This window comes from Schistocerca gregaria, chromosome 9 (genome assembly GCF_023897955.1).
Source record: "Schistocerca gregaria isolate iqSchGreg1 chromosome 9, iqSchGreg1.2, whole genome shotgun sequence".
Taxonomy (NCBI): Eukaryota; Metazoa; Arthropoda; class Insecta; order Orthoptera; family Acrididae; genus Schistocerca; species Schistocerca gregaria.
The window spans coordinates 221,877,854-221,949,942 of NC_064928.1; the positions used below are offsets into that span (position 1 = coordinate 221,877,854).

Consider the following 72,089-nt stretch of genomic DNA (forward strand, 5'->3'; position numbering starts at 1 on the left):
CTCATTCGATTGACAACATTATGAAATGGATATATTGCAATTCACCGTATAAAGGTGTTGAATTGCACGCAGGCTCAATAAAAAGACTGCTATAAAATTGAGATGGCTTCAGGGCTACACACACTGGTCATGTGTGTGTGAGATTTATGCTTGATTAGATTAGATTAGATTAATACTTGTTCCATAGATCATGAATACGACACTTCGTAATGATGTGGAACGTGTCAGGTTAATAAAAGATGTCTGTACAAGAAATTACATTACACAAAATAAAGCATGACACTAATGATTAAGTTTTTTTTTTTTTTTTTTTTTTTTTTTTTATACTTACTTTATATCTAAAAATTCAGCCAATGAGTAGAAGGAGTTGTCATCTAGAAATTCTTTTAATTTATTTTTAAATGTTAGTTGGCTATCTGTCAGGCTTTTGATGCTGTTTGGTAGGTGCCCAAAGACTTTTGTGGCAGCATAATTTACCCCTTTCTGTGCCAAAGTCAGATTTAACCCTGCATAGTGAAGATCATCCTTTCTCCTGGTGTTATAGGTATGCACACTGCTATTACTTTTGAATTGGGTTGGATTATTATCAACAAATTTCATAAGGGAATATATATACTGTGAGGTTACTGTGAGGATCCCTAGATCCTTAAATAGATGTCTGCAGGATGACCGTGGGTGGGCTCCAGCAATTATTCTGATTACACGTTTTTGTGCAATGAATACTTTTCTACTCAACGATGAATTACCCCAGAATATGATGCCATACGAAAGCAGTGAATGAAAGTAGGCATAGTAAGCTAATTTACTGAGATTCTTATCACCAAAATTTGCAATAACCCTAATAGCATATGTAGCTGAACTCAGACGTTTCAGCAGACCATCAATGTGTTGCTTCCAGTTTAACCTCTCATCAATGGACACACCTAAAAATTTTGAAAATTCTACCTTAGCTACAGACTTCTGTTCAAATTCTATATTTATTACTGGAGTTGTGCCATTTACTGTACGGAACTGTATATACTGTGTTTTATCAAAATTTAAAGAGAGTCCGTTTGCTGAGAACCACTTAATAATTTTGTGAAAAACATCATTTACAATTACATCACTTAGTTCTTGGTTTTTGGATGTTATTACTATACTTGTATCATCAGCAAAAAGAACTTTGCATCTTCATCAATGTGGAATGGTAAGTCATTAATGTATATCAAGAACAGTAAAGGACCTAAGACCGAACCCTGTGGGACCCCGTGCTTGATAGCACCCCAGTTTGAGGAATCAGCTGTTTTAACATTACACGAACCACTTATTTCAACTTTCTGCATTCTTCCAGTTAAGTATGAATTAAACCATTTGTGCACTGCCCCACTCAAACCATAATGATTTAGCTTATCTAAAAGAATTCCATGATTTACACAATCAAAGGCCTTTGAGAGATCACAAAAAATACCAATGGGTGATGTCCGGTTATTCAGAGCATTTAATATTTGATCAGTGAAAGCATATATAGCATTTTCTGTTGAAAAGCCTTTCTGAAAACCAAACTGACATTTTGTTAGTACTTTATTTTTACAAATATGGGAGGCTACTCTTGAATACATTACTTTCTCAAAAATTTTTGATAGAGCTGTCAGAAGAGAGAACGTGCATCTTTTCCATGTTAGGAGAAGGCCTTTTGGCTGAAAGCTCACTTTCATAGCAGTCTGCTTCTTGTGCCTGTCTGAGACTCAACATCTCTGTATGGTGAGTAGCAATCTATACTTCTTTTAATACAGTTGTTATTCCATTCTGGAGTTTCCACTGTTTGATTTCATATCTTTTGATTGCATTGACACAGAATTTTTACACCACTAAGGGACCATAGGATGTGACAAATTTCAGCTTTGTACGTCTACCCGTTCGTGAGAAAAGGGTTCTTAAAATACTGCCATGCACAGATACAAGGACATGCAACAATGTGATCCCATATGGGTTCCATTTTCACAAATTGTGGTATGGAGCCCTATAAATTGATGCAGTAAACATATATCTTGCAAAAAAACAGTTCACTCTGTTCAGCTATAGAATTTAGTGCCATAGGTACAGGATTCAAAGCTGATGCCATGTTCTGGACTTCCAGAAGGAGTTCAGTACAGTTCTGCACTGTTTAGTAAACAAACCGTGAGCTTCCTGAACACTGGACCATATTTTTTATTGGATTCAGGATTTTTTAAGAGATGGAATTCAATAAGTTATTTTCTTAATGTGATGAAACAAAAGAAGTAAATATAATTTCTGGAGTAACCCAACAAAGTGTGAAGGGACTGTAATTGTTTACAATACATATAAATGATCTAGTGGATGTCAGAACCTCTGAGGCTTTTTACAGAAGATGCTGCTGCCTATAAGGAGGTTTCTATGCCAGAAGAACTAGCGAAATGTAAAAAGACCTGCAGAGGATAGATGGTTGGTGTAGGCACTGATAATTGAAACTGAATTTAAACAAATGTAGAGCACAAAGAGATTCATTACTGTTAGATTGCGCTACTGGTGAAAAATTACTGAAAACCATAACAACTGTAAATTACTTTTTTTATTCCATGTGATCTGATGGTACACAGTGTGTTGCAGATGTCAGAAAATATCATTTTACATTGTTAACATATATTAACATAGGCCTATGGTATCCTAATGTATTATATTGCTCAATGTTTTCAATTTAACACGAACAGCAAGATCACTGTTCTAAGTATTCATTTACCGAGTAAAAACTGTGACAACAAATATGACTTTGCGGCTTTGCTAAATTTTATGTTGTCTTCGATGGACTTAATACTAGTGGGAAGATTGTTGAACAGTTGGAGGCCCATGTGGAAAGCTCACTTTTAAACAGTTGAGCGTTTGTACGTATAACATGCAGGTTTGCATTTTTCCTGGTGTTGTGTTCATGTATTTCATTATTTTTGACAACTCTGGGGTCAGTTCGCTCTATGTGGTTTCTGAATAATTTTAGTCTCAAGAATGTAGAGGCAAGGCAGTGTAAGGATTTCCAACTTTCTGAAGATGGGTTTGCAGGAGTATCTGGGTTTGTTCCCAGTAAAAATCCTCACTCTGCTCTCTTCTGGATTCTGAATGTGCTCAGAGCAGTTGGAGAATTTGCCCAGAATATTACACCATATTTTAGGTGGGCTTGTATGTAAGCGTAGTAAACACCGGTTAATGTTTTCAGTACACTCGATGCATAACAGACAGTACAAATCCTGCCATTTACCTTTCCTGTATGTGTATTCCCTTTCAGGTTATCTTGAACCCACAGACCCAGGAATTTGAAAACAGTGTCGGTATCTATTGGCTGGTTATTTACAGTGACAAATGGCTGAGAGGAATTTGCATTTTGTGTTGTGTGAAAGTTCATGGAAGCTGTCTTTTTGGTGTTAATAGTTAATCTGTTGACTTTAGCCCAGTTGCCAAGTTCACAGCTTTTTGCACACCCTCTGTATTCTCCCCTTTGAGGAGTACAGTTGTGTCATCAGCAAATATTATTGTTTTGTGTGCATCAACATTCAGGCTCAAGTCATTAATATACAGGAGGAAAAGTAGCCCTGTGGAACACCTTGCTTTACAGTTTTATTACTTGATAGTATTTCGGTTATTGAGTTGCTTTGTCTATTAGTATATTTCATGCTGACACTCTGCATCTGATTGGTTAGGAATGTAGCAACCCAGTTGTTTGCAATTCCTCTGATTCGATAGTTCTAATTTTTCCAGTAATATTTTATGGTCAACAGTGTCCAAAGCCTTTGACATATCGAGAAATATGCCTGTTATGGGTTGTTTTTTTTATCTAACAGTTCTAATAGCGTATTTATGCAATCATATACTGAAGTTTCAGTAGATTTGTTGCTTCTGAACCCATGTTCAGCTAAATGTAATTTTTTTTCAATGAAGTCCATTTTTTTGTACATAATTTTTTCAAAAACTTTAGAAAAGCAGGATGAGATTGAGATAGGCCTGTAGTTATTCATATCTTTATCATCACTTTTTTTGGAGACAGGAATTACTTTAGAAAGTTTCAGTGCTTCAGGGAAGATACCTGCCTGGAAAGAACAGTCACAGAGGTAAGTTAACGGTTCAGCAATTGTGTGTTCACAATTTTTGATTACAGCTGCTGGGATACCATCAAATCCAGCTGAATATGAATTTTTTAACTCTCTGAGGGATTTTGCAAACATCATTTTCAGTGACTTTGGTAATGAAAATTGACTCTGCACATGTGTGATATTTCTGGTTTGCTGGTTGGTAATTTGTGTTAGGATTATTTTGGACCAATTTTTCAGCTATGCTCTTACAGAAATTGTTGAAAGAGTTCGCCACAACTTCGGAATTAAATAAAGATTCATTGTTGAGTTTGATTTCCATGCTAGTGTGTGAAGCTTTCATTTCCCCTCTTTCCCTTTTTATGATATTCCACATTGCTTTTAATTTATTGCTGGATTTGTCAATGTACTCATCATTCTGCATCCTTTTTACTTGTCTTATCACTCTTAGGATACATGTTTGGTTTTTATAGTATTCTGTCAGTTGGGGGGTGGGGGAGAGTCACTACTTTGTTTACATAACATGTGGAGTATTCTTTTATGTTTGCAAGAGATTTTTATAGCTGGTGTAATCCAACTATTGTTTATATTATTATTATTATTATTATTATTATTATTATTATTACTGGTTTTTGTGGAAAGGCCTCTTCAAAGTGGTGGATCATTGTGTCAAGAAATGTGTTAAATTTCATGTTGACATCATAGGCTGTGTACATCTCTGTCCACTTTTCTTTACTAAGGAGGGTATTTAGCTTGTTCAAGTTCTTTTGGGTGAAAAACCTTTGTAAAGTTTTAGGTGGGACTAGGTTTGAGGTATCTTTGCTAACATCAACATTTGGAATGACAGCTTGGTGGTCGCTGAATCCTGCATTGTATACTTCTAGAGTTGGGTTAAGTTTATTTCTATTTACAAAAATTTGATCTAGAGCTGTCTTGGATGTGGGTGTTAATCTAGTGGGCTCGTTTACAAGGCCATGCAGATAAGTTTTTTGCCCTGTTTCTGTTGTGGGTGAGAAAGTCTATATTAAAGTCACCACATATAATCACATCCTGTTTCCACTGACTAATTTTGGATAGAAACAAGTCCATTTGTAACAGAAAATCATTAATGCTACTGGAGGGGGGACAGTAAATTTGTAGCTACAATTAGATTTAGATCTGTAAGCTTTATGGCTCCACATTCAAAGATCTTGTCTGTTCGTATTTCCTTTAGGGTAGGAAGTGTGCTATATTCAATGTGTTGTTTGATGAAGATGGGAAGCCCACTATGTCCATCATTTGATCTGGAGTAGTGTTTGCACAATTTGAAGTTGGGTAGTGAGATTAACTTAACCACATCAGTGCAGAGCCACTGCTCTGCTAGGCATACTACTAAGATATCACTGAGTTCACTGGACAGCAAAATGCTTAAGTCATCAGTTTTGTTGCTCAAGGATTGAACATTGTGATAATAGATTTTCAGGTCTGAGTGGGGTTAACTCAGGGGGCTCGGAGTCATATTTACTGTGTCACTGACCTTTAGTTCAAATTGTGCTGTATTCCATGTATGTTGACTTCTGAGCAGTTGTGCTGGTTCTGTTGGTCGTCCTTGGCAGCCGACTCATCTTCCAGGTGGGCGTGAAAAGTATCCACATGCACTTCACACTGCTGAGGCATCACATTGACGTTTTGGAGGGATGTCTCGATAATGTTCACCATCACATTATTGATCCTTTCAGGTTCCTGACTTTATGTAGGGGTAACTGTCTGGAGCAACTTAAAAGTGGAATGACTACATAAAATTAATTGTAGGATAAGCAGATGCCAGGCGGGATGAGATTTATTGCAAGAATCTTAAGAGAAGTGGCTTACATTTTAGTATTAGACCAATACCAAGCAGAATCAACAGAAAAGATAGCAAGCAAGCACATATCTGCATGGTGGTCATGTGTGCATGAGGTGTGCTTGCTTGAGTGTGTGAATGGTGTGAGCTTCTCTTTTTCTGATGAAGGCTGAGGCCGAAAGCTTTGTGTAAGTGTCTTAATTCTGCCTGTCTGTAACTTAATGTGTCTATGATAAGTGGAAATCTATCTTCTCCTAAATTGTTGATGTTCTTACCTGAGACTTCCATTGTTTAACTCAACAACATATTACTTCTTCCTACATTTGTTTCACGAGATTCAGTCATTCTACCCAAATGGCATTTGTAAATAGAACAGGAAAAAGTGGAAAAGATAGTGGTAACCCCAAGTGCCCGCTGCCACAGACTGTAAGGTGACTTGCAGAGTATGATGTAGAGTAAGAACAATAGACCGCAAGTTTAGGTGTGCATATTATTGTCTCCCATAACCAAAAACACTTATGAGGAGCATAAGAAATAGAACATAACTGAAAATTGTATAATCTATTTCTCTATTCGTCCATCACCACACATCTGTGGAACCTTCTGAACATGGGGTCCTAGTGAAATCTTTCTGTGCCTTCCTCGACCAAGCCCCTCTTATTTGACTGAGTATTGGAATGTACAAGTTCCAAAAATTAGGATTAGGATTAATATTTTCTACTCTCAAGTGTTTCTATCAGCAGTACAGAGATTGTGGCTTGGTGGTACAATGGTAAAGTGCCTGACTGAATCTTGTAATGCCACAAGTATATGTCACACAGTGTATGAATTGTTCCATTCCATTTCATTTCGTAGAATTATTTCATTATTCTCTGACATAACTAAATTAAAAATAAATAAATAAATAAATAAAAAGAAAGATCAGTAGCAGGGCTGTTGTAAAAACCTGTATAAAGCAAGCAGTGATATGACAGAGGTGCCATCTAATGGCAGCAGGGTAAAGTAAGGTGCTGCCCCGAGCCTGTGATGCTGTTGTAACAGGCGGAGAGGTGGTGCTCCGACCCGTGTCCCCATGTGGCAGATAGGGCGGGTCAGTTTGCCAGCAGACTTAACCGAAATAAAATAACTCTTGTGGACCAAATAGAAACCCTCTGGATTAACAGTCCAGATGTATCGCAAGCAATCTTCGGAAAGCTCCACCATGCCAATCTTACAAATTTTATGGATTATGAGTGGAAAAGAAAACAAATTACCCCAGGGAGTAAAATCTCTCAGCCTCAGGTCACAAGTAGGCATTTCAGATTCTAAGGAGCCTGCACTTTCTGCTCCTGTTTTATTGAAAGACCCTGAAAAACTCAAATTCAAGAACAAATACAATATAGGAACACTGAACTTTAACTCACTGATCAAAATGGGAAAACATCAAGAACTGACTTAAGCACTTGAACACCATAATATCCAAATTCTGACAATTCAAGAAACTCGCTATACCAATGAAAATGCTTTTGAAAAGGACAACTACAGAATTTATAAAGGAAAACCAGCAGAGTATATCTTTAGAAAATGCCCTCTATTGGGTACAACCTTTATTGTTAGAGGAAATATAATGGAGTCCGTAACAAACTTCAGCTCTATGCCCAACAGGCTTTCACCATTGACGATCAAATGTAAAAACAAAATGTATACACTAGTTAATGCTCATGCTCCAGAACAATGCTCATGACAACAACAAAATCCGAACAAAGTACAGACTTTCTGGGAAGAACTAGAAGACACGACTCATAAGATTCCAAAGGAAAATGTCATCATTCTTCTCAGGGATTTTAATGCACAGCTCAGCAACGAGAAGAAATACAAAATCATCACCGGCAAATACCCAGTGTATAAGAGGACAGACAACAATGGAATAAGACTTGTGGAACTCTGCCAAATCTTCAACCTCAAAATTATGACTACACTGCAGTAGCCACCAGAAAGATCGTGGGAGGCACACATCGGCACATCCCGTCCACAAGAGGGCACGCGAGAATTTGGCCGCGACCTCTGCCAACGGAACAACAACTCAGGCAGCACGGGCCGTGCCCAGAGTTCACATCGGGTATGCCTATGAGACAGTTACCGGTCTACTCTGAAATGCGACGTAAAACGTGAATCATGTTACTACACGATTGGCGACGAATAGGGTAATTCTTTCGCGTGTTGCATAGGTGTTCCGGTTTCGCAGCTCATCCGCAATATGGAGGATTTAGTGCGGGTTTTGGTTGAGCAGCAGACAGAGCTCATGGCCACCATGAAACAAGTGCTTCCGGCGTTGCTCTCCACGCCGTCTGCTCCAGCACCGTTCCCTCCTCCCTATACCCCGTATGACGAGACAGCGGACGATTGGGACGCATATGAACATCGCCTTCAGCAGCATTTCCAGGTGTTTCATGTTGCCGATGCGGAGGTATGTCGTGCTCTTTTCTTGTCTCGGATATCTCCCTCGCTGTATCAAGTTTTGCGGCAGCTAGCGCCGTTGCAGGAACCCCCGTCCTTGTATTTTGACGCATAGTGTTCATTACTTTCTTCATATTATCGCCGCCACACGCATGTTGTAGCGGCTAGGGTGGAGCTCTATCAATGCAAGAAGCAGCCCCATCAGTCTTTGCGGGCGTGGGCCGCTACCCTGCACGGTCTTAGTCGCAAGTCTCATTTCGTCATGGAGCAGTCACGAGAGTCGTATGCCCACGTTGTGGTGCGCGACGTCATTGTGCGTTCGGCCCCTGATAGGGAGGTCCGGCAATGGGCCCTGCAGTTAGAAGACCCTTCCCTCGAGGAAGTCCTGTCCATTGCTCAATCGTATGAAGTCTCTCACACCGCAGGTCAACAGTTGGAAGCATAGTGCAACATCGCGGCAGTTCAGGGCGGAGCGGCTGAGTCCACTGCGTCCGCGGTGGACAACGTGCGAGCGGTACAATCCGGCCGTTACGGCCGCTCCCGCATGGCGCGTAAACAGAGTTCCGGCCGCCGGCACCTGTTACCGTCCTGTGCGTCGTGCTATATACCTCACGATCCATTGGAGTGCCTCCGGCGTTGGGCCGTTTATCGCAAATGTAATAAAAAAGGACACATTGCTAAAGTTTGGCGCTCAGCCTCTAAAGAATCGAAGGAAGCAGTTACAGAGGACACGGACATTGACATTCAGGAAGTTTCAGAGAGCCGGGCTCTCAACACATCGGCCCACAAACTCTTTATCGAGGTGTCGGTTCGATCACGCCGATTACAACTGCAAGTAGATACGGGTGTTGAATGCACAAACTTACTCCGAACTTGGGTCGCCCCCGTTGGCGCCAGTTTACCGGCATCTACGTGATTATGGTAAACAGTTCATTCTCCTACTGGATCAATTCACTACCGACGTGACTTACAAATCAGTCACTCGGCCTATTACTTTTATTGTTGTCAGTGATGCGAGCTCCGCTAACCTTTTTGGCTTGGATGCCTTTCAAGCTTTCGGGTTTTCTATCACTGACACCATACAGTTGGTCTCCGAAGACGTTCCCTATCAATCGTTAGCATCTTTGATCTCTGACTTTCCCGATATCTTTGATGAGGGCCTGGGGTGTGTTTCAGGCTTCAAACCTCACTTCACATTGAAGGCGTCGGCTCGCCCGCGTTTTCTACGCGTGAGGCAGATCCCCTTGGCTCTCTGCCCTCAAGTAAAAGAAGAGCTAGACTGGCTGACAGCCCTAGGGGGTCATTCTTCCCATTTCTTCTAGTGAGTGGGCTTCGCCCCTCGTTGTTGTCAGGAAACCCTCGGGAAAATTACATCTTTGTGGCGATTTCAAGGCCACCATTAATTCCCAGTTGGTGGTGGACACCTATCCTTTGCCTCGTGCTGACGAATTGTTCTCCGCAGTAGGAGGCCAATATTTTTTGAAAATCGATCTTTCGGAGGCTTATCATCAGATACCACTTGATGAAGACTCCAAACGGCTGGCGGTTGTCAACACCCCGTTTGGCCTTCACTAACACCAGCGGTTGGCCTTCGGAATATCCAGTTCCCCAGTGATATTCCAGCGTTATCTTGAGCACGTCACGTCGACAATCCCTCATTGTATTAATTACCTGGACGACATAATTGTCACGGGCCGCAGCACGAAGGAACACTTGCACAACCTTCGCACCCACTTTCTCAAATTCAGGTCTGTGGGCTTGCGTTGCAACCTGCGTAAGTCAAACTTCTTCCAACCGTCCATTGAGTATGTGGGCTACACAATCTCTCGGCATGGAGTCCAGCCGCTAGGAAGTTTGGTCCAAGGTATCATCGACCTTCCGCGGCCTGCTTCGCTGAAGGCGTTACAAGCTTTTTTAGGCAAGATTGCCTATTACCACCGGTTCACTCCCAGGGCTTCCACCATCGCCCGCCCCCTGTACTGCCTTCTTCGCAAGGGTGTTCCTTTTGATTGGTCGTCTGCATGCGAGGGAGTGTTCACCTCGCTGAAAGGCCTCCTCACGTCAGTGCCGTGTTTGGTTACTTTTTACCCCCATAAGCCGTTGGTCCTGGCTATAGATGCTTCGCTGTATGGGGTGGGGGCCGTCCTGGCCCATCGCAACACAGATGGTTCCGAGCAGCCACTGGCATTTGCGCCTAAAACTCTTAGTCCCACATAGGTGCTTTACTCCCAGGTGGAAAAAGAGGCTTTGCCCATTGTCTAAGCTGTTTCCAAGTTTCACCCTTCTTGTATGGCACGAAGTTTCAGTTAATCACTGACCATAAGCCGTTAATATCGTTATTTGGCCCCGCCTCTCAGATTCCAGATAGGGCGGCCCACATACTACAGCGCTGGGCCTTGTTCCTCTCTAACTACCATTATGACATTCATTTTCGCCCTACGGGACAGCATGCCAACACAGATGCTCTTTCCCGTCTTCCGGTGGGCCCAGGTCCTAAGTTCGATCGAAAGGAGATTATGTGTTTTCATTTGGATGTGGCGTCCTGCTGAGCGGTTGATGGCTTCCCAATCACTAGTTCTAGAGTCGCCAGAGAAACAGCAGCTGACCCGGTTCTCCGGCAACAAGTAGTTCCCCTCATTCAGCAGGGGTGGTCATCCCGACCTCCAGGCCGGGCCTCGGACCCTCTTCGTAATTATTTTGTTCTACGACACCGCCTCGCCATCTTGGAAGGAGTTCTCCTTCTTGCTACTAATGATACAGCTCTCGCGTGGTTGTTCCTGCAAGTTTGCGACGGGAAGTCCTCAAGTTATTACATGAGGGGCACTGGGGTGTTACCTGTACTACAACCTTGGCTCGCAGACATGTGTACTGGCCTGGTATTGACACAGAAATTGAGCACTTGGTGGCCGCCTGTTCCCAGTGTGCAAGCCAACCGGCATCTCTCAGGCATGGGAATGTGTTCATATTGATTTTGCGGGCCCATTTCTCAATGGCTTTTGTCTCATTGCCATTGATGCTTATTCCCAATTTCCATATGTGGTTCGCTGCTCCTCAACCACTTCAGTGGTTGTAATCCAGGCACTAGCAAAAATCTTTCCTGTGGAAGGTCTGCCAGTCACCCTGGTCTCTGACAATGGACTTCAGTTTATGTCGCAGACCTTCCAGGATTTTTGTAGGCACTTCGGTATTCGGCACGTTTGCTCTCCCCCCCTTTCATCCACAATCGAATGGGGAAGCAGAGCACATGGTGCGCACATTTAAGACACAGATGAAAAAGTATGTGCACGAATTTCCTGCAGAGGAGGCGTTGACTTTTTTCCTGACGGCATACCGGACCACACCTATGGGAGAACGCAGCCCCGCAGAGCTCCTCCACGGGCGCCAACCTAGGATTCTGCTGCACCTCCTTCTACCCGGTCCTCGCCAATCTTCGCAAAACGGAGTACCCGGCTTTCCATCGGGTATGTTGGTATCGGCACGTGGGATTGGTCGCAATCCACACTGGATACCGGCGGCGGTCCTGCGCCGAAATGGTCGTTGGCTCTATACCTTGGAGACGGGGGACCGGGAGGTACATCGTCACCAAAATCAGCTACGTCCACGTTTGGGCATCCACCCTCCAACCCCTCGAGCACCGGCTTCCCCATTGCCGACACCTGTGTTGGTTTCTCATGGGACGCTACCACCACTCCCCCCTGTGATTCGGCTGCACTGCTATGGCTCTCAGCCTTGGCAGCCTCCAGTAGCTCCAGCACCGGCACGCCATCGTTAGCGATGCCCCAGCGAGAGCCGGCCCCCCTCGCAGGCCCGGTTTCTCAGCAGGCTGGTTCACTTGTGGTCGTCCCTTCCCCATCGTCCCCGCCACTGGGTCTTGCCCCTCCCGGGGTGGACCAGAATCCAGAGTTCGACGGCCTGTCTCCTGTTCTGTCCCGGGTTCCGGTAGTGGGATGACGGGGGCCTCTTTGTGTGGGTCACTTTCAGCCATATTCGAAGGTTCCGGCTCGAGGGTTGGCAGATCCCCTCGACTCCAGCCTTCCGCTGGACTTGGAGGTCATCACTCCTGCAAGATGCTCAACCTTCCGATGCAGTGGATCACAGTGGCTTCACCCCCCGAAGGAGGAGGAGTGCAGTAGCCACCAGAAAGCTCGTGGGAGGCGCACATCGGCACGGCGCGTCACGGACGGTAGTTGCCGCAAATAGAGTCCCGTCCACCAGAGGACACGTGAGAATTTGGCCACAACCTCTGCCAGCGGAACAACAACAACTCAGGCAGCACGGGCCGTGCCCAGAGTTCAAATCGGGCATGCCTATGAGACAGTTCCCGGTCTACTCTGAAGTGCGATGTAAAACGTGAACCATGATACTACATACACACTTCAAGAAACATCTGAAGAAGAAGACTTGGAAAGGACCCAATTCAACTCCTTGGAGAGTTTCAAATTGACCATATAGCCATTTGAAGAAGAGAATTTAAGACAATTCAAAATATTAAGGTACAGAATGGAACCAAAATAGATAAGGACCATTATCTTGTTTAGTCTGAAATTAAATTCATCCAAAATTCAGGAAGAAATAATAAAAAGCCGTGAATATTGAGGCAGATACTCTAAATTATTTCAAATCAGAATTGCAAGGTGAGACATGAGACAAAATGAAATCTCAAATAATGAAAGCTGCAGAAGAATCTCTTTAACCTAAAACTAAACAGAATATCTGGTGGAATGAAAAATGCAATGAAGCTTTGGAAAACAGACAAAAGCTTTGGCAAAAATTTAAATCAAATCTGACACAAAACAACATGGAAAGGTTAAGAGAAAGTAGAAAAATAGCCTCCTAAACAATCAGAAATGGAAAGAGACTGTATGAAAAACTATCCCTTCAACAAATACATGTCTACTTAACTCAAAACAAATCCAGAGACATTTTACCAATCTTTCAAAAGACACCTGAAAGGTTACGAACCACCCTGTTTAAATTTTCATTACAAATCAGGGATATTAGGTACAAATGACCAAGAAAACTGCAACATTTTAGGATAATATTTCGAAGACCTTCTCAACTGTAAAGTACCTCCAGAGAAACTGGAATTCAAAACTCCAAAAGATATCCCTACAGAGTTACATCCACCAACTGCAAACTAAGTCTGGCAAGCTATAAAATCCCCCAAGAACAACAAATCTTCTGGTGAAGATGGAGTCACAGCTGAACTTTTGAAACTGGGTGACGGAAAAGCAGCACTACACCTCAGTACAAATATTAAGGAAATTTGGAGAACCGAAAAGATCCCAGAAGATTGGAGGACGGCATTTATACATCCACTTCACAAAAAGGGTGACAGATGTGAACCATTACAGGGGGATTTCCCTTGTATCCGTTCCATACGAGGTCCTTTCCCAAATATTACTGAATAGTATTTAACACGTTCTCGATGCACAGACAGGAGAATACCAAGGTGGATTTAAAAAAGAGAAGAGCTGTTCAGAGCAAATTATTATCCTTAAAAACATAATTAGAACACGTGCTGGTCAACCTTATGTCACGACGTTTATTGATTTTTAAAAAAGTGTATGACTTCATAGACAGAGAAAACCTCATTAGAACTCTGGAGGAATATGGAATTGACAGAAAAACAAGAGAGATAGTAAAGCAAACACTGACAGATACCAAGTCCAAAGTCAAATTTCAAGGCAAGATTTCTAAACCTTTTAAAATCCAAACTGGTTTGAGACAAGAAGATGGACTCTCCCCAATTCTGTTCAACGTCACATTGGAAAAGATTATGAGGGAGACACTGGAGGAATACACACAACAAAAAGTAAAGGGAATTTCTTTTGGAGGATCTGTTAAAGGCCTCAAGACACATGCACTAGCTCATGCAGATGATATTGCTCTCCTATCCACAAATATAGCAAATGCAATTAAATGAATAGAAATCTTAGCAAATGACGTAGCTAAATTTGGTTTACAGGTATCACAAGAAAAAACTAAATTCATGTCTACCAAATATGAGGAAATCAAAGAATTGCACACAAGTGTTGGATGTATTGAAAGGGTGAAACACTTCAAATATTTGGGAGAAACAATAACTGATACTGGCATAGAAAAAGCTGTCAAACTTCGAGTAGCTAAACTTAGGAGGGCACACATCTTAACACAGAAACTGTACAATAAAAATGCAAAGTTATTACACTACAATACAGTGACAAGAACAGAAGTTTAATATGCAGCAGAAACTCACTCTCAAGAACAGAGAGCTCGAGAAAGAAAGAGTAATTCTGAGGAAGATTCCTTGGGGACTGAACATATCGCAGAAATGGCAGCTCGAGAGAAGAGACAGAAAAAAGTGAACATGAAATAGAATTTGTAACACAGTCCTTAGTTGGCCAATTCATGTAAATAAATAAAGATATCTATATATTGTTAAGTAGATCTTAGCTTTTAAAGTATTATGAACCTTTGTTAGTTAAAGCTGTAATGAGTCATGGCTGTAGGTTTAAGTTAAAATCTAAAGTGACTTCCCTGCAGAAGGATAAGGTGGGGCAAACATTGCGACAAAGTTCCAGAACAGTGCTCTTTGTGAGTTGGAAGGGTTGTGAAGTAGCATGTGGTGCTCCTTGGAAGCCACTGTACTGTATTATGTGGTGATTAAAATGAGCATAATCATTGTTGAACTGCCTCAGATGGATGGGGAATTATTGTTACATTTAATTATACAGTATTCAGCAGCTACTTGTCAACAAAGCAGAATTGGCAATTTTGTTACGAGGACCAGTGGGAAGTCGTCATTTGCTGCGGAGGCGGCAGGCATGTTGCAGCATTACCCACTGTACCAGCCAAATATTATGATGAGAATTGAGACTTGGGAGGCACTATGTAAAAGCTGCTAAACCATTCATCGGTAGCAAAATCTGGTCAGAGGTTGCAATACATTGCTCATCGTCACAAAAGGACTGAAGTATTTATTTCTGTGAAGTTCACTATATTCTATTTTTCATAGTGATGGACCTATTGTAAAAGTCATGATTTGTTGCCCTCTTGTACAACTTCAGCATTTAAAAGCAACGAGCTTTATCACAGTTTTACTATTTCAGTAGATGTTTGGTGAGTCCTTTTCACATACTGCGATATTTAATCAGCAACATTTTCAGATCATAAGCAGGTTACACGTAGCTATGTATACAGTGCTTAATATTCTTGTTGCCATATTAAACAAAGCATCACTGTGTAAAAAATACCAGCTACTTTATTAAAATGAAAAGCATAATAAAAGCAGATGTAGAAGACAACAAAAGGTATTGTGCACATTTTCATTACTAAAAGAAAGATTATTACTGTGGTGTTCAGAACATATGATTTTACTGATTGATGATGTGTGACAAAGTAAATTTATGTTTCAACAAAAGTGCAGTAAATTATTGTTACATTGCACTGAAGTACTATCAGTTTAAGAAGTTCTTCACATTAAAAATTACATGGTAACCTCAGTGTAAAAACTCATTTTCAGTCAGTGGTCAATCCTGTGTAAAGATGTTTCTTACAAAAATTACAAACAACACCATCACAGTAGCTATTCAAAATTAATGCTTAGAGCATTTAGTGAAATAAATACTGAGGTCTTACTGCATTTGAGTGTCTGCCCACTATAATTACAAGTCCAATTGCCACCCCCAGTCATTTATAGACAAAAAATGATCCGTATAAGGAGAGAACTGGGTCGGGCATCGCAATCTGAAGGCGTCAGGTCCATGGTCAGTCCTACAAAACTTATCATTCCTTTCACTCCTGGTGTAAAAAATGCTGAGTGCCATTACAGGTCAGAGTCCACTTTAAATAGTAAGCATCGTTTAGCCAATGGCTGGGTGCTCGCACAAACCAGGCAACAGCTTCTCCTCAATCTCCAGTAGGATCACACCTACTAAAGCTTCATGATGCTCAAACCAACCTTTGGGTTGGTGAATCTTTTAATTTTACCTCATGGAGGTAAGTACTCCTTGTAGTGTAATAGCTTTCTCAAACAAAACTTGGAATCGATCTAAGTAAGAACTACTTATGTACCGACAATAAGTGTACAATTTTGAAGACTAATATTCCATGGATATTCCTTCCTTCTTTTCACCTAAAAATTATGTAGTACTGATATTTAAACATGATCATAGATAGTCTTCTGCATTTATGACATCAAACCAACAAGATGGCTTACAAATATCTGCAACAGTGTTAAACATCATGCTTTACAACAAAAAATGCTTTCGTAGGAATCATAAAAGGGAAGTGAGATTAGATCTTAATTTCCCATTAACAACAGGATTATTAATAGACAGAGCAGAAGATTGGATTAGAAAGGAATAACATTTGCAATGTCTTTTCGGAAGGTACCAGTCTGGCATTTACCTAACACAATTTAGGGAATGTAAATCTGGATAGCTCAACAATGTTCCATGGGCAAAAAGGTCAAGAGCAAGATTTGTTACCAGTAGGTTCGAACAACATGCAAGTATTTTGGAGATGATTTGGGAACTCAGATGGGAATCACTGGAGGAAAGACAAATTTAGAGAACTGCTTTTTGAGGCCGAGAATGATGGGAGACTTACAGAGGGTTTCGCCCTCACTATATTTGCAAGTGAAACAGGAAAGGAAATGACTAGTGGTCATACAGGATACCTCCACCATACACACCATATGGTGGCTTACGGAGTGTGTATGTTGATATAACACAAGTTTGGATTGAGGAAGGGCACTAGCCGGTACTTTCCAAAGACACCATCCTGGTGATTGTCATGCTGTTTACGGAAACTATGGAAATCTTAAAACCTAGACAGCCATACAAAGATCAAAGAGAGGGAAAATGGGATGAGTATATATGGTATCACAGCCATCTTCACTACTTAGCAGTAGTAAAGAGACAAGATGTCTGAGCATTACTAATAGAGAGAGTACCACTGTACAACTGTAATAATCTTTTGTGTTTAAGTATCCTTATTGTTAGATGTAGCTGCACTAAGTAATTTCTTGTTTACATCAGAGTAAGATATCAATATTTTGAGCAAACTCAAAATTTTACCTACTTTTCACTTACAAAATTATCACAGTTCATTGTACTAGGTTTCAGTTTCACGTATCTTGCAGTGACACATAACAGCAAAAGAATTAACAACTAATATTTCAACATCTTTATATAAAGGACTTAGAAAAATAAATCTTCATTTAAAATTTCTGTGCTTCAAGCATAAATAAAAGGAATCAGCAGGGCACTGTGAATGTCAGGCATTAGACCACATCCGGATCTGAAAAATAATACGGAACTATCAGTAGAAAAAAAAGGCAGATTCAGTAACTGCAATTTAATCAGCCAACCCAACAGGCATGCATGAACATCAAATGATAAAAAGTACATCTTTTGTATTGTTTCTCACTTCTAGCTTTGAATATAAATTAAATTAATTTGTTCTAAGTTATTAATAAGTTGTAATAATTATCACATACACATGTACATTTTGCGATATTTCATATTGTTACATCAACTGTCGCACACCAGATAATTTTCAAAAAAAGAAAGGAAAAATATTTTTTAACTTAATCTTTTTAGGAGTTCTTTATAGTCTGATCCTAAATTGACAATAGATTATCCATGTTAGCCAATATTAAGTAAGTTTTTGTAACAGGCTTTTTGTACCTTACTTATATGTATGCTCATGTTTTAATGATTTGTATTTTCCAAACTTGACAGACTAATCTCTGTTGAACCTTAGTTTAGTGCAACAAAATATTCCAGTTGTGCAGCTGAATACTGATTTCATACTGGGAGGGAGGGGGGGGGGGGGGGACTAAATTTCAAATCAATCATTCCAGGGCTGTGACTGTTTCATTAAAAAGGCGTTCCTGAGATTTTCAGGTGTTCCTGGCTGAAATTCTAACTTTCTCTGAACCATCTCTTGTTGTAGAGTTCTGTGAGAGCAAGTTTTACTAATTTTCATGGGCACACACAAAATTTGAGATGTCAATCCATTTACTCATTATTTATTCCAAGTTCAGCTAAGATTTACAGTTTCGTTGGGAACTGTATTCTATAGTTCCCAATGGTACTTATTTTTAATTTGACACATGATTTTGGTGAAATTCAAACCATTTTTTGACGGTGGTGTGTATCACCATTGCAGTGATTAAACATTCTGAAAGGTTGTATTTCAAACAGCCACAGAACAGTGTTAAGATGGAAAAAAAATACTCAAGTTGAGCTGAAGCTAGCCCAGGCCCTAATCTAAAGAATCAATCTGCTGTTCCTACTACCAAATTAAAAGAATAACTTGAGAGGTATTCAATTGTATTCTCTAAGTTGGTTCTTTACCTTCATGGAAAATGCTCTGTAATTATTTCAACCTCATAGAGTTAGGCAAGTCTCAAGCAATCCAAAATAAAAAATGCTTTGTATATGTTAAAATGAATTAAAATGTAAACATTGTTGAACATAACATTTTGTAAATTGTAAAGTGACCTATTCAGAACAATAAGAAATATGATGTCTTCAAACTAGATTGTTATAGAGATTGTGTTTTATTGTTGTTGTTGTGTGTTACAACAAACTTGGCCTCTGCCTTGCGATGTAAACATTAATGTGCATGTTGCAAGACAGATAACATGATGTTTGCGTTGCACAGCAAAGGGTACTTTTCAATAACATACTTAAATAGAACATTTCAGAATAATTAGCCATTGCAGTTGGGGAATACAAAATAAGCTGAAATCAACAGTCTAATTATCGATAGTAAATATAGCTGCAGTTCCTGAATCCATGACAGATGACCAACAATGTCAACATAAAATATTTACAGTTTTATCACCATTTCAGTAAGTTATAAGCTCTTGTCACCCGCTGGAAACACCTATATTACCAATGTCCATCACCAGTCCATGTCATGCCGTGTTACATCTACACTGCGTGATAACATTGAACATATGAGAACTCTTTACAAGAATAGCTTCAAGACATTGTCATTGGGATGTAACATCAGTAGCCCTTGACAGAAATTTGAACTGAACACTAATCACGCTATGCTTATTGTCGACTTTTAAGCACAACACTGCAATAAAGTCAGCAAAATTAGAAAAAAAGAAAAATGAAGACCAGATATTCAGTGCTGATCTACAAAACATTAATACTCGTGCACAGTTTCTCTACTTTTTAAAATTGGAAACCCACCTTTGCTTTTATGTTAATGACAAATTCTCACATGCATGTTACAATCTGTAACACTCACAATGAGACAATGGAAAATGGGTCTGGACCTCGACAATCCACCAACAGTAATGGGGATTCCACAGGCTGGGCAGTGCCAGTGGTAACCATGGAAGATTGACAAAGAGATAACAATTCAAAGCACCTCTTTACCTGTCCTTATGTGGCTCCAGAAGTGATTGTTTCTGAAGGAGACACTCAGATTTGTAACAAAATGACCCTGAACATATTCTAATGTCAACATGTAGTCCAACATGTCCTATAGTATGTCAGAACACCAACCAAGTCTTTCCCCTGATTTTTCCAGTTATCTCACTCATTTTCAGCACTTTAGTGGTATCTAGTGCTACATTCTCACGTGGATAGATCAACCAGGGCAATGGAAAATGGTTCTGGACCTCGAAAATCCACCAACAGACTACTTACTGTCAGGAACTGTTTGTGCACTTACCTTTACACCGTGATGAGTGGGAGTGTCTTGGACAGGCAAACTGCTAAATGAAATGCATTGTGTACCTTGCAGTTTGTTACAATACATATTTTTTGTGTCAACTATCATGTTTTCTGCTTCACCACTGGAGTGGAAATGGGGGGAGGGGAGGGGGAAGCAGGCAGCGAAATCACTCACACCACACATTCATCACTTATGTAGATGGACATGTGGAGTAACATTGAGGAGTTAGCTACATACACAATATACGGTCCACAACATTATTTAATTAATGACTAATAATAGTATAATGAAAAAAATCATGAAATGTCTTAAGTTTCAAAACAGTTCACGAAGATGCATTAGTGAAGCAGCCTTCTGACATTTTGAAAAACAGAATGATCTACTAAATGAAAGTAGATTAGACATTTATTGCAATTACCTGAAAGCAATCTGTAAGTATATTTGTGTAGACTACATTTAATTTTAAATTTAAATGATAGTGTATAAACCTGTACATTGAGAAGGCAGATCATGGTATAAAAAAGCAATATATGGAAAATCGGATGGCTGACTATTAGAAGAATATAGGAAATGTAACATGGGAGTGAGAGTGGCATAAAAATAGGAGGGGAGAAAAATGGGCTGAAACAAGGGATTGCACTACCCCTTCTACTTTTCATAATCATCATGGATGAGATAATGAAAGGAGTGTTAGTGTGTATAAGAGATGAAAATATGAAAGCAAAGGTGTACACAGATTCTTTAATGGTGCGGGGAAATGGGAAGTGCTGGGACAGTATGGATTGAAATTTAAAGCCAAGAAGTGTGTAGTGATGGTGAAATGGGAGTAATAACAGATGTAAGTATCAGGCGACAAGTACTGAAAAAAGTGGAAATTTTCAAGTACCAACAGAGGACAGTAGGAGGAATGACAAGGAGATCAGTTAAAGAGGAAGACAAGCCCATGGTTTCCTCCAGAGTATAAGAAGCCTCTTCTGGAACAAGCATGTACCACCAAAAAGCAAACAAGTGTTGTACCAAGCATATTAGGCTCCAATACATATGCATCAGAAACATGGGTAACGAAGAGAAGGCAGGTAACCAAGGTACAGGCTTTTGAGATGAAATGTCAAAGAAGCAGAATAGGACTTACTGGAACAGATAAAGTAAGGAGGAGGCAGTGAGAGAAAGTGTGAAATAAAAGCCTGTGCTAGCAACAACAAATTCTGTGGGGATGTTAAAAGAATGGAAGTTGGCAGGATACAGAGCGGCCCATGAAGTGACAATAGGAGGCAAGAGATTGACAGATTGATCCGGTGGAGTGAAGGAAAGTGAGAATAAGAGAGGAGATGACTAATACAGAGTGGAGAGGGGATGCCTACCTTTCCAAACAGGCCCAGCCAGGGTCTGTAAACTGCACAAAGTGGAGGAGGACAGGAAAGAGAAGATGAAGGTGAAGGTGAAGGAGGTGGTGGTGGTGGTGGTGGTGGTGGTGGTGGTGGCAAAAATCAGCAGTTCACAGAATTTATCTGAGCACCAGATTAAATTTTGTCAGTGGTTGTCTGAGCAAGAAACAGAAATTATATCCAGATAGCTACTAATGAAAGGCTGTTGAAAAGAATTTTTCCCTTCTCACCTTATTCTTCCCCAATGACGTGAACCTACAAACCTTCACAAAATTAATGATATACAATCAGAAACAATTAAATATTGGAAGTAGTTGTGATGGAGGTCGAGAACACTAAAAAAATATTAATATTTTGAGGTTTTCCAGACTAGCTGCTAGCCTGCACGTAACAAATAGCTTGATGGAGGACAATAAAAAATATTTTACCTTCAGCCGATTGAAGCTGCTTTCACATCCACTGCTGGAAGATCATCCACAACTTTGATGGGTGATGGCGGCTTTTCCACCGGTTGCTTTTCTGCCGGCTCCCGATTGCCATCTTTCATGAGGAGTGCAAAACCCGCACTGGTGCCACCGAGACGCGAGTGCATCATGCGCAGGTTATTGTGGTTGCCGGCGTCGTGCGCCTGCTCCTGCATCTTTGTGTGAAGCACGCTGTGGCGTGCGCTCGCCTCATCTAGAGCGCTTCGGCGCAGTGTCATCGAGTGCCTGCACGCATAAAACCACAAAGAGTCGAGTGTAAGCAAACACTACCATAAGGATCGATGTTAAGTAGAATACCATTTAAAGCTGATGAAATAAGTAACAACATATATTTATATAATTGGCCATCACTATGAAATTAAATATACTTATGTTTAGTATTGCCACTGTTTTTCATTTACAGTGAGAATCCAGAATCCAATCATTTAAAAGTAAGGTGTTTACAAGAAAGTAAATTTTTATGTATGGGGTGTTGCTGGTATCATGTATTATAGAGCTACAATAATTGTAGATTCTAACTCTTTAAGGGAATTAATTAGAAAGTGAATCTGTAATATTTGGGCATATAATTAAATTCACCGAATGTTGTTAGTAATAGAAGGCACAACTAGTGAAAATTGTTATACTTAGCAATAGCACTAAGTCATCATACACTCTCTGATTACAATAACTGCTGCATCATAACATTTTTCACATATTCACAGGTTCTGGGACACCATCTACTTTATGGTGACATATGTGTAAGGTTGTTCTGGACACATCAATGGATAGAGCAGTGAACTGCTGGTAGAGGACACCTGCTTATGTTACAAATACTGGTCCCCTTCCGCGGGGTCTATTAAAATTCACATTTGCTCCTGTGTCCACATACTAGCCACGTTTTCTGTTAGCAGTATATATTGTACCAAACTGCAGATGAATCATATAAAGAGGTGGAGAGCAGTCTTGCAATTCACAGGTCCATTTTTTCCTCTTAGTTCTGCATTATATCAATGCCGCAGCATCTTGCAGAAAACATGAGGGCGAATTAAAAAAATATTTGCGCAGAATAGAACATGAACAGTGACTCTTCAGTTAAGAGACAGTGTGTGTAACCACTTTACTGCCTTTGACAGATGTTATTCAAGTCTATTTTTTAAATCTTACAATGTCCTAAAGGCTTCAACTACCAATATGCCGTTATCTGTAATTTAACAGTAACAGATCATACCAAAGTTGATGCACTTTTGATAAGTCTTCAATGAAATGGTGTTCTGAAGCGGCTTACTCCCATAGTACAAAAGTTGTAATTCAAACAGCTATTAACCATCGATAGGTTCTCTGCACAAATGGTACTAAAAATAACACTTTCGAGACATCTAAAGTTTGCCAATGACTTGAAACAGCACATGTTCACAGCACACCTGTTCAAATATAAAAACAAACAGATATTGGTTTCAACTAGAAATAATTAATTCAAAATGACATCTCCCAAGTCCCACTTGTGATGTAATAAGAAACACTGCAGCTCACTGGCGACGCACTCAATGCAGCAAAAATCTGATCTACCTTATTCTGCCAATTACATTTACAATTGCTCCACAATGTGAACTGTGATGTTGGAAAACTAATCCAGATGCATGCCCACATTTGCTTTCACATCCCGTGTGAGGTTGGCTTTATGTTCAGGTGACAGTGTACTTACTATCTGATGGTATTCACAGTTACAATACGAGAGAAGGAAAGTTGCTACTCACCGTATAGTGGAGATGCTGAGCCACAATAGGCACAATACAAAGATTCACATAATCATAGCTTTCGGCCATTAAGGCCTTTGTCAGCAGTAGAGGTGTGGGAGATAACACGCAAAAATACAGGAACTGACACAGGGAGCGTGATCAGTTTGAAGGTATGGGCTTAATTATATCGGCGGGAGTAATCTGGGACATAAGATGCTGCACCAACAATCAGCATGTTCTTAACATCGTCTGTTGCGCACGGCCGAGTCCATTGATACAATGTGGCTCATAAGTAGTGCATGCAGTGCGGTTCGTAAGGAAACAGGAAAGAAAAGAAAGAAGGATGGACATTGAATATAGCGATGCAAAAGAAAGTAGTTACAAAGGTAAACAGCACAGGGTTAGGATTGAAGAAAAGCCGTCAGGCAAAAATCAAACAATGGAAAATCCAGGATGCAATGTAACAATACGACAGAAGGAAAGTTGCTACTCACCACTCACCATATAGTGGAGATGCTGAGCCGCAACAGGCACAATAAAAAGATTCGCACAATCATAGCTTTCAGCCATTAAGGCCTTCGTCAGCAGTAGACAAAAGACTACTTACTGGCCGAAAGCTATGATTGTGTGAATCTTTTTATTGTGCCCATCGCAGCTCAGCATATCTGCTATATGGTGAGTAGCAACATTCCTTCTCTTGTATTGTTACATTCCATCCTGGTATTCACAGTTAATAATATGAGTGAATTGTGAAATTCACAGTCCAAATGATTTCCATATAAACTGTGGATCTCTGGCTAGGGTTCAGGAACGAATTTTATATTCTGGTGAAAAAGCCTATAAAAGGATGCCACCAATGATCATAAGACATGAAATTCGAAATCCCGAAGTATTCTGCCTGATGGCAGCCAGCAGCCGCAAAATTGTATTTCAGTGATCGTTTTATTTCGGTAAATATACAAGGTAACTAGATACAAGGTAGCCTTTAAGGTAAAGCAATCCTCAATCAGAAAATCATTTTAAAAAAAATAATGCTTTTCTACATGTGGTCCTGTTGTACACAGTATGCCGTTGCCTTCCTCCGACTTTTGAACTGACTTACCAAAGTAGCTATAGGAGAACATACAGTTTAACACCGATTCTAAACTATGCCACTCTTCCTGGATCACACGGTAAACTATACATTATGCTGTAAATTAAGAAACTTGTGAGGATCACAAATAAGGAATGACTTCTAGAATTACATAACCATCTACAAATGATGGCACTTTAAGTGTATGACTATTTTTTGAGCTTTAACTGTATTCTTAAGTAATGATAAGTTTCATGAAAACTGATTAACCATTGAGCAGTTTGCTACTTGCATTACTTTGGGAAATGCCAAGTGACACACACACACACACACACACACACACACACACACACACACACACCTTCACTTTGTTTTCCAGGGGGATATGAAGGAGTTTCACAGTTTCTGCACCCCAGCTGAGTGCAACATTACACATACGGTAAAGACTAAATTGCCCATGCATGTTGAAACTTGTCACAATGTACAGTCACAGCTCCAATTTGGGGGTTGTTAGGGGGGAGGGGGTAGCACCCACTCAAACGAACACACAAATACATTAAAAAATACACACAGTTACTTAGGTACAGGAGCACTAGTGTCTCTTCCTCTCTCTCCTCCCCTCCCCTCCCTCCCTGTCGACAGTGTAAATATCAGTGATCAGTGTTAGGAAATGCTTATTTCAGGAGCAAGGAACTGGCTCAATAACCTGATAGCTACAGCTTGCAGAGCAACACCGACAGCAGTTACAGCAAACAGGAAGGCAACCAGCCACGAGTTGGGCAGCCGGCCCAGCTTGCCGATGCCGTAGTATGGCTTGCTGCGGTTCTCATCGTCCCGGCTGCGATCACGGTTCCTGAAGAATGATGGGTCCTTCCATGGGCTGAAACACAAAATAAAGAATGTAAAGCCCAGTTACACAGAGGCATTAGTTTTAACATACCCAAACTTTTACAAGACAGAACTATGTTGCACTTACACTATGCAAGTTGCTTATTAGATGTTAATGATAATCTTTATAAGAATGATGTGCCCTGCAGAGCGGCACTCGAAGATGAGTCATCACAATAAAAGAATTGAAGGGTTGACAATGTCAGAGTTACTTCTGAAGACAATTCCGTAAGAAATAACACATCTAAAATTAATGACAATCCATATCTGCATTTGGAAACTTCTGCTGATGCTCTCAGGATAATATGAAGCCATCCTAAGGAGATCAACTTTACTAAATACAGAGATCTGTAAATACAGAAGCCATCCAAAAAACATAATTTGAAGCTAACAGTGGAAACAGAAAATTTAATATGTGCGATTAGAAAAGTGTATCAAAGTAACTTATAATTTACCTTATAAGTGGTATGACAAACATCTCTAACAACCACAGCAATTGAGGAATTTGGAACACAGCACGGATACTGCAGGGACACGGAACAAAAGTCTCTGTTTTCAAAAAATGCAGACAAGCCTCACCTCCACCACTACAAATATAACTGTCAAAATTTTCATCTCAAGGATGAAAACGGTGCCTCAGTCATCATAAAATGTCAAAACTGAAGTGTACACTGGGGCCACAATATAGGCAGTCATCTACAGAAATAGTTTCGCAGTAATGGTTTTGAGACAGAAGTAAACTAGGCTTATGCCTCTACACTCTGACCACGAGAATTATGTAATACAGAACAATAAAACTCTGAGGGGCAGCTCGTATGCCATAAGCTGACCCAACTACCCTTCCACTAAGAGATATTTCAATAAATGAAACAATGTAGTTAAAAATATCTTCTTGTCTTTTATTTTCTGATATTAGACAGCATTACATCACGAAGATTTGGCAAAAAGAAACCATACCTAAAATCAAAATTGGAGGGAAACATTCAATAATAACAAACTGATTGTGGGGTTTCCAAATGATTTAGCTTTTGACATGGAAGAAGTTTGTGTGCAGATCACCAGTCTCCAAAAAATTGCCTTAAAATAAGATTACAAATATTATCTGAGAAAATTGTGTATAATTAACTCCTCAGAAACATAAAAAATTAACATAGTTCTACAATTTACGAGGAGTGTTCAGTAAGCAATGCAACAAATTTTTTTTCTCGGCCAATTTAAGTTGAAAAAATGCGGAATTTGTTGTGGGACATAATAGAATATGCCAACTTCAGCCCAAGTTACAAGAAATTCTGATAGGTGACAGCGTATACATAGCTTTAAAAAAGGCATCTGTAATGCAGGTGAGTCCCTAGCAGAGAGCTTTCACTCGATTTCTTTTGGCGGATAACCGCAGCATTGCAGACATTCATAGGAGCTCGCAGAAGGTCTGTGGAGACCTGGCACTGAACAAACACACAGTGACTCGGGTGGGGCGTCATTCATCATCACAACAACGTCAGGCAAACCTGTGCAGCCTCCCACGGAGTGGTGTCACACCACCTCTCCTCCGAAGAAAGAGTTCAAAGCTGCACCCTCAGGTGTAAAGTCACAGCTACAGTCTTCTGGGACTCTGAAGGGATTATTCAGTTTGACGTCCTCCCTCATGATAATACAATCGACTTGGAACTGTACTGGTTTACCCTCAGGAAACTGAAACAAACACTTCAGCGTATTCATCTGCCACAAAAATGCTAACGAACTTCTCCTTCCCCATGCTAACACAAGTCTGTGCAGCTGAGAGGAACCCACGAAACTTCACTGGACTGATCTTCCTCATCCACACTATGGCCTGGATCTTGCACCTACTGACTTCCGTCTGTTTGGCCTAACGTGGGAAGAAGCACATGGATAATGGGGAGGTTATTGATGCAGTGAGACATTGGCTTAGATGTCACCTATACAGTGGTACCGTGCGGGCATAGGAGCCCTCCCAGTTAGGTAGCAGAAAGCTGTCGCAGTGAAAGGAGATTATGTTGAAAAATAGTTTTATAGCCAAAAGAGGGGGCATAATATGGCATACTGAAATCCTGAATAAAACCAACCTGCTTTCTGAAAACAAATGTGTTGCATTACTTATTGAATGCCCTTTGTATATCTTGGAAAAGTCGTCAAGCATAGTTTAAGTGAGAAAGAAATGTGGAAAAAGAGAACCAATATAATGAATATAGCTCAATTTCTGTCCTAGTCAACAACAAGGAATGCTTGTCAACGGACAGTATAACCCTACCAAACTGTAACTCTCCTGGAAGCCATTTGTGCTAGCGAAACCCTGATCCAAACAAAATTTGAAAGAACAGGTCATCCTCAAAACTAAAACAATAAGCATCACAATTTGCATACATAAAAAACACCAGGTCAAAGGAGTCTGGAGAATCCTCCACAACTGACCAATGACACAATCACCAGCTCCAAGAAGAAGAAGAAGAAGAAGAAGAGAATCTCCCACTTCTTTCCATTGTTGTGACTGTTAGGAAACAGGATTTTACAATAACTCGTGATGAGAAATCTTAGGACAGTGGATCCAAGAAATTCAGATAGCAGTTGGACATCAAATACCACATGCAGAGAACATAGAGAAATTATTATTCTTTTTCTTAATAACCACAAATTTTCAACAGAAATGATAAATAGAAGGGGTTAAGAGATTTCAGGTGAACTGACAAAATTACAATTGGAAAGAACAAAATGGTGTTGGGCAGATCGCAAGAACCAAAGAGTACAACCTTCAGAGAATAACTGAAAGCGGAATGACACGAGTGGTCTAGTGTGGCCAATAAAGTTAACAAACCCATCATTTATTGCATTAATGGCTCTTTAGAGCCTACAGCAGAAAAACAAAAGAAGTAACTACACTACAAAAGGAGAAACACCACTCTAAAAAATTATAACAAAACACATCACAAAAAGCATGATAAAAAAGGAGATCAATCTGTCACAGCAGAAGAGGGATCTGCTGTAGATGATGTTCCATCATTGCCAGTCTCAAGCTTCGTCTTCCAATGCTGTTGAGTCCATTTCTTTAAGGATTGTTACTACTCCATCTTTCCATAACATTCTTGGATGAACCCTTGGACATTTTCTACCAAGTTGAGAATGGAAGATTTGGTTCAGGAGAGGTCTACCAGCCCTTAGAATGTGGCCAAACCAGTGTAGCCTCTTGTGCCCTAACATTCAGCTAATGTGTGGCTCTCCAAAGCACTGCTACAGGTCTTCTTTCATACTTCATTCTCGTCTATCTTCCACGCTATTGTAGACAGGTCCACAGACCTTTCAGAATACCTTTTTCGCAACAGCAGAATATGCTTCTTCGGTGTTGCTGATGTTGTCCACAGTTCACAACCACATAAACATATCGGTTGTACATGCACAGCTGATTCTTATTCTTCGATGATATCAATTGTGACTTGAATAAATTGTTCAGGCTAAAGAACATGCGATTAGCATTTACAATTTGTTGACACACTTCTTTTGTCACTTCACTTATATTGGTCATTATGAAAGTAAGGTACTTGAATTCTTGAACTCATTCAAAGTTATGCCCACCAACAATGAAAGGAGGGAGAGCCTGACGGTGCAATATGAGATATTTGGTTTTATCGTAATTCACCACTCTCTGCCACTGTGGGGAAACTGGGATGTAATCAGCACATACTTAATAAAGTGGATAGTAAATTAAAGTCAAACAAAACATGAAAACTGCAATTTTGGGGTGTATGCATAATGTGGAACCCAGGGCCAGCATTCAACCAAATAAATGTAGGAAAGCTCCCAAAACAGTACTTGAATTGGCTGATACAACTGGCCTGACACCTGAGGACGAAGCAAGATGTTCCTTGTCCTCCACAACTTGACACTTTGTCAATTTCTTTTGTAACACACTTTGTGTTACAGTCATGTTTATGTTGCATAAACATGCTTACATTAGATTGGTGAGATAGAATAAAAGTCTCCTGGGAATTTGCGACACACACTGCACCCCATGGAGTTGAATCAAGTTCTTTCTGCAACTTGATAAGGGCTGTGTGAGGAAGTGCCGGAGAAAAGATGGAAAGCATTTTTTCGGCAGTGCTCTGGGTGGTTCTTGTAAGCCTTGACAGCAATATAGATTTGAAAGTGGCAGCTTGCCAAAGAAACGGCACAATTTCTTGTGATCAGGCTAACAGACAAACAAACCTAAAGTTAGATAAAAGTGAAACTGTGTCAACATGAGGATTAGTTTGAACACTACAGTGCTCATTCAGGCACAGTTGTACTGAGTAATATGTCATTGTCATCCTCTGACCTTTGAAATGACCTACTGAACCAGTTACAGGGAAACCAACAGCTTAACGTGGACTACAAACTGTGGGGTAACTCCACATTTTTGCATTAACCCTTTGACTAATGTGACGAGTTAACTCGTTATGCCTTACTGTTCCCAAAGGTGCTGCTGACAAGTTTTAAGTGTAGCGCCTCTGTTTGCCTTCAGCACTACTGACAGGTTAACTCAGGTATTCTTGCCAACCTCTGAACACTAATGATCTCAGGTACATGAGTGCTGTTTACAAGTTCAGGTGTACAGTAGAATGTCCACCCCCATGTATCACAAACTACTCATTGTTCTGGAATCTAAGTGGCGTACGGATAATTTATCTGTTGTGAACTCGTTTTCCCGGATGCCACTGCACTTTATCTCTTACAGTTCATCAGAATTGGGATCACAGAGTTTTTACCATCATCTGTTCTACAACAAAAATGACACGTTGTTGTGGCTGCACTGAGGGAGAGTTGGCAGAGATACTCACAGACAGTGCCAGTGAGGGCGAATTATTTGACATTGACAAAGTGACACAATGTATTGACAAGAGTGCCCACACGAAGTACGGCACGACTTTTCTTGTTCTCTACACACTTAAATCATCTGATGGATAGGGCGATTAGCAATCTGCAACTGTTTGCTGATGACACTGTTGTGAACGGGAGAGTGTCAAGTGACTGTATGAGGATACGGGAAGACGTGCGCAGAATTTTTATTTGGTGTGATTAACAGCAGCTTACTGTATATGGAAGGGGAAAACTTAGGTTAATGCAGATGAGTAGGATAAACAATCCTGTAATATTCATATACATTATCAGTGAGATGCTGCTTGACAAAATAGACATAACACTGGAATGCGTAAGTAATGAAGAAGTAGTCAAAAGAATTTGGGAGAAAAATTTGTGGCAATACCTGCCTAGAAGACAGGATCAGTTGATAGGACACATCACCAATTTAGTATTGGAGATAAGTGTGGGAGGTAAAAATTGTTGAGGGACACGGGGGATGAACACAGTATGCAGAGTCAGAAGATGTAATTTGCAGCAGTTATTTGGAGATGATTAGGCTTGAACAGGATAAAGTAGCATGGAAAGCTGCACCAAACCAGTGTTCGGAGTGAAGATAACAACACTGCTGGAAAGCAACATAAAATGGAACGAGCATCTAAGGCCAGTCGTAAAGAAGGCAAGTGGTAGACTTTGGACTTGTGTAATTCTAAGAAGGCGTCGTTTAGGCTGCTTGGAGATGTGCTGTTAGACTTGTTAATGGTGGGCTCAATCAATGTGCAAGTATTACAGAGATACTCTGTGAATGGAAATGGGAATTCCTGGAGAGAAGAGGACATTCATTTGTAAAACACTAATGAGAAAGTTTTGAGAGTCATAATTTGTGACACACTGCAGAACAATCCTATAGCCACCAACATACAACTCACAACAGGCTGTGAAGACAAGTTGCGAGAAATCAGGGCTTGTATGGAAGCACAAATATAGTCATTTTTCCTTTGTTCCATTTGCTAGTGGAACAGGAAAGGGAGTCACTAGCACTAGCATGCGCCATATGTTGACCCTAGTAGTCTATATGTAGAAGCGATAACTTCTCCATATATTCTGAAAACTACTTTCCTAAGCCCTCTATGTTGGCAGGTGCAACACTTCACTACTAAGTTTCAACAAGAGATGTAATTGATAGTTCTTCTGAATCTGAAACTAAGAGCAACTTCTAGAAAGGATTACCAAAATCAGATTAGAGACTACTTAAGAAATATCTATATTTACATCTCTGTAGAATTTGTGACAATGTTCAATACACATAGAAGCTTCAAAGTCAAAAATTAATTTTTACAGCTAAAATAATGTTCATCTCCATCATAACAAATTTTAACAGTGACAAAAGAAAACGTCACAGAAAGTGCTCGAAAAATATTCAGCACAGGGCAAGGAAGGACACGGAGGTAGCCCTGCTCCAGCTCCAAGCAGAAGATCAAACGCTGGCTACTTACTGCAGGTAGGTGCATTAGACAATAACATCATGTCCTCAGCTCGGTATGTTGCAAGCACGTTTACAGCAGCCAAAGGATCACCAAACACTGCCAGAAATGAAAGAAGTGAGAAGTGACTGACAACAATCCTAGGACTAATGTACAAAATCAAACAATGGAAAATCTGGGTCCAGATAACAGCACAAAAAGGTCAGAGGGCATGGGTGTTGCTTGAACGAAGGACACATTGAGGCAGAGTTCTCACCTGTGCAGTTCAAAAGGATTTCAGTGCAAAGGATCGAGATGGCACAAGTTGTGAATCTGTCATTCACATCAAGCACATTGTGTCGGGTGGAATACTCAGCATCTAGCCGGCCCAAATATTTCTCGGCCACAGACTGGCAAATGTGATTGAATTGCTGCAGTCTTAGTTGGCACTAAGTCACAAGAGGGGTTTGCTTTGGCATCCGGATTTGGTACAGCGGTGAGCGAGTGGAGAGACAAGCCGCAACAGTTCTTTTTCTGGACTAGGTGGGAAGAGTAATTTCACTCATGAAGGTCTCAGTGAGACTATTGGTGAGCTGTGCACGGCTCGCTTTTATCCCATTTATTGTTTGTCATCTTCTACTACAGAACAGCCACCTCGTTTTCTTATTCCATTCACTGGCTTCACTAACTTCCTGCAATACTTGCCCCTGAGCGGCAGCAGCAGTGTGTATCGATAAGTGCAATGTTGTACCATCTCTGGAGTGCCCAATAGTATTTCTGGGTCGTCGTGTGTCCGGCAGTCAGTTCGGGAAGGACCAGCAGTGCACTCGGGACACAGCAGCAGTGAAGTCAAGGCCTGAGCGTCGGTGAAGCTCCGACAGCCAGTGCTCACCAACCACTGATGACACATATGAACTGTCTGACTGAGGGATATTGGAGCGGGACGACTGTTGGTCGGTTGTCTCATCGGCCGACGTATATTCGGTCCTTTCACCATTTCCGGGCCTGGAAAGTTTGTCGGTTGGCGTGGAGAAGCGAGGAAGTCTCCGTGGCGGGCGTCTAGTCATCCCCATTGGCATCATCCACGCGCAGTTGGAGTGTGAGGGACTGTTCCCATTTCTATTAGGTTTGTGGCTCACTGATCCCGGACACGAAAGTTGAGTCTTTATTTAATCTACCCCAACTGTTCACACTGTGTCATTTGAATTTTGCTGTGGGCTGTTGGGACATTCCCACGAGCAACAACGATTCTAGCCGCCCTCCTGTGGAGCTAAACTTAGCTTGTTTATTTCTGAATTGAAGTGCACCAACGGGATCTTCTGCCTTGTGTCTGTTAACATTCCAGTTACTTGCCCTGGCCATTGACGATAATTCAGGCAGTATATTGTCCTTGTTGTGTTGCGGCTGTCTAGCACAGCATGTAGTTTGGCAGCTGGATGTGTAATTCCTTGTGGGCGCCAATACCTTCTGCACTGTTCCACTGAACTCCCTGTTGTGTGCTAGTAGATCGGAGCAGAAGTTATCCTGTTGCCTGGTACGTTGACTGTCTCTTGGTTGGGTTGCCATTGGATTGAGAATTGTTGGACCGACTGCCTGTCTCACCTAAGTAAGTGTCAGTGTTTGAATTCTAGGCCGACCCTTGGAAACTTCTGAGCTCCATTTGGTGCACTGCCTGTCTTATTCATCCTTGTTGTTTGTTTATGTATGGCTTCTAGCTGATTTTAAATTAAAAGTTGTTTTGTCCTTAAGGCACGAGATTGAATGGGTAATGTTTGTCAAATGAATAAATTAGTATGTTCAAGTGCAGCTGACAGCCACTCATTTTGGCCCTTTTCCACAAATTAAAGTATCTCTCTTGTCCTGAGGGTATAGCAGGGGATCTCAATTGGCATATTTGGAGAGGGTCTGCTCATGACTATAGGTGCGACAGCCAAAGGTGGCTAGGCTTAAAGGGAGGGAATTCCTGGAGTCGATGGGAGGGCAGCTTTTGAAATGGATGTTTTGTCAGAGGTTGGTAGGTCTCATTTGGAAGGATGTATTGATGTAGCCATCCTATATGCAGAGGATGGCATTGAGGAAGGTGGCTCGTCAGACTGATTAGGACCAGGGCGAGCGAATGAGGGAGAATTTGTGGAGGCTCTGGAGGAACACGTATGGGGTGTCCTCACACTCAGTCCAGGTCGTGAAGATGTCATCAACAAATCTGAATCAGTTGGGAGGGTTTGCGGTTCAGAGTAGTTGGGAAGGATTCCACTAAGTGGTCCACAAATATATTAGCACAGGACTATGTGACCACTGCTGTACCACGGATTTCTCTGTAGATCCTGCTTTCAAAGGAGAAGTCATTGTGGATGAGGATATAGTTGGCCATGGTAGCCAGGATGGAGTCAGTCAGGCACTGACAAAGGCAATGTGGAAAGGCCACAGGTACTGGAGATGTTAGAGTAGAAGGTGATTGCAATAACAGTGACAAGCAAGAAGCTGGACAGTAAAGGAACAGGAACTGCAGTGGGTCGGTACAGAAAATAGTTGGTGTTTTTACACAGTATATATGCTGAAGGTGCTGGTTCACAAGGGCAGATATTATCTACATCTACATGACTACTCTGCAATTCACATTTAAGTGCTTGGCAGAGGGTTCATCGAACCACAATCATACTATCTCTCTACCATTCCCGAACAGCGCGCGGGAAAACAAACACCTAAACCTTTCTGTTCGAGCTCTGATTTCTCTTATTTTATTTTGATGATCATTCCTACCTATGCAGGTTGGGCCCAACAAAATATTTTCACATTCGGAAGAGAAAGTTGGTGACTGAAATTTCGTAAATAGATCTCGCCGCGACAAAAAACGTCTTTGCTGTAATGACTTCCATCCCAACTCCCATATAATATCTGACACACTCTCTCAAAATGAGCTGCCCTTTTTTGCACCCTTTCGATGTCCTCCGTCAGTCCCACCTGGTAAGGATCCCACACCGCGCAGCAAAATTATAACAGAGGACAAACGAGTGTAGTGTAAGCTGTCTCTTTAGTGGACTTGTTGCATCTTCTAAGTGTCGTGCCAATGAAACGCAACTTTTGGCTCGCCTTCCCCACAATATTATCTATGCGGTCTTTCCAACTGAAACTGTTCGTAATTTTAACACCAAGGTACTTAGTTGAATTGACAGCCTTGAGAATTGTACTATTTATCGAGTAATCGAATTCCAACGGATTTCTTTTGGAACTCATGTGGATCACCTCACACTTTTCGTTATTTAGCATCAACTGCCACCTGACACACCATACAGCAATCTTTTCTAAATCGCTTTGCAACTGATACTGGTCTTTGGATGACCTTACTAGACGGTAAATTACAGCAGCATCTGCGAACAACCTAAGAGAACTGCTCAGATTGTCACCCATGTCATTTATATAGATCAGGAACAGCAGAGGTCCCAGGACACTTCCCTGGGGAACACCTGATATCACTTCAGTTTTACCCGGTGATTTGCCGTCTATTACTACGAACTGCGACCTTCCTGACAGGAAATCACGAATCCAGTTGCACAACTGAGACGACACCCCATAGGCCCGCAGCTTGATTAGAAGTTGCTTGTGAGGAATGGTGTCTAAAGCTTTCCGGAAATCTAGAAAGGCGGAATCAACTTGAGATCCCCTGTCGATAGCAGCCATTACTTCATGCGAATAAAGAGCTAGTTGCGTTGCACAAGAATGATGTTTTCTGAAACCATGCTGATTACGTATCAATAGATCGTTCCCATCAAGATGATTCATAATGTTTGAATACAGTCTGTAGTTCGATGGATTACTCCTACTGCCCTTCTTGTACACTGGTGCGACCTGCGCAATTTTCCAATCTGCAGGTATAGATCTATCGGTAAGCGAGCGGTTGTATATGATTGCTAAGTAGGGAGCTATTGTATCAGCGTAATCTGAAAGGAACCTAATTGGTATACAATCTGGACCTGAAGGCTTGCCCGTATCAAGCGATTTGAGTTGTTTCGCAACCACTGAGGTATCTACTTCTAAGAAACTCATGCTAGCAGCTTTTCGTGTTTCAAATTCTGGAATATTCCATTCGTCTTCCCTGGTGAAGGAATTTCGGAAAACTGTGTTCAATAACTCCGCTTTAGCAGCACAGTCGTTGGTAACAGTACCATCAGCACTGCGCAGCGAAGGTATTGACTGCATCTTGCCGCTTGTGTACTTTACATACGACCAGAATTTCTTCGGATTTTCTACCAAATTTCGAGACAATGTTTCGTTGTGGAACCTATTAAAGGCATCTCGCATTGAAGTCTGTGCCAAATTTCACGCGTCAGTAAATTTTAGCCAATCTTCAGGATTTCGAGTTCTTCTGAACTTCGCATGTTTTTTCCGTTGCCTCAGCAACAGCATTCGAACCTGTTTTGTGTACCACGGGGGATCCGTTCCATCTCTTACCAATTTATGAGGTATGAATATCTCCATTGCTGTTGCTACTATATCTTTGAATTTGAGCCACATCTCGTCTACATTTGCATAGTCAGTTCGGAAGGAATGGAGATTGTCTCTTAGGAAGGCTTCTAATGACACTTTATCCACTTTTTTAAATAAAATTATTTTGCGTTTGTTTCTGGTGGATTTGGAAGAAACGGTATTGAGCCTAGCTACAACGACCTTGTGATCACTAATCCCTGTATCAGTCATGATGTTCTCTATCGGCTCTGGATTGTTTGTGGCTAAGAGGTCAAGTGTGTTTCCACAACCATTTACAATTCGCATGGGTTTATGGACTAACCGCTCGAAATAATTTTCGGAGAAAGCAATTAGGACAAACTCGGAAGATGTTTTCTGCCTACCACCAGTTTTGAACAAGTATTTTTGCCAACATATCGAGGGAAGGTTGAAGTCCCCACCAACTATAACTGTATGAGTGGGGTATTTATTTGTTACGAGACTCAAATATTCTCTGAACTGTTCAGCAACTACATCATCGGAGTCTGGGAGTCAGAAGAAGGATCCAATTATTAACTTAGTTCAGCTGTTAAGTAAAACCTCCACCCACACCAATTCGCACGGAGTATCTACTTCGACTTCACTACAAGATACACCACTACTGACAGACACAAACACTCCACCACCAATTCTGCCTAATCTGTCTTTCCTGAACACCATCTGAGACTTCGTAAAAATTTCTGCAGAACTTATTTCAGGCTTTAGCCACCTTTCTGAACCTACAACGATTTCAGCTTCTGTGCTTTCTATTAGCTCAGGGACTTTCCCAGCACAACTACAACAATTTACAACTACAATTCCGACTGTTCCTTGACCCAAGCACGTCCTGCATTTGCCATGCACCCTTTGAGATTGCAGCCCACCCCATACTTTCCCGAAGCCTTCTAACATAAAAAACCGCCCAGTCCACGCCACACAGCCTCCGCTACCCGTGTAGCCGCCAGCTGAGTGTAGTGAACTCCTGACCTATTCAGCGGAACCCAAAACCCCACCACCCTATGGCGCAAGTCAAGGAATCTGCAGCCAACATGGTTGCAAAACCGTCTCAGCCTCTGATTTAGACCCTCAACCTGGCTCTGCACCAAAGGTCCGCAGTCGGTTCTGTCGACGATGCTGCAGATGGTGAGCTCGCCTTCACCTCGTAAGCAAGACCGGCAGCCTTTACCAAATCAGATAGCCACTGGAATCCAGAGAGAATTCCCTCAGATCCAAAGCGACACACGTCATTAGTGCCGACATGTGACACCACCTGCAGCTGGCTGCACCCTGTGCTCTTCATGACATCCAGAAGGACCCTTTCCACATCAGGAATGACTCCACCTGGAATGCACACTGGACTTCTTCCCCTCCTTAGCCGCCATATCCCTAAGGGGCTCCATTACGTGCCTAACATTGGAGCTCCCAACTACCAATAAGCCCACCCTCTGTGGTTGCCCGGACCTTGAAGGGGTATAGTAAACAGTCACAACGGGAGTCCTGAGTGGTTTGGTTTATGTAATACAGGCAACATGTAGAGGGTACGACTGTGGGGAGTGGTGGGGATGAGGAGGGAGACAGACTTAAGGGGAGCAGTTCTGGGATGGATCTAGGGATTTGTGGAAGGACTGGGGATCCTACTGGATTTCTGGCCTGTGGTGACTGCTAAAGCGATTTCCTGTTGTGCTTGGCAGTTATAAATCTGTTGTTTGATGGAATCACAGTCAATTATTTCTAATAATACATGAGAATTCTGTAATGAATTGAAAGCTCCTATCCTTAATTACAGGAGTGGCCAAGTGCTCTATCTTGTGGAATCGTGAGGATACATGTAAGTTACCACTGCAAGATACAACAATGAAGAAATTCAGCACTGACTAAAGAGACTAAGTTATAATCAGCATTAGTGCAGTACTTACTCCTGCTGGATGTCATTCTCGTATACATTGGGGCCACCAGTGGGGTGTGGTGATGGGTGAGCAACCTGCAAGCTGAGGTCATACTCCCGCCTCTTGTCTGGACGACTCAAGATGCTGTACGCTTCATTCAGTTTTACAAACTCATTGTGGGTGTCTGGGTTATTTTTGTTGATGTCTGGATGAAACTGCAACAATTTGTGAAATCAATAAGGAAACAGAAAATATGACGAAACTCATGAACTGAGGAGCTGCGTTGACTGCAGCATAGTGGGCATAACCAGCTTAAGCAGGCTGTCAATGCTTGTATCATTTCAACTGTCACTGGGACAGGCAGGGCATGAACCAGAGAGATGCCAAGAGGGCAGGGAATTGATACCAGTAAAGCGAGAGCAGCAGGGTGAGCATATGATTTCACCATGTCTTATGGCAGCCAAAGTGACAGTAATGGCTTGTTATGATAAAGGATTCATCAGCTTAGTACAAGGAAAGATGTAAGTCAAATATATACACAAATTTCTCTCCTGTGCCAATCTCTTCTTCTCATAGTAGCTCCTGCACCCAGTGTCCTGAATTATTTGTTGGATACAGTCCAGTCTCTCTCTTCCCGTACCACTTTTACCCTTTGCAGCTTCCTTTACTACCATGGAACTTATTCGTTGATGTCGTGGCAAATGTTATATCATGCTGTCCTCCTCCTCCTCAATGTTTTCCACATGTTCCTCTCTTTGCCGCTTCTGTGGAGAACCTCCTCATTCCTTATTTTATCAGTTCACTTAACTTTCAACACCCTTCTGTAGGAACACACCTCGAACACTTCAAGTTCTGTAAATTTCCTGGTTTCCCTACACTCCACCATTCACTTCCACACAATTTTAGGCTCCAAATATAAACTCTCACAAATTTCTTCCTCAAATTAAGGCCAATGTTTGATACAAGTAAACTTATTTTATCCAGGAATGCCCTCTTTGCCTGCACTAGTCTATTTTTTATATCCTTGTTTTGTCTGTCACCCAATATTTTGCTTCTGAGGCAGAACTCCTTCACTTCATTCTGGTGTTAATTTTATTACTAATGTCATTTCTGCTACTCCTCATCACTTTCACATCTCTTTGGATACTTTTAGTCCTTATTGTGTGCTCAGCAGACAGTTCATTTCATTTGGTATGCTCTGCAATTCTTCCTCTCGTCCACTGATGACAATGCCGTCAGCGAATCTTATCATTGATATCCTTTCGACCTGGATTTTAATCACACTTCTGAACTGCTCGTTTATTTCCAACACTTCTTCAATGTACAGATGGAGCAGTAGGGACCAAAGACTACCTCCACATCTTGTATCCTTTCTAATCTTCCATGTCCTTCTTCAACTAACAATTATTTTTCCCTCTTGTGTATTACCCATCCTTCCATATATCTTACTCCTATGTTTCTCAGAATTTCAAATATTCTTGCACCACTTTACACTGTTGAACACTTTTTCTAGGTGAGTAAATTGTATGAATGTTTCTTGATTTTTTATCAAATCTCGCTTTCATTACCAAGTGCAATGTCAGAACTGTCTCTCTTGTGCTTTTACTATACCTAAAGCCGAAACTATCATCATGTAAGAGATCCTCAGTTTTCTTTTTGATTCTTCTGTATACCAGAATAGCATAAACCTGCACCTCTCAAATTGGAGATAAGCAACTTAATAAATGCACTACCTCATCTGGTTCTATCTTGCAAACAATTCTCTCTTGCCTGCACATATTTAGAACAAGTTAGCTTAATAAAATAAAAAATAAAATCTTCCTTGCATTGTGCTTCACAGAGTTGATAGAGGACTTTGTTATGTATGCCACCAAAAACTGCTGAAAACTTTATTAGGCTGCAAATTGTTGTGACAATTGAAGACCTCAGTGCACAAAAGGGATAACTCTCATTTCACATATCCGACATTGAACACAGATGATGGTCTCATTAATGTGACTGGACCACTATGTTCAGTGCAAAATAGGAATATCTCCAGTATTCATCCCTTTCTTCTACCGAAGTGAGAAAGAGATTAGATTCCATAGCTTATGGAAGCTGGTTTGTGTTATGGAAAAAAATGGAGTTATCCCTTTCTGCACTAAGGTCTTCAATCTCTGGCAGACTTTAATGGTTAAAATGGTACATACCATGTGTCTATTATTTTAAAATGTGCAACATACCTAGTTAAGCAAGTAAGCCTTGTGTTTGGTAAGATAATTATGTACCTAAGAACTAAGTGCACATAAGAAAAATAATTCCATACGGGGCACTGGCTGTGATGATAGAACCTTATGGTTATAACACACTTATGAGACTCCCTTTGCCAATATCTGCCATATGCTCCTTCCATTTCAATGACAATCAATATTCGCCCCTAAAATTTGTGTGTACGTTACACAGACTATAGATTTATCATTTGTGTTGAATGTTACAGAATTGCCTTCTTTCTTTAAGCCAAAGTTCATTCTATTTATTCAAAGTTAATTTATTACATAGTGCCCAATAGTAAATGTCCTGAATTCTCAGATGCAACAGAATGCTAATGAACTTTGATCACTGACCATTAAGAATAGACACACCGACATACATACAGCAGCACATAATATCAGTAGGCCACTACTTACAAACAGTGAAACAACTTCACAGTTATAGTTTCGCATGGGTTTGATATAATTACTAATTCCAGAAGCTTTATGTTAGTAACAGTGGGAGGCAAGTAAATTCTGAGTCAATAAGAAACGTAATAAAATATCCTTTCAGAGTTCATACTATGTCCTTGCCGACTGTTATAAAAAGGTTCTTTTCTCTTTCTCTCTCTCTCTTTCTCTTTTCCTGTCCATGAATCAGACTTAATTATGATTCACAATTACTCATTTAGGCTTACTGTATTTATAAAAATTAGCCTACCTATGTTATCAGTGCTGTTTTGACTGCTGCATTACAATTCTCATTTTGGTATTTTTAGATTTAATGTACTTACATAGTTTAAATCTTGTAAAGAAAATTGCTTACTGATGTAGTACGAGGACTGTGCATATACGTATGTCTGGGGAATACCTTTAATAGGGACACATCGAGACAGACAGGACAAAACAGCATTGCAAATTGGGGAAAGATGTGCCAATCTATGCAGCAATATTGCCACACAAGTTCACTGAACCCCATGTAAATCCTAGTTGTGCAATGTAAAGACTTTGTGTGTTTTTTTTTATTTCCTGGTGACTTCTTTTCAGATGCACAAACTGAGACTTAAAACATTTTTCAATGATGGTCTCTACTTAGGATTGGAATAGAGTGAAGTTACTTCACAGTCATAAATATTTCCACAAATGATTAGTGGGTTTACTGGTACTGAAAGTTGAAAATTTAATCTTTCTACCATTAACACTGTGAATGAATAAGATGAAAGTTTGAAACACTGGGGACGCACTTCCATGTAATCGAATTTGTAATTATTGACCACTGTGCCTACAGTTAGTTGCTCACCAGTATGAGTTTACACTCTTGTTTTGTATAAACAAACAGTAATATGGAAGATTAATTCATCTCATTTTGTCTGAAGTCAGTTCAACCACACTCCAACATTTCTATATTTTAATTCTGGCTTCAGTGAAACAAATAAATTCAAGAAAAATGTGGCAACATATGGTCATCTTGAGTCAACTGAGCTAACCTATACTGGAAGTCTGCTTCATCATATGATGTAAGAATGATGTGACATGTGAAGCTGACCAAGCACAAAAACGAAGAAAACAGAACACTGATAATAATGTTTCTGTATCCACATTATTCCTGGAAATTAGGGTGTAGTGAAACATTGCTCTTCAGCATAGGCTGAGGTCTACGTTACACTGAAAATGACAGTTTCAGTGCTAACTGGCTAAGCAGTCTCAAAACTTTCGACAGTCAGCAAACCATAGTTAAACACAATGCACATGCACCATTCCACTTGTCTGAAAAGATGAATGTACAAAAGTAAGAAAAAGAATAACTTGAGTGCATAACTATCGAAACAGAACTGTTATTGTCAAGTTTCCTAAGTTAATAAGAAATCCATTGACCTTGAACGAAGTTTAGACATCATAATAATAATGCCTGAAATGCAATGTAGGTGTTTTTCATGTCTGTATATCTTTTACACTTCAAGCAGCTTTCTACACTATATCACACCACTCTGTAGTTTTTGGAAAATATATAAAATTTCAGTTTCCGTGTAGCACAGACATAGTGAAATTTATGCACAAAGAAACTGCACCTCCAGCTATAATGAAGAATGAAAAAAAGAGGAGGAACATATGGTGCGTTTATGTGAAACAGTTGTAACAATACATGTATATTCGTGTCTAGCCAGCATACAAACTCTGCTGTTAATTATAAAACTGAAAGCTCCATGAAGCTTCTACCACAAGAAATGAAATAACACGATTACAAGTATCGAAATTTTCATAACATTGTTCAGGCGATTACTCACCTTCTTCGATAATTTAATAAATGCCTCCTTGATGTCCTTATTTGAACTATTTCGTGCTATTTTCAGAACTTCGTAATGGGTTTTCTGTAAATACCTGAAAAGGTGAATGTACGGATGTAAGACAAGAATAACTTGATTACATAACTATCAAACTCTATCTGGCGCGTTACCTTGACGAGTGGAAATTTCGGAGTGCAGCATTGCATAGATGACAAGCAAACGAAGCAAAACTGGAATTTTGCATCGTTATATTTAATGTTTCGAAGAAGGCTAAGGCATCCGTCCTATGCCTGAAACATCTGCGCAATCACTTTTATCATTATCGCGTTTAGAGAGCTGGCTCAAACGGTCACACTTGTCCTTTGCAGAAAAGCGCATAGGCTTTTACAGCACAACTGTCACTTACGTATTTATTTGCTTCACATTGTTTTTATTTACGTCACTTCACGCACTTCTGCTGTCAACCCCTTCACCACAGTCAAGTCAAATAACGTAATCCATAGATGCTGCCACACTCGGGCAGAGTTCATTCACGCTCCCAACTACTATTATGCGCTACCAACTGCTAACAGCTTCGCATTCCGCACATATAATTAGCGAGTGGGAGTGTCGTAAATGCGTCTGCTAGCAAAGTTACTAGCAGTAGGAGAATTCAAACATCATGCGCAGATAAACTTTTCGTTGTTCGAATTAGATATCTGACTCAAGAAATTTCTCACATAAGGACCTATAGAAAATGTACAAAATAAAATTGTCTGTCTGACTGATTCTATGGTCTGGAAAGAAGGACTTACCCTTGTAATGTCATTCAGCAATGTGGCACTCCTTCCATGGTATATTTGGCCCTCATATTTCAGTGAATGTTACATAAGACATGTCTGATTCTGTGATTAGACACAATCACGACGGAGCAATCCAAAATGGAAACAATAATAGCTGATGATTAGGAGATTGTAAAAGTCAGAATAGCAATTACTGTTCGCACAATCATGTGAATCTTACGGTACATCAATGGACGAAACAGGAATAGTGTCTTATACTATCACTAAAACATGTACAATGTCGTTTCATGTCTTTGACAGAAAGCACATGTATATATTTTAAGTAATTTAGATTTTATGCTTTCAACATGTTTCAACAGACGCATGGACGTCACTGGTGCGTGTTTACAACTCCTTCCTTTCAGAATATTACTATGTCTCGTGTTAATGCACACATAGTGATCACTTGGGACCGCAAGCCTGCACACACTTATCGTTGTGTGCGAACAATGTGTGTATGCATGCATAAAATAATGCACTTGCATTGCTGCGCTGTTGGAAATATGTGACCATGCGCGAAGTTGCACAGGGGAAATGCAGCGACGTTCAGGAGTACAGTACCAGTAGTAGAAAGATAGACGATATTGAACCACCAAATTGAGAACCTAGCATTACGTCACATAGGAATGAAGGTAGTTGAGTCAGGGCACAGGAATCAAATGTCTGACGAAAGGCAGATTAAAGTAGCTTCTCCTCGACAGCTCCTTTTACAAAACAAAAAAAAAAAAAAAACTGATTCTTTAATGTTGCTCTACATCTACACACATACTCTGCAAATTGGTAAAGTGCAAGACAGAGGAGTAATTAGCATGCTACCACATGGTTAGGGTTTCTTCCCGTTCCAAACGCTTAGGAAGCAAAGGAAAAGTGACTACTTATGAGCACATTGTAATTAGTGTAACTTTATTTTTACGGACCCTGCAGAAGCGGTACTTCTGCTCTGCAAGTAGGTTTTTGCGGTGCAATTGGCGTCTGTCTTCTAGAAACTCTCCTATGAGTCAAACAAACCTATCACCGTTCGTGTCGCCTTACTTGGTATACGTTCTGTAATATCTCTTTACTTTCCACCTCCAACGTAGCAACATATCATATCTATATCTAAATATTAAATATTTGTGCAGTATCCGGCCGGAGTGGCCGTGCGTTTCTAGGCGCTACAGTCTGGAACCGAGCGACCGCAACGGTCGCAGGTTCGAATCCTGCCTCGGGCATGGATGTGTGTGATGTCCTTAGGTTAGTTAGGTTTAAGTGGTTCTAAGTTCTAGGGGACTGATAACCTCAGCAGTTCATTCACATAGTGCTCAGAGCCATTTTTAATTTACTAATCAGTTATTGAAAAAAGAATGACCATAAACACACGACAAAAGTAGATCTTTGTTTCAAATATCCACCATTTTATTATTATGTTAAGTTTAAAAAAGTATGCTATTACGCTGTGAGCAATATTGTATAGATTAAGATTTATTTTGTATAAGATTTGGAGACTGCAGTCCTTGGAATCATGGACAGACCTCATTCTGGACAGATCAACTTTAACTCCTCGGATGGGGAATGGGGTGCTTAACGGTGACTGAATTTCTTTAAAAAGTTAGAAATTGTTGTCCAAGGATCACTAAATAACTTCCAAAAGGATTGACGTTGATTGCTTCATTCTCATTTCCAAATAAGTCGTAAAAATTGCTTATATGATTGGCTGGCTGAAAAGAATGGACCTTTAAACGCATATGCGAGAGATGTAATTAGCCTAATATAATCCGAAACTGGCAAAGAAGGATCTCGGAAATTCGATGGACTGATGAGGTAAGGAACAAGGAGGTTCTGCGCAGATTCGGAAAAGAATATATGGAACACATTGACAAGGAGAAGGAACAGGATGATAGAATATCTATAAAGATGTGAGAGAATGACTTCCATGTTACTAGAGGAAGATGTAGAGGGGAAAAACTTTAGAGGAAGACCAAGCAAATAATTGACGACGTAGGTTGCGAATGCTACTCTGAGATGAAGAGATTGCAGAGGAGAGCAATTCGTGCAGTGCCGCATCAAACCAATCAGAAGACTGATGTCTCAAAAAAAAAAAAAAAAAAATCGCGATACCTGCAGGAGCAATACGCAATAGCTGCAGCCTATTCGCAGAGTCATCAATGAAGGGTGGTTCTTACAACTTTATATGTAGGCTTTGGCGAATGCGAGTTCGTGTCCTTCCCCGACTATTTGGGATTCGCGCCATCGCCTCACCTGGTGTAGTTGCTCTGTACTACACGGAGTGTTTGACGTTCTTTGTGCGCGCGTTGCCATGATGGCGCTAGCTGCGTCCCAGCCACACTTCCCTACCGCCCATGTTTACGAGCGGACCGTAGAACAGGGTTGTGGATTCCGATAGCTCGGCTGTACTCTGGTGTCGCTAAGCACGTTGTGGTATGTAGAGTCCTGTTGCTCTGTTTCTGGTGATTGCACGGGCCACAATCGTGGTACAGGCTTGCGCAATTTGTAGCAAAGAGTGGTCGGTCGCTCCCTGTTGTATGTAGCTTCTCTGTTGGCAGCAAGGTGCTTAGTGGAGCAGTAAGGCGGTGAAATACGGCTCGAAAACGTTTACTTCCAGTTACAAGAAGGAAACGCTCGATAAAGCACGCCGTCGAGAAGTTGTGTGGTGTTGCCGTTGTGGATTAGTGTAAAGCAACGTCGGTTGTTTAGGTCTGTTGTTAGCGGGGGAGTGCTATAGTGCGTAGCTGCCATTGTAAAGTGACGGAAACGCCCGTTACTGATTCACTGGTCATCTCTCAAGAACGTGGCACGCGTCTGTTTCCTGTCTTGCTGCTGCTATCGGGTTAATCAGAAAGGGAACAAGTTGTGGGCTGCCGCTGTGGTACTGTTTCCAGAATGGTGATACCTGACGCGCCCCTGTGGTTTGTTGTCAGGGGGTCAGACTGTTCCCGACAGTGCACGGCCTTGTGAGACCAGTCTTGTTTGTAACTGGTATTGGTTTCGTTGGGTTGATTTTAAAAGGTTTTATAGTGTTGTTTTTCTGTCTTTTGTGTCGATCGTTACTGCAGAGCACGTTTGTGTCAAGTAGGGCGCTTCGCTTGTGTAGAAAAGTGGATCCTACTGAAGTCTGACTGATGTAACGTACTGATCTGAATACGGTCGTACTATTTTTGTGGTTACGTTTATCTACGTTTACCCGATTAATCTGTTATCGACAAATAAGTACCTGGCACAGGGTTCATGGAACCATTATAAAGCTATTTCTCTACCATTCCACTCTTATTTCACTCGGATGATGATGATGATTATTATTATTATTTTCCTTTCTCAGACGTTATGTCTGGTTAAAAATGGAAAGTGATGCGGACCTTGATCAAGCGTGACCTCCTTTTAACTGTGCGGTATATGTTGCATTGCATTTAGGAACTTTCGGGTAATTGAACATGTATCAATAATTACAGATTTCTGTAGTTGTATATATATGTTTGGATGTAGCTGTAGTGCGTTGATGTACTGGTGGATATTGTGTGGTATGACTCCTGTAGTTGATACTATAATTGGTATAATGTCAACTTTATCCTGATGCCACATGTCCTTGACTTCCTTAGCCAGTTGGATGCATTTTTAAATTTTTTTCTCCTGTTTTCTCCTGTATATTTGTTGTATTGGGTATGGATATTTCGATTAGTTGAGTTAATTTCTTCTTTTTATTGGTGAGTATGATGTCAGGTTTGTTATGTGGTGTTGTTTTATCTGTTATAATGGTTCTGTTCCAGTATAATTTGTATTCATCATTCTCCAGTACATTTTGTGGTGCATACTTGCATGTGGGAACGTGTTTTTTTATTAGTTTATGTTGTATGGCAAGTTGTTGATGTATTATATTTGCTACATTGTCTTCTGGGCTATTTTGTCTTTGCTAGTATTGTACATCCGCTTGTGATGTGATCTAATGTTTCTATTTGTTGTTTGAAAAGGCTGCATTTATCTGTTGTGGTATTGGGATCTTTAATAATATGCTTGCTGTAATATCTGGCGTTTGTTTGATACTGTATTGCAATCATGAATCCTTCCGCCTCACTGTGTATATTGCCTTTTCTTAGCCATGTGTTGGATGCGTCTTGATCAATGTGTTCTTATTATTTCTCCCTATTTATGTAGGCACCAACAAAACATTTTCACACTCTCTGGAGAGAGTTGGTGATTGAAATTTCATGAGAAGGCCTTGCCACAGCAAAAAACTCCTTTGTTTTAATGGCTGCTACCGCAATTTGTGCCTCGGCATCTGTAACTGATTTTGTGATTCTGTGGGCTATTAGGCAGCCTGTATAGCAGCAACTGAGCGGAGTACTTACGAGCTCGGCCAGACATACTATTTTAAAGTATAGTAAGTTTTGAAAATTTTGTTACTAAAGCGTTAGCTCTGCTTCTCCTGGCTGTTAGAGTTCATTGATGGTGTTTAAGCCACCTGCCGCCTTCCATGTCTGTCCCAGACAAGCTCACATTGTTAAGTTGTTGGGTTCCTGGCGTTGGTACCGCATACCAGAGGCCTTAAGGATAGGTTAATTACCTGTTTAATGAACATTAAACCCCTGTGTCTATGTTAAAGGAACTTTAATTTCTCGTTGTCGTTTTCGGCACCACGTATTTAGTCTGTGCTAAGTCAATTGCATGACGAAAGTAGCAACTGAGGTCGCAGTTTCAGGAGTCCTGCTGTAGCTTGTTGCAGTTTCGGATAGGGTTCAGGTCTCACCAGCAGGTTCCGTGGGACACCCCCCTGAGATTCAGAATTCCGCCAGCAGGGCCAAGAGGGCGTCTTCACTCTCTCCACCACCCAGTGGGTGTCGGGCGGCGACCATCCTGGAGAACTGGATCTCTTTAATATGGAACTGTTCAAAGAGATTTCATTTAATTCAGTGTAGACAATTAATACGCCGTCCTCTACTTCCATCGAGACTAGGTTCAGGGGGAAATGTTGACCTCTGCTTTACGAGGCCAGTTTCATCACTACCTCGGCGACACTTTCCCACGGATCAAACAACCCTCTGACCAAGTGCGCTGCTCTTCTTTGTGTGTTTCAGCATCCCCTGTAGGTCCTATCTGGTATGGGTCCCGCATACTTCAACAACATTTTACGCTGGGTCGCACGAGTGTTTCATAAAATTGCCCTTTTTCACATACAACGGGGTTTCGCATTTCATACCTCCAGGTATTCCTGCAACCCCGTATTTGTATGACGTGAATGAGTCCAGTTTTCACTGAGTGACATTCTAGTCACAGAATACCCGTTTTATGAATTTTGTGATGTGCACAGTTGTACATTTCTGAACAATATCAAATGTTATCAACTTCTGAAAAAACATCCGTGCACGACTGTTCAACAGTACTTCGTTACACATTGCGTCATCTGCAAAATGCCCGAGGTTACACCGAGCGTGGTGGCGCAGTGGTTAGTACACTGGACTTGCATTCGGGAGGACGACGGTTCAATCCCGCGACCGGCCATCCTGATTTAGGTTTTCCATGATTTCCCTAAAATCGCTCCAGGCAAATGCCGGGATGGTTCCTTTGAAAGGGCACGGCCGACTTCCTTCCCCGTCCTTCCCTAATCCGATGACCTCACTGTTTGGTCTCTTCCCCAAACAACCAACCAACCTGAGGTTACAATTAGTATTGTCTAAGAGATTTCTTTGACTTGAGGACGTCAAGGAAACGTTGAAAGACCTGAAATGGCAGACTCTTAAGAGCTATACACCAATTATCCCAAGTAAGCGGTATTACAAAATACTCAAAGAACCAATATTAAGAGAAGAATCTACAGACTGTTATGGATGGGTTGAAACTGTGGACAATGAAACAAGCAAATAATCACAATAAAAAATTGTTTCCTCGTTACAATGTATTAAGACATAGTACATCGCTATGTACTGACGCTGTTGGAAGCCAGTGAGACGACTCCAACTCAGAGAACCAAAAACAAGTGTAGAGGACAGGCCCGGAACAAGTGGTAGCGCTTGGGTTACACGAGGTGAACAGGAGTGGGAGTGGCCTACAAACTTGCAGACGATTAGGGTAGCTGTCCCCAGGCCAGAAGTTTCAATTCAGAGAATTTGAAAACTTCAAAAGAATTTTGTTTCGCTTACATTGCACTTTAGGATCTCTACCTGATTTAACGACATTGCGGTGGCACCCGTCCCACCGCTTCCTACAAGCTCTGCGTCTGAGAACGAGGTGGAGATTCTGGCGTCCGCTGAGGACCTCGATCTCGCCGGTCCCTCAGACACCATTGACAGCACAAGTGCAGGTGCTCATTTGAAGGCAGCAGGTGACCCAGCGGCGTAATCTGCGATCCCAATCCCTTCACACCTTTCTCAGCCATGGACATAATCATCCTCCAGTGGAACTGCAGCGGTTTCTTCCACCATCTAGCTGAGCTCCGCCAACTTATCAGCCTTCACACTTTCCTATCGATTATTGGCTTATTAGCGGGCTTTAGTGCCTTGGACCTGACCGAGGACCTTAAGATTTTGCATGAAACAACGACTGGCAGCCACGTTACACGAGAGAATGTGAAACGTGTCCATATGTAGTAAAAACCTGAGAAATCGCACCGTTTTCGTCATTTGCCATCGTATCGACGTAATGGCAGATCGTCACATTGGCCGCTTTTTTGTCTGAAACGGTTATATTTATCGTGTGCAAACTTATGTCGAGTGCTGCGGTATGCGGAGACACTAAAAGCACCACAGCAGAACACAGAAGAAGCTTCTACGTTGATGTAATCGGCCAGTAAGAAGCAGTACAATTCAAGCTGTAGTTATCGATTATTGACTTACTAGCCGCCTATGGTGCCTTGGACATGACCGAGGACCTTAAGATTTTGCATGAAACAACGACTGGCAGCCACGTTCTATGATGTGGTGGTGTGTTGGGGCTTATGGGCGCTCAACATCGAGGTCATCAGCGCCCTGACACACATTAAAAGGAACGAACGTGGACAGACCTAAGAAAACTAAAGCACACACTCAAAGAAAGCAGGAGAAGGAAAATGCTACATAAGAAAGTACAACCTAAGGGAAGGGGAAACATAGCAACATGAATGTCACAGGAAATTGTTATTGGCTGCCCACTTACATAAAATATGGGCTAGCTTGTCACACAGTGAGCAAATTAAAATCCTCTCCCTAAAATCTTTGTAAAAACGTTTGACATGTCACAGAACTTTAAAACTTTAGCCACATTCGTCCGAGTGTTGCCTAAAAGAGATGGCAGGTCCGCTGGCAAGTCAGCTGCAGCCCGCTGGTCAGAAAATAAAGCGCAATCCAATAAAACGTGGCGCACAGTGACCTGGACGCCGCAAGCACCACACATTGGTAGCATGCGTCATAGGGCTGTGGCCTATTTGAAGCCGAGTGAGGAGAACCTTGTCCCGTCAATGGGGCTGAGAGGAAGTACACCACACACGCGTTGTGGGCTTGACTATACGGAGCTTATTGTCAGTCACTTCCAGCCACTCATCCTCCCACCGACGCATAACCCGTGAGCTCAACATCGAGGTGAGTGCGTGCAAGGGGATAGCACACTGGGATACTTGTGGGGCGAGACACACCTCCTTGGCTGCGAGATCTGCCCTTTCATTCCCAGCAATGCCGACATGCCCCGGAACCCAGCAGAAAGCTACAACCTTCCCCAGTCGCTGTAGTCGGAGGAAGGCATCCTGGATGGTCTGGACAATTTCGTCTGCTGGATACAAATGTTGCAATAAGTGAAGGGCACTGAGTGAATCGGAACAGAAAAGTAATTTAGGAGAGGAAGAATGTCTCATGTGCTCCAGTGCCCGCAAGATCGCAGACAATTCTGCATCAATGACAGCGAAAGTCTGAGGCAGGCGGACCTTGAAGACACGATCTGGAAAAACAACTGAGCAACCAACAGAATCCCCTTGTTTCGACCCATCCGTAAAAGCAGCTACATAGTCGTGGTGCTCAGATAAAATGGCAGAAAATGCTGCATTAAAAACGGTGGCAGAAGTGCAATCTGTCTTGTATTGCAATAAATCTAAAATCACTCTGGGCCTCTTCAGTAACAAGGGTGGCAGGCGGTTAAGACCCTGGATTTGGGGTTGTACAGACTCCACACCAAGGGACTCTAGTGCACGTTGCACACGGATCCCTAACGGGGACGGCGGGAAGAAAGGCGGTCCAGCGGTGGATGGGAAACAAGATGGTGAGCAGGCGAGCTGGGATCTGCAAGAAACTTACAAGCCTGGTGCACCAGCAGGAGCTGCCGCCGGATGGTAAGTGGCAGTTCCCCAGCCTCAGCACAGAGGCTTGGTATGGGACTGGTCCGATAAGCACCCGTGGCCAGTCGAATCCCAGCATGGTGAACAGCGTCAAGGATCTGCAAATAAGAAGGCCTCGCTGACCCATATACTGTGCACCCATAGTCCAACCGTGAACGCACGAAAGCTCAGTGAAACTAAAGGAGACGCGCCCTGTCTGCTCCCCAAGACATGTGGCTGTGGCACTTGAGGATGTTGAGTGCCTTCAGGGTTCTGGCTTTCAAGTCACTAAGGTGTGGCAGCCATGACCACCTGGAGTCAAAAATTAGGCCCAGAAACCTCACTGTGTCTCTAAAATGTAGGACAGTATCCCCCATATGCAAGGCAGGCAAAGTAAAAAGACGACGAGAACGATTAAAATGAACACAAACACACTTATCGGCAGAGAACCGAAAACCCATGTTTGCAGCCCACTCCTCTAACCGCCGCTCTGTTAGCTGCAACTGACGGCTCACTGTTGCAACACTGGAGGAGGAACAGAAAACAGCAAAGTAGTCCACAAATAAGGAGCACTGTACTGGACTCCTCACTGTAGACGTTATACTGTTGATGGCTATGGCAAAGAGGGTAACGTTTAAAACACTGACCTGGGTGACACCGTTCTCTTGCTCAAAGCGATCAGGCAGTGTGTTACCAACACAGGTCCAAAAAAACCGCTGAGACAGGAAAGACCGAATGAAAATTGGAAGGCGGCCACGAAAGCCCCATTGATGCAGTTGTGCAAGAATACAGTGTCTCCAAGTAGTATCATATGCCTTACTGATATCAAAGAAGATACCAATACAGTGATGCTGACGGAGAAAAGCCTGCTGAATAGCCGTCTCTAGGAGGGTCAGGTTGTCGACCGTGGACCGAAATTTTCGGAATCCACACTGAGAGCGGCTAAGGAGCTGTCCGGTCTCTAACAGCCAGACCAGACGGCGGTCTTTCCGACACAGCTTGTCAAGGCGATACTACGATAACTACCGGGACATGTGCGGTCCTTTCCTGGTTTGAGTAGAGGGATGAGGATTGCCTCCCGCCACGAGGTGGGGAACACTCCTGTCTGCCATATGAGATTAAAACATTCGAGGAGTATTTCCTTTGATGCCGCTGGCAGATGAAGCATGGAGTACCGGATGCGGTCGGAACCTGGTGCAGTGTCAGAAGTCTCACTAAGAGCCGATTCAAGTTCCCACATGGAGAAAGGGGAGATGTACGCCTCAGAACTGTTCGACCGAAAGTCCAAGTTCGCTCTTTCGACAGGCGCACGGTAGCGATGAAACGCTGGATCCTGATTTGCAGTGGCAGTACTTTGTGCAAAATGCTCTGCCATCGTCTGAGCAATGGCTCTGGGTGTCGTTTGGAGGCATCCCTGGTTCAGGACAGCAGCTATTGGTAAACAGCTATGTTTACCGGAAATCCTCCGGATGGCTTCCCATACTTTTGTGGAACAAGTGGAATGGTTGATGGAGGACAGGAACGCCTGCCATGACCTTTTCTTGCTCTCTTTAATGACACGGCGTGCCCTGGCTCTCGCGATTCGAAAGGCGGTAAGATTGACCGCTGTTGGACAGCATTTAAATCGGCGAAGAGCCACACGCCTGTCCCGGATGGCTGAACGGCACTCTTCTGTCCACCAAGGCACAAGGCGCCGCTTACGAGTACCAGAAGACTGTGGTATGGACAGGTCAGCAGCATGATGGATCACAAGCGTGATGTGGTCCACCCATTCTTGGATGCTATTGTGGCGGTCAAAGACAGCCAAACGAGTGAACAGTGGCCAGTTAGCGCTACCAATTATCCACAATGGTGGATGCTGCTCCAGCAATACACCATCCAGGAGATGAATGCGGATAGGGAAGTGATCGCTGGAATGAAGTTCGTCAATGACCTCCCAGTGAACAGAGTCGGTGAGGGTTGGAGAGCAGAAATGATAGGTCAATGGCTGAGAATGACCCTGTAGCAGGAGAGAAATGAGTTGGAGTACCTGTGTTGAGGATGCACAACACTTGAGACGTTAGGAGGCTCTCCAAAATTCGACCTCGAGCGCAAAGAGAAGTGGAGCCCCACAGGACATGACGGGCATTGAAGTCTCCCAGGAGGAGAAATGGGCGGGGGAGTTAGTCGATAAGATCTGTGAGAGCATCTAAGGTCGTTGCATCCAGAGGGGGTAAATAAAAGGAGCAAACAGTAAGCCTCCGAGGTGAATGAATTTCAACTGCAACTGCTTGCAGGTCAGTATCCAGGGGGAGAGCACAGGAGTGGTGGTCATTATTGACAAACACAGCGACTCCGCCTATGGCCCTTTCTCCAGTCAGGTCATCTTTGCGATATGACATATAGCCCCTTAGTACAGGAGCATCAGATAGTTTTAAATGCGTTTCCTGTAAACACAAGCACAGCGGGTGTTGCTGTGCTAGGAGGTGCAGTTCCTCCAGATGTGCCCAGAATCCATTCATGTTCCATTGTATAATGGGAGCCATCTACCAGGGTGGGAGTACCTTCATTCTCACTTTCTATCGGGGAGGAGAGCCCTCAACAGACGGAAGCTCAGTTTTTGGGGCGCAGTGAGTGCCCCAGTCTGACATCAACCTCCATCGCCTCTGAAGGGGAGTCGAGAGAGACGTCAGAGAGAATGACATCCACATCAGCAGACTGTAGAACGTCGGTCTCCTATAGCTGGCGAGTCTTCACCTTTGTCTTTGGCTTCGATTTTCTGGCCTGAGGCGGCATTGGAGCCAAAACCTCATAAGCAGTAGGGGGTGTAGCAGCGCTGGGCAGTGCACAAGACTGGACCCGGGAAGGGGCAGGAAGTTCCATGACGTCAGCTACCATGGCCTGGTCAGAAGGCTGGTGCTACTGGAAGCTAGATGTTTCAACCAACAAGGTGCCATTTCACAAAAGCTTTACAGATTTTAGAGTGCCAGCAATACCTTTTAAGCCCTTCTGGATATAAAACGGTGAAACTTTTGCGAAACTCCCCTCTTTTCTTTTAATTACAAGAAACACATTCAGCGAAGCAGCATGCGTTTGTTACGACTACCTGAATCAGGAGGACTGGCTACACGAGCCCTCTTGTTAGATTGGGTGTTAGAACCTACCAGCGGCCCACCCTATCCGCTGGGAGGAGAAAGAAAGTTCGAGGGTTCCATTCCACCTAGGCAGAGCCCCGCGTGCCTAGGTAAGCCTTATATAACTGAGGTGTGGCAGGTTCCCCAGAGGTTGCCCGCTAACGAATGTTCCACCTCAACAGCCATGCATCTCATCGGCGCGCAGCACACCTTGAACTGAGGGGTTGTTTTGAGAGGTTTATTCCATCCTTGCGATCCGGGTGGCCAAGCCAAGATCCCCACTTCCTGAGACACACAACATTCCACCGCTGCGCCACACAGTGGTTGTTGAAGTATGCCCAGAGCTTACGGTGACAGGGTGAAACGTCCCCTTTGAAAAATTTTACACGACTGTGCTTAAACTGACACACAATAGTTTTTAGTGCAACGCAATCTGACTTTCAAAAATCCCTACGAAAGAATGGCCCTGACTAACATTAACCTATACGTTTCACAAATCACTTACCTCACAAAAATATTCGTTACTCAAGCTACTGCAATACAGCGAGCACCACTACTGCCAGCTAAATAAAATATTCAAACTACTGAAGGCACTAACTACTGACAGGCATAGTTAGCAAATGAAAGATTTTAATACAGAACAGACAATGTATTTACCTTTATAGTCATAATATATAAATCAGTTCGTGACACCAATTCTTACAAATTTCAAAACTCCGCCATCTCTCTACCCACGTCCACCACTGCTGGCGGCTCACCTCCAACTGCGCAATGCTACGCGCTGTTAGCATCCAGCTGCCACTGCCCGACACTACAATGGCGAGTATTACAACAATGCCAACCAGCCACAGACTGCACACGGCACAGCCAGTGATTTTCATACAGAGCGCTACGTGGCGGTGGCGTTACCAATAATAAAAACTAAACAGCCTACTTACATAGCCCCCATGCTCCCCACAAAAAATTTACAAGTTGTTTTGGGCAATGGCCAATACAGATTTGAAAATTTTTTTCATAATTACAATAACAAAGAAATGAAATGCACACACTTATCGATACAATGTTGGTCAAAAGCTAAAATTTTCTCACAGTCCATGAAGACAATCATGATCATTCATCGAAGTAAAATTGCAGTGTTTTTCTCAAAGTCTGAGTAGCAAAAGAAAATGCACATGGAAGTAGTGGATTTCCATGCAGTTTTGAAGAAGTAGCGCTGTCCTTCCAACGGAAAGACAGTGCTGACTCTTGACATGCAGACAGGTAATGGGCCACAGCAGAGTCAGTCAACATTGAAGACTATCGGTAGGTAGGTCATCAAAAAGCAGACCCACTGTAGTCCTGACAGAGATTACTATTGGTGGGCCACCAGAGGTGCAGACCCACTGCAGTCCTTGTAGAAATAATGGTATTGGTGGCTCATCAAAGGTACAGACCCACTGTAGTCCTTGTAGAGACGGCCAGCAGCCATCTGTTGCGACTGTGCAGGTGCACAATCACCCTCGAAGAGTCTTGTGGAGAATATAGCAAGTCCATAAACCACCACTTGTCCAATCACAAAGAATTTGTTTGAAATGTCCTTAGAACCAGCAATGCTGTTATCCAGTCCCTTACTGAATTATTAACACAAGTGCAAACACTGTCAGTCCCTACTTCTTACATATTGCCCATATACTATGACCAACAGAAACATATGCAGTGAAATGTAATTTACAAGTTACTTAATTTGATGAACTGGTGTCAATTACAATTTTATAACATAAGAATACAATAACAAAGGTACAAAATACATCTTTAAAGAACATAACAATACAGACAACATTTGCAGTAGTACAGGCTTTACAAAAGAATCGAAATAGCAAATACATCAGTCTTACAAAAATTACGACATAAGTACATACATAAAAGATCAGAATAAATTTCGAAACATCAACTTCACACATGAGCATTAAAACAAAACAGAATAAATAATGTGTAAACATTTTTACAAAGTAAATAACATGTTATTAATGCAAATTATATTTGAGGATAACAGTATTCCTCATCATAGTGAATGTAGCTTAGTATTAGAAGAGAAAAAATTCTATGAAACAGCACACAGAGACTGGAAGAAAACAAATATACAAGGGTACACAAACACATAGTGGGATAACACAAAAGGAAAGGACAGGGTTTGTTTTACTGCAGTATTTTGCCAACAAAAGTTTCTTTACTTCTCGGAGATCTCCCTTCGTTCTTCATTATTTCCAAAAAGTCCTATCTATACATCTACATCTACATCTACATGACTACTCTGCAATTCACATTTAAGTGCTTGGCAGAGGGTTCATCGAACCACAATCATACTATCTCTCTACTATTCCACTCCCGAACAGCGAGCGGGAAAAACGAACACCTAAACCTTTCTGTTCGAGCTCTGATTTTTCTTATTTTATTTTGATGATCATTCCTACCTATGTAGGTTGGGCTCAACAAAATATTTTCGCATTCGGAAGAGAAAGTTGGTGACTGAAATTTCGTAAAAAGCTCTCGCCGCGACGAGAAACGTCTATGCTGTAATGACTTCCATCCCAACTCGTGTATCATATCTGCCACACTCTCTCCTCTATAACGCGATAATACAAAACGAGCTGCCCTTCTTTGCACCCTCTCGATGTCCTCCGTCAATCCCACCTGGTAAGGATCCCACACCGCGCAGCAATATTCTAACAGAGGACGAACGAGTGTAGTGTAAGCTGTCTCTTTAGTGGACTTGTTGCATCTTCTAAGTGTCCTGCCAATGAAACGCAACCTTTGGCTCGCCTTCCCGACAATATTATCTATGTGGTCCTTCCAACTGAAGTTGTTCGTAATTTTAACACCCAGGTACTTAGTTGAATTGACAGCCTTGAGAATTGTACTATTTATCGAGTTATCGTATTCCAACGGAGTTCTTTTGGAACTCATGTGGATCATCTCACACTTTTCGTTATTTAGCGTCAACTGCCACCTGACACACCATACAGCAATCTTTTCTAAATCGCTTTGCAGCTGATACTGGTCTTCGGATGACCTTACTAGACGGTAAATTACAGCATCATCTGCGAACTGTCTAAGAGAACTGCTCAGATTGTAACCCAGGTCATTTATATAGATCAGGAACAGTAGAGGTCCCAGGACGCTTCCCTGGGGAACACCTGATATCACTTCAGTTTTACTCGATGATTTGCCGTCTATTACTATGAACTGCGACCTTCCTGACAGGAAATCACGAATCCAGTCGCACAACTGAGACGACACCCCATAGGCCCGCAGCTTGATTAGAAGTCGCTTGTGAGGAACGGTGTCAAAAGCTTTCCGGAAATCTAGAAATACGGAATCAACTTGAGATCCCCTGTCGATAGCGGCCATTACTTCGTGCGAATAAAGAGCTAGCTGCGTTGCACAAGAGCGATGTTTTCTGAAGCCATGCTGATTACGTGTCAATAGATCGTTCTCTTCAAGGTGATTCATAATGTTTGAATACAGTATATGCTCCAAAACCCTACTGCAAACCGACGTCAATGATATAGGTCTGTAGTTGAATGGATTACTCCTACTACCCTTCTTGAACACTGGTGCGACCTGCGCAATTTTCCAATCTGTAGGTACAGATCTATCGGTGAGCGAGCGGTTGTATATGAGTGCTAAGTAGGGAGCTATAGTATCAGGGTAATCTGAAAGGAACCTAATCGGTATAACCTGATATCTGTACTTTTTTTGTATAACTTCTCAATGCATTTCTTCCAATATATCGCAAATCATTCTCTCATATAGGCTACCCCCTCTTAAGCTAACTTAAATCTACTGAGCTCAGATGCTTAACTAAGGGATGAGGCAATGCAGCAGCACAAAACAATTTACACAAACAGCAATGTTAAAAAATGGAAATTGGCAAAAAAGGCAGCAATATTACAACTAATATAAGGCAATGTGCAGCAAACAAGAAAAATAAATCAGTAATAAAATTGGCTTAACCTAGTAATACAAAGTGACATTCAGTAGCACTATGAATGGCAAACAGCTGCAGCAAATGCTATAACTTATACCTAAACATGACAAAGCTCAATCAGAAAAAATGTTACACTAAAGACAACAATGCAGATAAGGAAAATGTCAATTCACATCTTAATGTCTATGAAATTAAAGTGGTGCACCACAAAAATTAATTGTAAAAAAATATTACCATGTACTTGAAAAGACAATTCTGTATGCAATTTCTGCGAAGGGAAATGTCTTTTTGTGCCACTTCGTTATTTTTAAGTACATCATAAAGTTATTATTTACTGGATCTGTAGGCATGAAATATTTATATTAGTACATCCATAAAATTTATTTTAACCAATGCTTCAGTGCAGTTAGAAACTAGATATTAAACAAAATGAGTAAATAAATGCATAAAGCAAGCCACATGGCATTTCTCTCAACTAGCAGTACAATAGCCATGAAATGTTTCTCGTCGTTTCATTAAGCATTTTAGTAAATATCATAAATTAAGAGCTCCACAGTGTAATCATATGTTTTCAAGTTTGGGCGTGTAGTATTTGCGATGCTTTCTACAAAGGAATCTCAATAGCGAGGATAATGGCTTCTTTTTTTTTTTTTTTTTTTTTTTTTTTTGCCTGTGCCTCTGACAGGCACACACTAATGGCTTTCTTTTGTCAGGTGGTTGCCGCGCAGCTGGGTGCCCACGACGTATTACATGCAGGTGGTCACTTAACTGTCTTATCGAAATATTTACGACACCAGTTGCCGCTACAGTGGCAGTCTCATATAAAAAAATTTCACAGGTCAATCATTTGCGTTACAAATATGTAGAATCAAAATCCTGTAAAGATAACAGTGTCCAAAAATTTTTGGCGGCCTTGTGATACATTCACGCGTATACACACATTTCATAACTCTTAAAGTACGATTCTTGGTTTCCAACATCCTTTTTCACAAACCAGAGTCCCTAACCACTACTCATTATTCCTTACCTTATTACACATATGTATATTCGTCGACACTTCTTCAATATGTCATCATAACAGATGCATAGCATAACCAAATAACTCATATACCATCAGCTTAAACATACCTCAGCAGCATAATTCACATCGTCGTCGTAATAATAACATCATAACACCACAGTCAAATTCTCAAAATATCCGTAGCTTCCTCCAATAATTTCAAAACCTAAAAAAAAATTCTCTGCTCATGTCAAAAGTGTCATCTGCCTCAAACGTACTTTAAAAATCGTGATCCCATACCAAATATGTCATTCAAAGCTCTCATAGTATCACAATGGTTCCGAAAAAATATGAACAGTTCACAAAATACAACTTTGTAAGTGTGAAGTTATCCAATGGTGTAATTACGTAAACATCTGTCACTGATGTAGTAAAGTAAATGTTTGTCTCTCTCAGTTAAATGATCAGATAGCTGTGTAATTTATGTGTTAGGGAAATATGGTACCGATGTGTAAAGTTGTATAAACAAATACCATATTAGCTAGGGCTCCTTGTGCTTGCCAAACACATGGTACACAAAGTAAGCGTGTACCCCCCTGAGGATTAATGTAACTATACCCTCAGGTGTTAAAGATTACAGCAATGGAATGAAATGTATCACGAAAAACTTTCTTTTTAATTCAACAATCTTGATAAATAAATGGTTTAAGTACCAAATTAATCACTCAAATGCGTGCCCAGTAGTGCTAAATGTGCATTTTGCTGTAAGATAATTCTGTGGAACTGTCGTAGTTATCGTCCTCTGGAAGCAAAGTTCTGCTGAAGTCAATGTACTTACCTCATCATAAACGAAGGTGAAATGCTTTCCGTATAGATATCGTAGTTATTACGTACCTTACCGTGATCAAGAAAGTACTATAATGTAACGTATTGTTGTGCTACGATAAAGGCTGTCTCATTGTAGCTATACCACAAAAGTTACTACTAAAACATGTTTTACTTTCCAGAATAATACAGAAAAACTGTGCAGATATAAAACAGATACACCGCAAAAGCAACAATGTAAATCGTGTCACATATTAGTAGTGTCGTGATATAATCGTGTAGCTATTATAGAAACCAAATGCTAAGTCATCTTTAATCTCACCGAATGAACTTCAAATATAGAATGTGTTTTCAAGTAAACCAAAATGTTGCATTAAAATCTCATTAACAGTACTTGTAAATGTTCTAAGTATGTCAGCCTTATAGTCGTTACGTAATCGTGCAACTAACAAGCAAGAATGTACAAATAACAACACTGTGTCGTCTGTTCACTATAACAATGCATTCGTAATTTCTGTTTAAAAATGTTCCCTAGGTTCTAGACTGGATATTTAACTTCAAAACATTGTTGCATGTTAACAGTTTCTCAGTGTGACAAAGCATACTAGAAATGTGAAGTGAAATGTTTTATGGCAAAGACAAAGTTAAAAATCAGATTATCTTTCAATAAACGGTTTTACATGTGAAATGTGGTGTAAACCTTTACTCTTCCTAGTACGCAGAGTTTCAACTTCAACGCAATTATCATGTGGTACATGGTACATCGGTAAGGAATACTCAAATTTTTCTCAAGGTTAGCGTCTATGTTATTTTTCTCTGAGCCAGCCGGCGCACGCGGCTGCCTGCGGTGCGAGTCGTTGTCTGTTTCTTTGTTGGCGCGCGTAGTTATTGGGATTAGAAGACCTAGCTTCTACAAATTCACCTTGCCGAGAGGGCCCTGCTCTGTTTGAATCCCGCCAGTTCTGATGCAATTCAGGTCTTCCGTTACGATCATATCGTCTGTCGTCATGTCGGTAACTTCTGTAATTAATTTCTTGTCGGTCACGTGGTGGAGAATTTCTCCCTGAATCGTAACTACGCGCTCGACTGTTGCGTCTGAAGTTATTCTGTCTCTCTTGATAATAATTATTTTGGTTCCCGTATTGTCTGTTTCTCTGATTGTCTCTGTGATAATCATTACTACGGAAATGCGATCTTTCTCTGTAACTATTACTCTGCCAGTGGTTGTCATATGGGTGGTGTCTGTTTTGGTCACGATTTGTGTTGTGAGAATGGCCTTGTCGTGTATTATTTCTGTCATCGCGGAATTGTGACAGATGTGACCTGTAATTGTTGTGCTCCTGTTTTCGCGTTCCGCGATTGTCAGTGTCAATTTCCAGTTCTTGTAACAGTCCCTGAAAAGCTTCAATGTCGTCTTTGCAACGTCCTACCAAAATAATATGCCGTAAATGTTCCGGTAATTTGATTAAGCAAATGCGGACGAGTTCTGAGGGGCTGTATGGGTTTGAAAGATACTGATTCTTACGTAGCATGTCTTCAAAATATTTGACAAGACTGGAAAATTCAGATTGTTCGAAATGTTTCATCATTATGATGCTTTGTTTTACTCGGTCTTGTGTAGCTTGAGACCAATATGCTGAGAGGAAGGCATGATAAAATTCTCCTTCACTATGACAATCGTGAATGACCGATCGCATTCTTACAGCTGGTTCATTCTCCAAGTAGCCACACATAAATTCTAATCTGTGCTCTAATGACCAGTTGCGAGGAAAACAATGAGAGAATTGATGGAGCCACGCTTGTGGATGAATGTCGTTGCCAGAATTCTTAAATGTTTTGAATTTACGTGCAGTAATGAACAGCTTATAGTCAAAATCATCGTGTCGGCGGGTCGCATATCGGTCACTGTTACGTCGTTTCGGCGGTTCCATCTCAAAATTCGGTGTACTTTGCCAATTTCTTTCATAATTTTCGAAGTGCCCTGTGTTGTTATTTTGTGGCAGTTCCGTATTTTTATGTCCCTCTTCCCGTATTGGAGTGCGAGTGTCCTCTGAAATACGTAATTCTTGTATTACCTGTGTCAACTGATCTTGTACTTCCCGGATTTCTTTTTGGTGTTGCGTATTAATTTGATTCTGATTTTGTTTGAATTTCCCAATTTGTTCGAACTCTTCTGTGTCATTAAATACTACCGGTTTTGTTTCATTCAGATTATCATCTACCTTCGTAGATAAATTAGTGAACTGATCCGAAAGTTCGGCTACTTTCTCCGATAGTGAACACATTTCCTCAGTGTGTTTTTCTGAACCAAGTTTCAGAGTGTCCATTTGTGTTGAAATCGAATCTACTGTGTCCTTTAAGTTTTCCTGAGTTCTTGCAGGTTGCGTAACCGAATCGGTGGATGCAACTGAGTCCATTTTAGCTTGCAAGGTGTCGTGATCTTCACGAACAATAGTTTGCAATTCTTTTATGGCTGCTTCGTGATTCTGTAATGAGTTTTCATCCCGCGAAAAAATAGGTTGAAAATGCTCACAAATTTGTGTTTACGTCATTACAGATTTTTTGACATTTCGATTCAATGTTATGTAACTCAGTAGTTAAATCTTCACGTGTTTGTTCAAGTGTGGTTTCTAACTTCCGAAGATTATGTTCCATTGTGTCCAACTGTTGCTGTGTTTGTCTCTGATTTTGTTCCATTGTGTCTAACTTTTGAAGATTCTGTCCCATTTGTTGCATTAATTGTAATAACAGTGCACTGGTGTCTGAAACATGTTCCTTAGTGCTATTCGGCAATGCATTAGAACCGGCAATATTCGCAGTTTGAAAAACAGAAAATGTGTCTTGACTTATTTGAGAAAACGGTGAGGACGCAAAACCTGAATCTACAGTATTTGCAATATTGTGTCCTGTCATTTCGGAATCCTGAGGCGAGCTGTTGCCGACCGATCGATCGATAACGCTTTCCTGTTCACTAATTGTTTCACTGCCTACCAAATTACTACTTTGAACATTAGTTAATTCATTACATGGTGGCGCTAACACACTGCTTTCGTCTTCACTGTCATTTCTCAGTTTACTTTGGAGCCTAGTATTACGTTTTTCATACGCCATTATTGTCACAATATTTCACACGACAACACAAAAAAGCATAATTTGTAAAGCAAAAATAAGAGAACACATTAACATATAACTGAAAATAATATCTAGTTAATTGCAAGCGCAGCTGCGAAATACTTTGTGCAAAACTACATGCATGCCACAACTATTTTGCTGTACAACCATGAAAGACTGCAACTACAAAGGAAATTCTCTCTATGATTACGCGCCAGCAATAAAAAGCTACACTAATTACACAAACTACAAGGAAAAAATCAGAAGATTCCAGTGACGTATCCTCGGCTAAGGGTCGACATATGAAATGTCCCCTTTGAAAAATTTTACACGACTGTGCTTAAACTGACACACAATAGTTTTTAGCGCAACGCAATCTGACTTTCAAAAACCCCTACGAAAGAATGGCCCTGACTGACATTAACCTATACGTTTCACAAATCACTTACCTCACAAAAATCTTCGTTACTCAAGCTACTGCAATACAGCGAGCACCACTACTGCCAGCTAAATAAAATATTCAAACTACTGAAGGCACTAACTACTGACAGGCATAATTAGCAAATGAAAGATTTTAATACCGAACAGGCAATGTATTTACCTTAATAGTCATAATATATAAATCAGTTCGTGACACCAATTCTTACAGTTTTCAAAACTCCGCCATCTCTCTACCCACGTCCGCCACTGCTGGCGGCTCACCTCCAACTGCGCAACGCTACGCGCTGTTAGCATCCAGCTGCCGCTGCCCGACACTACAATGGCGAGTATTACAACAATGCCAACCAGCCACAGACTGCACACGGCACAGCCAGTGATTTTCATACAGAGCGCTACGTGGCGGCGGCGTTACCAATAAAAAAAACTAAACAGCCTACTGACAAGGGGACTGGCGTGGCTTACCAGTCCCCAGCTCAGGAACCCCGGGGTCACCAAGCCCGTACCCAGCAAATGAATGCTGAGCCCCTGGGGGCTCCTGTTTGGAAACCAGGCATTTAACTACTGATTCGTAATATATTTATTCCGAAGAGAAGAATTAAAATAAGATTTTTTCTATTGGTGATTGTACCACTTTGATTTACACTTAGTTCGAATATAAAAGAATTTTAGTCCAAAGCCTTATTTCAAGGTCCTGAATGTTGGTTAAATCTCAGCTTGCCATGTGACACATGCGGACTTGTTTCTATGTGACAGCTCTTTTTTCAGCTGATAAGCCAAGGGACATTTTTTCCCGTTGCTTTGACCTTTCACCTATTGACTTCATTTTTTTCTTGTCTCGCAGTCAGTTGTTTGTTGAACAAAGCAAAGGCCATCTATCGAGAGACACTTTAGAAGACTTGCAATAAATAAAATAGCGAGTATCATGAAACAAATTTTTTGTTTTTGTACAGCATGCATACTATTGGAAAGGAACGAAAAGCTTTACGAGCCATGTAAAAAATTAAAAAATCTTTACAGTGCCCTGCTTGCAATAAACGGGAGAGAAATCTATGAATTTAAATGAGTGCATGTACGTCACTAAGTGCTATAAAACTTTAAATTTTTCGTAACTTTTCTAACTAAATGTAACTTTCCTCTCAAACCATTTATCCTAGAACCATGGAATTGTAACAGTCAGTTGTCTTATTGGAGGGTATGAAGAGTCGAGGGGTATGGAAGGGAGTGAGACAGGGTTGTAGTCTATCCTGACATTATTCAATCTCTTTTAGTGAGCAAGCAGTAAAGGAAACAAAAGAAAAATTTGGAGTAGGAATTAAAATCCATGGGGAAGCTCTATTATAAAGAACACTGTGGTCTTTCTATTTTTGAAATTTGCCCGCAAAAACTGCCTTTCTAAATTTTTCCAAAAGTTTCACTATTAATATATTATTCATAAAAAATAGACCGCGTGTTGGAAAGTAGTGGATATGCATGTAAGAAATGTTTTGTATTTTACCATTAATATAACACAGCTTGAGATAAGGGACATGGAAACAGATCAATTTAACATGGTGGAGATAGAAGATACCTTCTCCCAGTGAAATTTGTCTTAAAAAACAAATGAATATTTTCAAATAAACAGGTCATTTCATGCAGTCATTACTAGAAACATGAATAATCTCCACAAACATTTGGAAGTTAATTACTTTGGTGCAAAAAAGTCTCCATCACTCAGGAAAACTAATTTTAAATCGATATCTCGAAATAAACCGATATCGAAATAAATCGATACCTCGAAACAAATCGATACCTTGAATTATTCGACATGTCGAAATATATCGGTATCGCGAAATATTCGATATCGCCAAATATTCGCTATAGAGAAATATTCGATATCTCGAAATATTCGACATCACGAAAACAATCGATATCGCGAAATACATCGATATGTCGATATATATTTCGAGATATAATAATTAATCGATATCTCGAAATAAATCGACATCTCGAAATATACCCATATCTCGAAAGATCTCTAAATAAATACCGGAAGTTTGCATTTTTCGTATATATGACAATACTCTACAAGGACGGGGGGGGGGGGGGAAACGCCGACCTCCTGAGGGGGGGAAAGAAAACGCCGACCTCCCGGGGGGGAAAAAAATCCCGACCTCCGGGGGGGGGGGGCGGAAACGCCGACCTCCGGGGGGGGGGGACAAAAAACCCCGACCTCCGGGGTGGGGCAAAACGCCGAACTCCGGGGGGGGGACAAAAAACACCGACCTCCGGGGGGGGGGGGGAACGCCGACCTCCAGGGGGGAGGGAAACGCCGACCTCCGGGGGGGAAAAAAAACGCCGACCTCCGGGGGGGGAAAAAAACGCCGACCTCCGGGGGGGAAAAAAACGCCGACCTCTGTGGAGGGCGAAAAAACGCCGACCTCCGGGGGGGGGGAAACGCCGAACTCCGGGGGGGGGAAAACGCCGACCTCCGGGGGGGGGGGGGGGACGCCGACCTCCGGGGGGGGGGGGGAGAACGCCGACCTCTGGGGGGGAAAAACGCCGACTCCGGGGGGGAAAAACGCCGACTCCGGGGGGGAAAAACGCTGACCTCCGGGGGGGGAAGAATGCCGACCTCCGGGGGGGGGGAAAAACGCCGACCTCCGGGGGGGGGGGGGGAAACGCCGACCTCCGGGGGAAAAACGCCGACCTCCGGGGGAAAAACGCCGACCTCCGGGGGAAAAACGCCGACCTCCGGGGGAAAAACGCCGACCTCCGGGGGAAAAACGCCGACCTCCGGGGGAAAAACGCCGACCACCAATTCAACAGCAATTCTAATACTGTGAAAGGTTAACAGAACCTCAGTTTGTAGTTATGATGCAGTACAATTAATTTAACACAGACACTATTCACTATCACGATCAGTTTTTCAAAATGAAGCCTAAGTTTTGGTATTTATCTTTACACCAAAAATGTTCATGACAGAGAAGTCATTCTTTGCAAAGTTAAGAATGAGAAGTTCTAAATATTACAGGTAAGTGATTAACAATAATCTGAAAGTACAACACAATGAGAAGAGACTGTCAACATCAGCACTTTGAAATAGTGCACAACCTCGAAGACAGAAGTTGCATTGCTGTTTCTAATCCTCTGGTGCTTGAGATGCAGAATCCAGGATTGTCTCGAATGAGAACACAGGAATAAATATCCTGCACCGGCATAGAATTATCTCTGGAACTCCACCCTCCACAGAAAATCACAAGGCACAGTTATTTCCCATCATTCTCAGCAAACTACAGAAGCCTCTAAGGGACATAACAACGACATCACCTCCTTCACCAGGAAAATTTCTTAGCAGCTATTGAGGCAGGAGAAGGTGGCTAAATAAGAAGCTCATTTTAGTATATATCGGAATACTCAGTGGACATCTTTAACCATCATATTTTACTATCTAAAAGATGTCAACTTTCCAGACTATAAGTATAATCAGAGCTTGGTCTTTTTCATTCCGAGTTTATTTAGAATGGGTATCACGAGAAGCAGATCCACTGGGCATTTAGAACAACCTGCTTTAAACAACATGAGCAGGCAGTAGACAGAATTTGACAGACTGTTCTCCTTATGCTGGCTGTAAAGGTTGTGTGTTTCTCACAAACAAAATCTGGCGAAAATACTTGAATTGGGGGGGTCTAAGCCACGACAACCAGTACAAGCTTCAGACTGTGTAGCATGGGATCTGTGCTTTATTTCTCTGGAAGATGGCTGGACATCAACTTCCCCTCCAAGGACTTCACAGCACCCCTTATACTGGCACCTCACTAGCATATAAATAGGCATGTTGGAAGTCCTGTGCAACACAAACACACACACACACACACACACACACACACACACACACACACACACACACACACACAAACAAACAAACAAACAAACAAACAAACACACAAACAAACAAACACACACACACACACACACACACACACACACACACACACACACACACACACACACACACAAACAAACAAACAAACAAACAAACACACACACACACACACACACACACACACACACACACAAACACACAAACAAACACAAACACACACACAAACACAAACACACACACACACACACACACACAAACAAACACACACACACACACACACACACACACACACACACAAACACACACACACACACACACACACACACACACACACACAAACACACACACACAAACACACAAACACATAAACACACACACATAAACACACACACACACACACATAAACACACACACACATTTTGCATATCTTTTGATAAACACATTTCTGACATTGCTGCACAGTCAATATAAATAGATTATTTTGTCTTTTTTCAACCTATAGATCGGCAGTGTTAAATATTTAAATATTGTAATTTATAAATATAATGAAATTCACATACACAGAAAATCTGAGTGGAAAAACAATTATACAAAGGGAAAAAAAAGAGCACAAAATGTGATTAAAATGATGTGATTAAAATGATGTGATTAAAATGATGTGATTAAAATGATGTGATACAGGAAAAAATTAGATTTAAAACCATTAATGGAATAAAAGTAACAATGAAAGTCATTTCGATAAAAATTTAATGACGTTATGAGTTTCAAACCTATAACCTTGCCCTATTTGTTACGCTATGTAACCAGCCAATATTATATTTAGTGTTACATAATATTCCGATTTCTTTTCCCATTGATTACTTCCAGGATAGGTCCCACTGAGATGAATGACTGCAAGTGCAATACCTGGTATCATAACCTACATCATACAGATGGTTTCACAAAAAGTCAATCTCACCACTGAGGATCTGTCCTTGCAAGTGCTTATCTACTGCTGAATGCCCCTATTACACAGGGATGGGACACCTTTACTCTTTCTGATGTTCACTGTACATTTCAACTTATTTAATAATGTGCAGTTGTTTCAAAAATTCAATAGTCATGCTGATACTTTACAACTGCTTATGTCTCTAGAAGAGCGAAGCATTCCAAAGGATTGGAAAAGGGCACAGGTCATCCCCGTTCTCAAGAAGGGACGTCGAACAGATGTGCAGAACTATAGACCTATATCTCTAACGTCGATCAGTTGTAGAATTTTGGAACACGTATTATGTTCGAGTATAATGTCTTTTCTGGAGACTAGAAATCTACTCTGTAGGATTCAGCATGGGTTTCGAAAAAGACGATCGTGTGAAACCCAGCTCGCGCTATTCGTCCACGAGACTCAAAGGGCCTTAGACACGGGTTCACAGGTAGATGCCGTGTTTCTTGACTTCCGCAAGGCGTTTGACACAGTTCCCCACAGTCGTTTAATGAACAAAGTAAGAGCATACGGACTATCAGATCAATTGTGTGATTGGATTGAGTAGTTCCTAGCTAACAGAACGCAGCACGTCATTCTCAATGGAGAGAAGTCTTCCAAAGTAAGAGTGATTTCAGGTGTGCCGCAGGGGAGTGTCATAGGACCGTTGCTATTCACAATATACATAAATGACCTGGTGGATGACATCGGAAGTTCACTGATGCTTTTTGCAGATGATGCTGTGGTGTATCGAGAGGTTGCAACAATGGAAAATTGTACTGAAATGCAGGAGGATCTGCAGCGAATTGACGCGTGGTGCACGGAATGGCAATTGAATCTCAATGTAGCGAAGTGTAATGTGATGCGAATACATAGAAAGATAGGTCCCTTATCATTTAGCTACAAAATAGCAGGTCAGCAACTGGAAGCAGTTAATTCCATAAATTATCTGGGAGTACGCATTAGGAGTGATTTAAAATGGAATGATCATATAAAGTTGATCGTCGGTAAAGCAGATGCCAGACTGAGATTCATTGGAAGAAGCCTAAGGAAATGCAATCCGACAACAAACGAAGTAGGTTACAGTACGCTTGTTCGCCCAATGCTTGAATACTGCTCAGCAGTGTGGGATCCGCACCAGGTAGGGTTGATAGAAGAGATAGAGAAGATCCAATGGAGAGCAGCGCGCTTCCTTACAGGATCATTTAGTAATCGCGAAAGCGTTGTGGAGATGACAGATAAACATCAGTGGAAGACTCTGCAAGAGAGACGCTCAGTAGCTCGGTACGGGCTCTTGTTGATGTTTCGAGAACATACCTTGACCGAAGAGTCAAGCAGTATATTGCTCCCTCCTACGTATAAATCGCGAAGAGACCATGAGGATAAAATCAGAGAGATTAGAGCCCACAGAGAAGCATACCGACAATCCTCCTTTCCACGTACAATACGAGACTGGAATAGAAGGGAGAACCGATAGAGGTACTCAGGGTACCCTCCGCCACACACCGTCAGGTGGCTTGTGGAGTACGGATGTAGATGTAGACCAATTTACGCTTATGCTGTATAGCCATGACTACTAACTGAACGTTTGTAGAACATTTACTCTAATAACAGGGCACTCATCAGTGAAGCCGCAATGTGTGGAGGAATACAGATAGTCTCTCTGTAAGCACCAAGATGCCCGCGGTAAGCATTGCCCAGAAGGCAAATACCAGCCATAGGGCAAAGCCTCCAGTCCAGCCCTCCACTACCAGTCCATTCTTCATACCATACTCCACAGCACCTCAGACAGTTCTGGAAAACCATTTCAATGTATGGAGTAAGCAATCTACTGGACATAAAACACCTGAAGACAAAGGGCAAGAACTTATTGAGAACAATGCACAGAATCTCTATAACAAATAAAAAAGGTACAATGAACTGTTTATACTATTAATCCAATGTTGTACAGATTTTATGATATTATTAAATATGATAGATAATACTGAACAAAGCACAACACTTCCAATTACAATTATGCCTAAGTTTTCATACTACAGTTTTTGCTCTCACAGTACAGTACTATAATTTGTGGTTCAGTAAGCATGTGTCTTATGTGATATATATGGGGTGACTTGGGCCTCGGTATCAAAATTACCTAAAATATAGAAAAAACTGTAACTGTCAGAAATGAATATTTAATTCTTAACTGTGAAAACACCTAACTGCAGAAAACTGAGCTCTCAGTTGTTCAAAATGACATCTTCCATTCTTGATACACATTTCGCAGTACTGTATTAGACAATATTCCAACAGGACGGAACTCAGAGTTCAAAATCACCTAACTGCATTACTTGCACAAGTTTCTTGACAGTGTGTAAATGCTGCATCAACACATTCCACAACATGTTATTCAAAGATGATGGGTCCTTATTAATAAATCTGTTCCCTAGCAATCTGACACCATTTCCTCAAATGCTGCTGTGCAAGTATTTTTTTGCTGAGATCCTCAGCTGTGTCGGTGGCATTGTTTATCAGCACTACTACTTAATTTTCATGTCACTCTATGAAAGAAATCAAAGAAAATTCTGGGAGATGAGTAACACTGCAAGATGACCTTATAACAATGCTATAGCTTATACAATCATGATCTTCCTGGCTGGAACACCTCTAATGGTATCATGGCAGTTATCAAATGAATGATGTTCTCTTCCCTCTGCCTTTTCCCTGACCTGGTAACTGCATCAATTTTTCACATCATCTAGCAACCCAGATTGTCAATGTTCTTGCCCCTCCTTTTCTTACTGTATTTCTTTTCATGACTGTTGCAGATAATTTTTCTACAATATATGCATTCTAGCTGAGATTTTCCTTATCATATCATTCCATACCTTTTCTTTCCTCTTCTATTCCTAGAAGCACTATTTCCTTCATCATTGTCACTCCATTTCACTTTATGTATTTTTCCACTACCATATTTCAAAACCACC

The 72,089-nt window shown here is 41.4% G+C and overlaps 1 protein-coding gene across 2 annotated transcripts; it reads right to left on the reverse strand.

The window, feature by feature from the left end:
• Positions 1–15,556: 15,556 nt before the first annotated feature.
• LOC126291797 (dnaJ-like protein 60) lies at positions 15,557–43,317 on the reverse strand. 2 transcript variants are annotated; one of them, XM_049985493.1, is made up of 7 exons: positions 43,160–43,269; positions 42,924–43,052; positions 42,754–42,847; positions 38,271–38,455; positions 25,386–25,559; positions 21,833–22,114; positions 15,557–17,616 (listed from the first exon to the last, which is right to left on the reverse strand). In XM_049985493.1, the coding sequence occupies exons 2-6, from the start codon at positions 42,995–42,997 to the stop codon at positions 21,835–21,837; spliced, it is 807 nt and encodes a 268-aa protein (XP_049841450.1). In that variant the 5' UTR covers positions 42,998–43,052; positions 43,160–43,269; the 3' UTR covers positions 15,557–17,616; positions 21,833–21,834. The 2 variants fall into 2 exon arrangements, with proteins under 2 accessions (XP_049841450.1, XP_049841449.1); XM_049985492.1 differs by having other exon boundaries at positions 42,924–43,317.
• Between the last annotated feature and the right edge of the window lie 28,772 nt (positions 43,318–72,089).

What these genes read in the sequence shown, in the direction of transcription:
- LOC126291797 (XM_049985492.1), bottom strand. Translation starts at nt 42,997, where the DNA reads ATGCAAAATTCCAGTTTTGCTTCGTTTGCTTGTCATCTATGCAATGCT. An exon ending in CGAAATTTCCACTCGTCAAG is followed by an intron (nt 42,848 to 42,923) that starts GTAACGCGCCAG and finishes TCACCTTTTCAG; the next exon opens with GTATTTACAGAAAACCCATT. An exon ending in TTATTAAATTATCGAAGAAG is followed by an intron (nt 38,456 to 42,753) that starts GTGAGTAATCGC and finishes AAATTGTTGCAG; the next exon opens with TTTCATCCAGACATCAACAA.